This window comes from Pinus tabuliformis, chromosome 2_2 (genome assembly GCF_031772625.1).
Source record: "Pinus tabuliformis cultivar Carrire ecotype Pingquan chromosome 2_2, CPIR1, whole genome shotgun sequence".
NCBI classification, from domain to species: Eukaryota; Viridiplantae; Streptophyta; class Pinopsida; order Pinales; family Pinaceae; genus Pinus; species Pinus tabuliformis.
The window spans coordinates 959,958,979-960,031,067 of NC_142300.1; the positions used below are offsets into that span (position 1 = coordinate 959,958,979).

General features: G+C 34.2%; 3 protein-coding genes across 4 annotated transcripts; 2 read left to right on the forward strand and 1 right to left on the reverse strand.

The window, feature by feature from the left end:
* Positions 1 to 15,730: 15,730 nt before the first annotated feature.
* On the reverse strand, positions 15,731 to 21,552 carry LOC149196405 (uncharacterized). Its single transcript, XM_089408274.1, has 3 exons — positions 20,443 to 21,552; positions 20,122 to 20,335; positions 15,731 to 19,947 (listed from the first exon to the last, which is right to left on the reverse strand). The coding sequence occupies exons 1-3, from the start codon at positions 21,550 to 21,552 to the stop codon at positions 15,731 to 15,733; spliced, it is 5,541 nt and encodes a 1,846-aa protein (XP_089264400.1).
* A 1,546-nt stretch (positions 21,553 to 23,098) lies between these two features.
* LOC149196406 (medium-chain-alcohol O-fatty-acyltransferase-like) lies at positions 23,099 to 29,041 on the forward strand. Its single transcript, XM_089405551.1, has 7 exons — positions 23,099 to 23,417; positions 23,531 to 24,109; positions 24,224 to 24,290; positions 27,692 to 27,780; positions 27,882 to 28,094; positions 28,174 to 28,311; positions 28,669 to 29,041. The coding sequence occupies exons 1-7, from the start codon at positions 23,175 to 23,177 to the stop codon at positions 28,843 to 28,845; spliced, it is 1,506 nt and encodes a 501-aa protein (XP_089261677.1). The 5' UTR covers positions 23,099 to 23,174; the 3' UTR covers positions 28,846 to 29,041.
* Positions 29,042 to 51,811: 22,770 nt separating this feature from the next.
* Positions 51,812 to 60,306, forward strand: LOC149196407 (medium-chain-alcohol O-fatty-acyltransferase-like). Of its 2 annotated transcripts, XM_089403737.1 has the most exons (8): positions 51,812 to 52,084; positions 52,197 to 52,775; positions 52,890 to 52,956; positions 56,519 to 56,607; positions 56,707 to 56,919; positions 56,999 to 57,136; positions 57,458 to 57,659; positions 60,172 to 60,306. In XM_089403737.1, exons 1-7 carry the CDS (start codon positions 51,842 to 51,844, stop codon positions 57,632 to 57,634), a joined length of 1,506 nt encoding a protein of 501 aa, XP_089259863.1. In that variant the 5' UTR covers positions 51,812 to 51,841; the 3' UTR covers positions 57,635 to 57,659; positions 60,172 to 60,306. The 2 variants fall into 2 exon arrangements, with proteins under 2 accessions (XP_089259863.1, XP_089259862.1); XM_089403736.1 differs by lacking the exon at positions 60,172 to 60,306 and having other exon boundaries at positions 57,458 to 57,805.
* Positions 60,307 to 72,089: the final 11,783 nt, after the last annotated feature.

Here is a 72,089-nt window from a genome sequence, read left to right on the forward strand (position 1 = left end):
TGTTCTTGAGTTGAACTATAATTTCATGTTTTTTATAGGAGCTTCAAGAATGTTCTTTGCCTGAGGATATTGTTGATGAAGAGAAACCAATGAATTCATCATCGAAGAGATTTAGTTTCATGTTTACCGGTGTCAGCAAAATGACAAAGGAAGGGTGGTTTGGTGCTACAAATGTAACAAATGTTACTGTGTCAACTGCACTCAAAGATGGTATACATGCTAAATAACACTTTGGCTTGAAGATAAATGTAGCCATATTCTACTATTGTTTTTATGGTGTGCTCTTTTTCTCCCTTTTCTGTTTAACTAGACTCGAAACACTATAAATGTTTGTTGAGATTCTTCCTAAAATGAAAAGTAGGCTCACTTAATCTAACCTAATCAGAAGTTTACATAAATATTAAGCAAGGAATTTTATGCGACTTAACATATGAATTTTGAAGTTTCAAATGACCTGAAAATGACTGAAATAATAATGGATTCTAGCATGCAATTATCAATATATTTGATATCACCTTAAAAATGGTATATGATGTTAGACAAGAGGTCACTTCCAAATGTTTTTTTTTTTTTCTCCTTATAAGTGCAAAATCTTCTTATGGGTTTTATCTACTAAATGCACCTTAATGATGTATTGAATTTTGGACTTGGACTCTTGTTTTTTTCCTTATAAGTGAAAAATATTCTTATGGGTTCTATCTACTAAATGCACCTTAATGATGTATTGAATTTTAGATTTGGACTGATGTCTTGACAACTTCACTTAAGCTTCTTGCTATTTCTTCTAGTGCACTCAAGACCTCCATGAGCTTATTACTGATCTGCACACTATACATTTCTGCAGTTTCAAAACATCTCCCTACTCCTCCAGCTTAGGGCAGGGGGTGTCGGGCAACCCCTCTTGTTTAATAATAGATTAATTTTTATTTCTAAATCTATAATTATGTTTTCAATATAATTTTACAATGAAACTTGTTGATTTAGTGACGAGTGACATGGCTAACGGTTTTCCTCTATCACTATTTTTTTAATGAAACATTCACTATTCATTGTTTTTATAACATTCAACAATATGTGGTTGGTTAAAGCAGCTACCAATTACCTTGTTGTGTTAGTTTTTAAAATACAATAATTGTTTTTATACCATTCAACCATCCGTGGTTCGTTCAAGCAGCAGCGAATTCACCAACCTAGACTTAACTTGCTGTGCTAGGTTTTAAAATGCAGATCATTCAGGAATACTATCAGTGGGTAGCAAAAGATCAAATAAAAACAAAATTCCTTTTAACTCCACGTTATGTGACAGTAGTAAATATTGACAGTTTATTGGTTGTATGGCTACTGACAACAATAGCTGAGTTAGGAGTTTCTATGACTTTGTGGCTTCAACCTGAACAACCGAGTGCCGATGACATGCAACAGTGATAGACCTTCACCGAACCCCAAATTGCATCCAAAAACTCTGCCGCTTCATTCCGTGCCTGCTGCCAGGCACCTCTCCAACTCACCATTTTGAAATTTCATGGACGGCCAACAGAACGGAGAGATGACTGTGGTTATGCCATGATCATGTCGGAAGGGGAAGGTAAAGGCACAAGGAAGGGGACAGAGAGTGACTCCTTGAGACCCTCCTCTGTTACAGGGTGGCCTGGTTTGACATGGTCATTTCTTTGTGGCAGTTCGGTTTGGAATGAAAAGGTTGTGGTGGTTAGCGTAAGAGAATGCAAGAGATATTCTCGGTTGCAAGCTCACTCCTCCATGAGATCTAGTTTTACGAGAAGCCTCCGGAGCAACTTATCAGGTTTTGTTGTTGGTTTCCACACTTACCAGTATTGTTTTCCCCATTGTTTTTCACATAACATATTTTTCAACTAGTTTGATTTGATCAGGAATTTGCCGACTTCGATAACATATTTCGTATATGTATTTAATGACAATATATTTCATGTATGTATTTAATGGCAATTGAATGCTCTCTCGTACAAAGAATCTGAGATGCTTTAGTTGGGAAAAAGTTTTAGCTTGAACAGTGGATTGTTTTTTATTTTTTATTTTTTTCTATAATTAGATTGAGTTTTGGTTGAGTTGAGTTTTAATGTTGAAGGGAAGAATAAGTTGGATTTTTTATATAGTTAACTTTTTCAGTGGTTTGATGAAAATTGAAACTCACGTAAACTCACTAATCTATAGTTAATCTATCTTTATAAATCTCTCTGACCTCCATAAAATGTGATTGCTTGGCAAGGTGTAAGAAAAGTCTTCCCTTTCTAATGGTATCCGTGATTTCTAGTAGTATCTAAGGGTGTAAGATACCATGATAGCTCTTTCTTTCTAATGGTATCCATGATTTCTAGTAGTATCTAAGGGTGTAAGATACCAAGATAGCTCTTTCTTTTTTAATGGTAGAACACAAGATACCATGGGACCAAATTTTCTCTCTTATGTTTTTCAACTTTTCTCATCATTATGATTTCACCAACTATAACTATCCAACTTTTCTTATCATTATAATTTCACCAACTATAACTATCCAATGGTAGAACACAAGATACCATGGAACCAAATTTTCTCTCTTAAACATTGGACCATGTCTTTCAACTTTTCTTATCATTATGATTTCACCAACTATAACTATTAGATTGTTCACCCACTAATAAAGAAACCAAAACCACATAAACCCAATTAATCTATATTATAAATCACTCTCTTATGCATAAAATTTAAACTTAAAATTTAATGAAAATTAAAAACCGCATGAATCCACTCATATACCCTTATAAATATCTCTCACACATATACATATTTAAATAATATCTAATCAAAATATTCCATTCTAATGTTCTATAATTTATATATTTAATCAAAATACACAGCGCTGAAAGCTCTATATAATGGCAGTTGTGACAGCTCTATATAATGGCAGATGTTGTCACAAGTCTGTCACAAGCCAAGTGTTAAATAAGAATTAAAAAAAAAATAATGAAAAAAATTATATAATGTAATTAAAAAAATAATTTGCCTTAAATGTTGATTTGATTTTTTAATATTATTTAATTAAAAATTTATGGTTTAACACATTTGAATGGAGTTTAAAGATAAATTTAAAATGATTTTTTAGGTGTAGAAATAAATATTTTTATATGTAAATTTTGTTTTGTTAAATTTGATTTTTAAATATTATTTAATTAAAAATTTATGGTTTAACACATTTGAATGGCGTTAAAAGATAAATTTTAAAATGATTTTTTGGGGTGCAGAAATAAATATTTTTATAGGTCAATTTTGTTTGGTTAAATTTCATTATAGTAATTTTTTAGATAATTAAAATTAGACATTAGATAAATATAAATGATATTACATAAAGATAATAATAAAATTGATCACAATGTAAAGAAATTTTAATATATTTAATTTTGATATTTTTTTATTTTATGTATTTTTTATGAGTAAATTTTTTATTATTATTATTATATATATATATAATTTTTTCAAATTTTATTATATCATATTTTAAATATTTTATATTTTAATTTTTTAGTATATTTTTCTAATACTTAAAATTATTGTTGAAACACATGCATATGTTATTTATTGAGATTATCTAATCTATTTGCTTTAGAGGGGTGTTGATTTAAGGAGAGTAGATTATATTGAATTTTTTTTCTAAGTAAGACTAAATATATTAAAAAAGTAAAAATATAATACATCAAGGCTTTGTTTCAAACTCTTCAAACTCTGTTTATGGTGTTCATCGAAACAGTTGAAATTACCTCAGATTGGGGAAACCAGCTTGAGTTTACAAAAATAGTTACCATATTACATTGTACTGACATGACAAACACCAAAATTTAACCATGTGACCCAGCAAGATGGTGCTTCTCAGCTATACTCGACATAACAGCAAATTAGCATAACTACTATATTGCTAATCAGACTCAAAAATATCAAGCGATTGGACCAACCCGTGATCTGCCTGAAGCCGATTTGGTTCATGTGTGGCTGCAGAAGCTAGAAGGCTTCAGTTGTTTGGCTCCTCCTCAGGAGGTTCCTCGACCATGGGACACGCATACAGTTCCCAATCATCTTCCGTGTTTGCCACTGCTTTCTTCTCAGCATCCCCTGTAGGCCCCTCTACCTTTTGAGTGTCTCTTGTGTTGCCAGCGCATTCCACCGTTAAAGCCACGCCTGCAGAGCTGCCACCTGCTCGTTGAAAGTCATTTGCATGCTCATCGTCACCATACAGTCTCCGAAGCTTGGTTTCCTGACTAGCTTCCCTTGAATTTTCCCCCTGCATATCACTTAGATCCTGGTCACTCATGTCCGGAGAATGCTCCTCAGAACTTGTCCCTTGATCGCTATCCGACCTTTCTTCTTCAGTGAAGACGACGGTTACCTTGGCAGTGATAGTGGGTTTGTTCAGCCAACTATGGAACCTGAAATGGGTGGCGTGAGAGGCGGAGCCGGGACGCTGCTGTGAAATTACAGAATGGAGCCCAGCATCTCTGTGCGAATCCCTTGACGCCATTCCATGCCCGCGCCTTCTGCTTGCATAAGAATAGTGTCTGAGCCGAGGTCTGGGTTGAGGCTCATCTTCCTGATTCTGTGGAGAGGAAGGGGGAGTCAAGCTTCGCCCAGTTTGAGGTCTCGCTCTGCCTCCCCAGGAGCCTCCATAACGACTCCTCATATGCTCCCTAACCATCCTGGTGAGAACTGGAAGTAGATCAACTGGAGAATTAGCAGGGGATGGGGATTGATTGTAGAAACAGGGTTTTTGAGCAGAATTTAGAGGGCAAAGCATGGAGTGGGAGAAATGGAGGCCATTTCCCAAGTCTATGCAGCTAAGGTGCCAACAACATTTTCCAATGGCTGTTCTGCTACCAGCCAACTTTGCCTGTAGCGGACAAGAGCTGCGGATCGGGGGACGAACAATGGGAGCAGGAGGTGCCATTCTAATATCCATTTCTCGGTTTGAGGAGTTCTTTATTGTCATCTACATGCTGGACAAATATCTGTTGTTGTGAGCCTTGATCCAGACCACTTCCATCACCTGGCTGGTCCTTGCGCCGACAAAATTTAATGAGCCCATTAATTCTCTTGGAAAACACCCGCATCGTAGATTATATTGAAAATTAAAATTGTGCTCAAAGTTTTATTTAATAATATAATGTACAAATATAAACAATTGATTTGGTCTAAACCTTAAGATAGACAAACTATATTAGACATACAATTATTTAGTTGAGTAATTATCTCAACTTTACATGAAACTAGGAAGCAAACTTGTTAGAGGGAGTCTCTCAAACCAATTAGGCTCAACAATCTCCTAATTAATAGGAAAAGACTCTGTGTGGAAAACCAAGTGTATATTATGATCAATTATCTCAATACATCATAACCATAATCACACCTAAGATAAGTAGGAGTTATATACTCAAAAACTCCCCTTTAACACTACTTGTCTTAATCTCAATAAGATGAGGCCTTTATCTACATCTTTTCTGTAGCACATGCTCCACCACACACTGAAGTACCTCCTAATCAACAAATTCTACCTCCAATTTCACCTCATGTCTCAATCATGCAGACATCACTAAACTCAATTCCTCCATATAAATGGAAAACTGCACTTTGAGGGATGCTCCACCACACACTGAAGTACCTCCTAATTAACAAAGTCTACCAACAATTTCACCTCATGTCTCAATCATGCAAACATCATTAAACTCTATTCCTCCATATAAATGTCAAACTGCACTTTGAAGGCTCCTGTGAGGGAGTTATACTCAATCCTCCTCGATACCATGTTAAATTTAGGAGAGTGGATTTTATTGCACATTAGAATTGTCTGAGGGAGTTATACTCAATCCTCCTGGGTACCATATTAAATTTAGGAGAGTGGATTTTATTACACATTAGAATTGTGTTGAGAGTTTTATTCATCAATATAATTGACAAATATAAATATAATAAACTTAGTCATAATATAGGAAAACTATCTTGGACACACAATCACTTAGTTGAACAAATGTCTGAAACTTACAAAAAACTAGAAAGGAGAGAATGGAGAGAATATCCACCATATTGATTTATACATTTAAAAATACAATAATAATTTCTCTAACAAAATTCTAAATTCTAAATTCTAAAAAAAAAACTAAACTTATCCCTTGATTATTAATCCATCAATAAAATTTCTAATTTAATTTTACTATCAATGTGACATATATAATTTCCAAATTTATTACCACTTTGAAACACATAATTTTTTTGAATATCAACCAAAATCTCAACCAAATTTTCAATCTGACATATTTAATTTTCAAATTTATTACCACTCTCACATACATAAAATACTTTTTAAAAATCTCAACAAAATTCTCAAATTCTAGAACATCTATATTTAAGACCTTAAATTATAGCTCTAAAACTTTTCACCTATCACTTTAACCATATAAATATCTTCAAACTTTAATAACACTTAAAGTTGTCCTGAATCCTTATCCATTATTTAAAACCTCAAATTATAACTCTAAAAATTTTCACCTTATCACTTTAACCATACAAATGTCTTCGAACTTTAATAACACAGCTCTAAAACTTTTCACCTATCACTTTAACCATATAAATATCTTCAAACTTCAATAACACTTAAAGTTGTCCTGAATCCTTATCCATTATTTAAAACCTCAAATTATAACTCTAAAAATTTTCACCTTATCACTTTAAACATACAAATGTCTTCAAACTTTAATAACACCGAGTCCTGAAATTTTAAGAACAGTTCAAGTTTTCCTGTTTTCCTCAATCCTTATCCATTCGCCTGGGAAAAACCACTAAACATGAAGGAGCTGTTAGCCTTCCTCTCCCTTTGTTTTGTAGTCTCCATTGGCCTTTTTGAAAAATCGATATAAAAAAGATAATTAAACGTTTATACTACAAAGCAATCTATGAAATAAAAAACTCAAAAGAGGGACTTGAGCTTTCATTTTCAGTAGAAAATATTAATTTTCATTTTTGCAGGATCCAGATATGGTAATCTTTTAATCATCCCATTCCAACGCTTTACAATGTGGGACATAAAAGCTTTCTATGAAAACAACAATTACAACTCCACATGTCAGGGGATCAAGCTTCAGCAGTCAATTATTTTATCATCCCATTTCAATGCTGAGAAACTGTTACTAGCATGAAATCAATGTCTCTTACCCTGACATGGAAAAAAATTTATTATTATGATCTACCTTCAGTTAATTCTGTAAATTTTATAGTTGTGTGGGTCTCTTCACTTAGTACTATAAATATAAATAATTTCAGTATGCAAACTGAAAGTTATGAAAATTATTTTCATCACCTACCACTGAATTTAATAATACATTAATTTGCTATTTATATATTTTTCCTTCTCCACTATAAATAAAGTCTCTTACCTTGACATGAAAAATTTATTATTATGATCTACTTAATTTTATAGTTGTGTGGGTCTCTTCACTTGGTACTATAAATAATTTCAGTATGCAAATTAAAAGTTATGAAAATTATTTTCATCACCTACTACTGAATTTAATAATATATTAATTTGCTATTTATATCTTTTTCCCTCTGTACTATAAATAAAGTCTCTTACTCTGACATGGAAAATTTATTATTATGATCTACCTTCAGTTAATCTTGTAAATTTATAGTTGTGTGGGTCTCTTCACTTGGTACTATAAATAATTTCAGTATGCAAACTAAAAGTTATGAAAATTATTTTCATCACCTACTACTCAATTTAATAATACATTAATTTGCTATTTATATATTTTTCCTTCTATACTATAAATAAAGTTGAGTATGCTTATATATAGGCAGACTTTGCTGTAAAGCAGCTTTACTTCGTGAAGTCTTTATAAATTAAATTATTGTAACATGCTTTTACATTCATTATCTATACAACTATTAATGAATGTATTGATTTTTATTATTGTTGAATTGAGCCTTCTGTGATCCATATTAGGTTACGAAAGATTTTTCGGCGTAAATCACAAGATCTATCATTTGTCAAAGCGTTTGGAACCAACTAGTGTGGTTCATGGTCAGGACAAGGTGAAGAACCAGATCCAACTTTGCATGATAAATAGCTTGAGCAGAGCCTCCAACAGCTAACTAGGCCAACGGCTAAATTGGAATAGGGACCTTATATAAATAATAATGGACCATTCCTCTAACTAATTTAATTTAAATGGTTGTTAATTTAATAAATATATAAATAATTTAATTTCATTGGTTATTAATTTAATAGTTAGTTAAAGGGAATTAACTAATAAATCCATAGAAAATAAATATTAAAATAAAAGTATAATTAACTATTTATAGAGTTCTTAACTATACATATAAATATTGGAATAAAAGGAATGATTAACTGATTCTAGAGTTAACCAAAATAATAATAATAATAATAATAAATAAATAAAAAAAACAAACAAATAAATATATAATAAAGTAATTTAATAAATAAATAAATGATACTGAAAAATTAATTAAATAAATAATACTTAAAAATAAAATAAAAATAAATAAATAATACCCAAAAAAATAATAAATAAATAAATGAAAATAATAATAATAATAAAATAAATTAATACATCAATAAATAAATAAATAATGCTAAAAATATAATAAATCAATCAACAAATAGACGATCATAGACTTCCTAAGCTAGCTTTAAATTCCAGCCAAAACCACCTAAGGCTCAATCAAGGGTGGCATAAAGACACAAGGGCCTGGTTAAACTATTGGGAGATCAACGAGAATGATGCATTGCAAAACATAAATAGCATTAAAGATATTGTTACTTCTAAGTTCAAAGAAAAAATGTGGTGTGAGAAAGATTTAGCTGCTAAAAGAAAATTAAGTTATAATAAGAAGGTCATCAACCCCACCCTAGAAGATCAAAAGTATCTCTCTATTTTAACTAGCTCAAAGTAGAAAATTAAGATAGCAAAAATTAGAACGAATTCTCATGAGCTCCATAGTGAAACAGGTCGTTGGGTAGTTCCTAAAAGGCTATGGATGGAAAGGATCTGCCATATATGTGAGAATAGGAACATATGAAAACCACTTCTTCTTAGAGTGACCCACGTAAAACCACATTAGATCTCAGTTTCACAATCTTTGTTACAATACTGACCTTCCTAGCCTTTTACAATGTCAAAATTATAGTGAGCTCGGGAGGTTTCTCTCAAAGCTTTTTGAGCATAAGAATAAAATCTTAAATCAAAATAAATAATTTGTTTCTTTAGGTCCGATAGACCATTGTTTGGTCTCAGCATACTTTAACCATCATCATCATCATCAAATAAAAATAAATAACTGAATAAACAATATAAAAAGAAATAAATAAATAAATAAATTTTGTAGATATTAATTTTAAAAAAAAAAAGAAGAGAGAAGAAACTAGGGGAGGGGAGTGGGAGGGGAGGAGGAGGGGCGGACAGGAGGAAAGCAACTAGGAAGAGGGAGTTGGGACCCAACATCTACTGATCTTCTAGCCATCCTCTCTATTGAGATTGCACGACCTCTTTTCAATCTCCAGAGCTTCCCTGAATTTCTGATGATGGAACTCTGAAACCCTAGCAATGACACTAGCCTCCTCAATGGATGTTATTATGGAATGGATGTTATTCTCGGTGATTTGGAAGGTTTAATAATAACTTCCCCACTTAGAATGTTATTCTTGGTGATTGGGAAGGTTTAATAATAACTTCCCAACTTAGGTTTCAATCGAAGATGAAACATGATACGTTGTTGTCAAATGACACAATCATAATGTAATCATACTTCTGGGTGGTTGGGAAAGTTTAATAATAACTTCCCCACCCAAATATCATGAAACATTATATGTTACCATCAAATAACACAACCATAATATAATTATGATGTAAACGATAATATGTGAACCACACTTCTTCTAGTGGTCGCACCCCTTTTAAAAAAAATAGAAGCATTGCTATAAATTTCAGAGATTTTCATAGTGTGTATATGGGATTTGGTAAACTATAATAATGTACATTACCAAGGCCCAACACACATTTTAGCCACAATTAGGATTGCTTAGAAAGTGTGGTTTGTATTTCAATATTATTGGTTGTGAAATAGCCTTAAAGTTTAAATTTATTATTATTTTATTATATATATATATAATTTTTTCAATTTTATTATATTATATTTTAATTTTTGTAGTATATTTTTTTAATACTTAAAATTATTGTTGAAACACATGTATATTTTATTTATTGAGATTATATAATTTATTTGCTTTAGAGGGGTGTTGATTTAAGGAGAGTAGATTATATTGAAAATTAAAAGTGTGCTCAAAGTTTTATTTAATAATATAATGTACAAATATAAAACAATAGATTTGGTCTAAACCTTAAGATAGACAGACTATATTAGACATACAATTATTTAGTTGAGTAATTTTCTCAACTTTACATGAAACTAGGAAGCAAACTTGTTGTAGGGAGTCTCTCAAACCAATTAGGCTCAACAATCTCCTAATTAATAGGAAAGGACTCTCTATATAGACAACCAAGTGTATATTATGATCAATTATCTCAATACATCATAACCATAATCACACCTAAGATAAGTAGGAGTTATATACTCAAAAACTCTTTAACAACTACTTGTCTTAATCTCAATAAGATGAAACCTTTATCTACATCTTTTCTGTAGCACATGCTCCACCACACACTGAAGTACCTCCTAATGAACAAATTATACCTCCAATTTCACCTCATGTCTTAATCATGCACGTCACTAAACTCTATTCCTCCATATAAATGGAAAACTGCACTTTGAGGGATGCTCCACCACACACTAAAGTACCTCCTAATTCACAAAGTCTACCTCCAATTTCACCTCATGTCTCAATCATGCAAACATCATTAAACTCTATTCCTCCATATAAATGGCAAACTGCACTTTGAGGGCTCTTGTGAGGGAGTTATACTCAATCCTCCTGGATACCATGTTAAATTTAGGAGAGTGGATTTTATTGCACATTAGAATTGTGTTGAGCGCTTTATTCATCAATGTAATTGCACAAATATAAATATAATAAACCTGGTCTTAATATAGGAAAACTATCTTGGACACACAATCACTTAATTGAACAAATATCTGAACCTTACAAAACACTAAGAAGTTTAGTTGGAGAAAATATCCACTATATTGATTTATACATTTAAAAATACAATAATAATTTCTCTAACAAAATTCTAAAAAAAAAAACTAAACTTATCCTTTTATTATTAATCCATCAATAAAATTTCTAATTTAATTTTATTATCACTTTGACATATATAATTTCCAAATTTATTACCACTCTAAAATACATAATTTATTTTTTTTAAAATCTCAACTAAATTTTCAATCTGACATATATAATTTTCAAATTCTAGAACATCTATATTTAAACCCTTAAATTATAACTCTAAAACTTTTCACCGTATCACTTTAACCCTATAAATATCTTCAAACTTTAATCACTCTTAGTTTTCCTGAATCCTTATCCATTATTTAAAACCTCAAATTATAACTCTAAGACTTTTCACCTTATCACTTTAACCATATAAATATCTTCAAACTTTAATAACAGAGTCCTGAAACTTTAATAACACTTGAAGTTTTCCTCAATCCTTATCCATTCGTCTGGGAAAAACCACTAAACATGAAGGAGCTCTTAGCCTTCCTCTCCCTTTGTTTTGTAGTCTCCATTGGCCTTTCTAAAAAACCAATATAAAAAATATAATACTACAAAGCAATCTATGAAATAAAAAACTCAAAAGAGGCACTTGAGCTTTCCTTTTCATTAGAAAATATTAATTTTCATTTCTGCAGGATCCAGATCTGCTAATCTTTTTATCATCCCATTCCAACGCTTTACAATGTGGGACCTAAAAGCTTTCTATGAAAACAACAATTGCAACTCCACATGTCAGGGGATCAAGCTTCAGCAGTCAATTATTTTATCATCCCATTTCAATGCTGAGAAACTGTTACTAGCATGGAATCAATGTCTCTTACCAGGACATGGAAAATTTATTATTATGATCTACGTTCAGTTAATTCTGTAAATTTTATATTTTATAGTGGTGTGGGTCTTTTCACTTGGTACTATAAATAATTTCATTATGTAAATTAAAAGTTATGAAAATTATTTTCATCACTTATCACTAAATTTAATAATAAGACATTTACCATTGAGTAATTTGTATGAATCATTTATGTTCCTTTCTTAGAATTCATCCATGTACTTCTAGAAGTACGCAGTCGAGATAATCGGTGGTTAGGTGCAATCACCGGGCACATTAATTTGCTATTTATATCTTTTTCCTTCTATATTATAAATAAAGTTAAATATGCAAATGAAAGGCTAGGAAATTTATTTCCATAGCTTATACTGATTTTAATTTTATATATAGGCAGGCTTCGCTGTAAAGCAGCTTTACTTAGTGAAGACTTTATAAATTAAATTCTTGTAACATGCCCTTACATTCATTACTTATATCGCTATTAATGAATGTATTGATTTCTATTATTTTGACATAATAGAAGTATGGTTATTAATGGATGTTATTCTGGGTGGTTGGGAATGAATGTATTGATTTCTATTATTTTGACATAATAGAAGTATGGTTATTAATGGATGTTATTCTGGGTGGTTGGGAAGGTTTAATAATAACTTTCCCACTTAAGTTTCAATTGCAAATGAAACATGATACATTGCTCTCAGATGACATAATCATAATATAATCATACTTCTGGGTGATTGGGAGAGTTTAATAATAACTTCTCCACCCAAATATTTCAGATGAAACATGATACATTACCATCGGATAACACAACCATAATATTATGATGTAAACGATAATATATGAACCACACTTCTAGTGGTCGCACCCTTTTTTAAAAAATTAGAAGCATTGCTATAAATTTCAGAGATTTTCATAGGGTCTATATGGCATTTGGTAGAATATAATAATGTACATTACCAAGGCCCAACCCACATTTTAGCCACAATTAGGATTGCTTAGAAAGTGTGGTTTGTATTTCAATATTATTTGTTGTGAAATAGCCTTAAAGCTTCAATTTTTTAGAGGAGGAGTGAAAAGTATACACGTCTTCAATTTTTTAGAGGAGGAGTGAAAAGTATACACATCTTCAATTTTTTAGAGGAGTGAAAAGTATACACGTTTTTATTTTATGCTGGATTTTTAAAATTTATTATCTTAGCCACAATTAGGATTACTTAGAAAGTATGGTCTGTATTTCAATATTATTTGGTGTGAAATAGCTTTAAAGCTTTAATTTTTTTTGGAAGAGTGAAAAGTATACATGTTTTTATTTCTTGGAGAAGAGTGAAAAGTATACACGTTTTTATTTATGTTGGATTTTAAAAATTTATTATCGAAATTTTATATTTTTAATTATAAGTAAATAGAATGTAAATTGTAATAATCAAATTATTATTTTTAATAATGTTGGATTTCAAAAATTTATTATTGAAAATTAGAAAAAATAACACAAAAGTAAATTTCAAAAATTTTAAATTTATTTATTTTGTGTTTTATATATTGAATTATAAGTAAATAGAATGCAAATTTTAATTATCTTCCGGAACTACTAGGTGATTTTGGTTTTTTCTTCACAAAATATTGTTAAACAGATCATGTTTTCATGATGGTTATCTGCCACATGGTTTTTCAGATGCTACAAGACCATCTGAACTTTTTGTCTGTATATCTCCTCAATATAATATCAAGATTTTCTTTCTAGAAAAAAATTTTAATATTATAATTTTTTTTTAGATTTAAATTATATCATTATTTTTTTTTTTAAGTTTTAATTAGATTTTTAGTAAAACTATATTACAAAATTATTCTAAACATAGTTCAAGTAAATTGCTATTTAAGATTTTTTTTTTGGACGAAGAGTTTTAATATACAAAATCTAGTTTTTTGTAATATTTTTTTTTTTTTTTAAATTGAAGTTAAGTTTAAAGAAACTAATACCTGCCTGTAGTTTCCAGGATCATGGTCTTACCTTCCCTTTTTTTTTTAATTTTAACCTAAAATGTTTTAAAATTTATTATAATAATATAATACACATAGTAAAATGTTTTAATTTTTTTTATTTTTTTTTGTAAGCTGAGGTGGTACTCTTTCTATTACTGAATAGAAAATAAAACAGAACATAGTATCAAAAACATATTAACTCGCCCTCATGGGGAAACCGAGTAATTAAGCCATCTAAAGTTTTTAATGGCCGACCAAAAATAGAAAGCCCAAAGTCTGATTATCCTTGCAAGATGGACTAAACAGTCCTGAGAACTCCTAATCCTACTGGTCTGCATAAAATATATTCCCTTATCTAGAACATGCAAAAAACTATAATTAACTAGACTATGAACTTTCCTATACATATCTTTTCTCAGACATCTTCAGTTGCAGGTTGCTGGTTTGCTCCTCCGTCTGCTCCCTGATGTTCTCCCTTCAATAGCTGTTGTAATTCATCCAATTTCTTCTCTTGCCTCTCTAGAGCAATGTGTATGAACCTCAGTTCCCTACGCAATTCAGGGCCTCCCTGCGCTATTTCCACCATCTCAGTAGCAACTTGCTCTAATGCTTTTGCCAATAACCTTTTCATTACCCAGTAAATGTGGAGAGATTGCTTGAACAGAGACATTCTGCCCCTGGTGTTGCCTGGGTCATGCAGTAAGAATTCCCAGTCCTCCATTTCTGCATCAGATTGGCCTTGAAGAGACTCCTCCTCCAAATGTTGCATAATTCTTCTAACCTCTGGATTTGTATTCTGCTGATAGGCCCTCTCAGCCTGGTGAATTCTCTGTTCCATCGACCTCCTCGTTTTTTTGGCTGGTCCCGCTTCCTGCTTGGTGTTCTCGCCTTTTTCGCCTTCATTCCTGCTCTGCCCCCGACCTCTCTTGCCGCCCGTATCCACCCTACTTCCCGCTCCCCTATCACTTCTTCTCATGCCGTATCTTCTTACGCGCTCCATCTGCGGTGCTGGCTGATCCTCTTTCGACTGCTGGTTCCCACCGCCTGCTGATCTGCCCTGTGCGTTAAACTTCCTGTTAGCTTCGCGGCGGGGTTCTTCCTCCTCAGACTCGTCCGTAATCTCAAAAATTTCGGCCGGGAGCTCCTCTTTCGCAACAGCCTTGCCTTTCCTGTCCCTGCTCTTGTCAGCTGCAATATTCAGCTCCTCTGCCACCCTAGACTTCATCCTGGTTTCCATGCTATCTCCAATTATGCCACGGGGTATGCTCTGGTGCCGGCTAAAAACTCTCCTGTCTCGCTGTCTCACTGCTGTTCTGACCTCTGCTCGCTGAATTGGGGAGAAACTAATCTGCTGCCTTCCCTTACCCGTCTGGGTACTTATTATCTTTCCGCCCCCGAAGTATGCCACTATATCGGCGCTGCATTGCCGCCATTTATTATCCGGGATGATGCCTCTTCTGGCCATCATTCCTTGTTTATCATTTACTGTCTGAAGTTCTGACATACCGCTCCACCATCCTCTCCGATCGCGCGCATTAATTATTTCACGGTGGGGGTGATCCTGAGATGCCTTCCACGCACGCCGCCGGTGTACTGCATTGTGCATTACCATCATATCAATCCTCTGTCCATACTGACCTGCATTCATTAACCGAGATCTCCAGTCCCGCTCACCTATCCAGCTCATTAATCCTGGCGTTCTCGCTCGTTGCCTGATCATGATCTTCATTTATAATCTTTGCCAAGTCTACCCAATCTCTGCTGGCACACACCGCTTTCCATTGGCTGTCTACAATGCTGCCTCGTCCTTTACAACCCCAGTTCGCCAGGAAGTCGGCCGCGCGGTTCCCATTCCTCCTTACATGATTAACTAATTTGTATTCTATCCTTTTTAACAGACCCGCTATCTCTTGGACAATTCCGGCAGTTCTCCAACTGCTTGTAATTCGTTCCCAATCTCTTCCATTGCTAAGTTTCTTCAATATTTCAATCGCGATCTGGGAGTCACCAACTATTTCCAAGTTTGTATAACCATTTCGGATTGCAATTCGCAGCCCCTGGTGGATCGCCCAAAATTCAGCCTCATTATTCGTCATTTCCCCGCCCCATTCAGCGTAAATCCACCTTACCTGCTTCTGACTATCGCGAAATATGCCTCCGAAACCAGCATTGCCAGGATTCCCTTTCGATGCTCCATCAAAGTTTAATTTGATGAAGTTATCTCTGGGATAAATAAATTTATCTGAATTTTGGATTCGCGCACTATGCCTGATGTCCTGCTTATGATACACCATCTCATATTTTAAGTTTAAACTGTTCAGGATCATCTCCTCAGTTTGATTAGCCTTCCAGTCCTCCACGTCCCATTTCTCCACCAAGATTGTTTCCCTCATTAGACTGACCGCTCGTCTCCATATAGTTTCCGAATCCTTTATTTTGTCCTGGAATATTCGGCGGTTCCTTTCTTTCCATATCATCCATAGCACGAAGCCTGCAATAAGATCCCAAGCTCTGCTAACAACTTTACATTGGAATTTCTCTTTATTCCATTGGAAAATTATTGCGTTAATGTCTCTGGGAGTTATCTCAGATTTGCCGAATATCTTTCTTGTATCAACCCATAATTTCTTAGTGAACGAGCAATTAATTAGGAGGTGATTTCGGGTCTCCTCTTCGTTTTTACAGAGACAGCATCTTGAGGGTCCACTGAAGCCTTTTTTTTGAATTCTGTCCCAAGTTAGGATCTTGTTCTTAGCTGCAAGCCATATGAATAGGGATACTTTCGGCCACCAGTTGCTTCCCCAAATAATCTTCCATTCAAGATTCTCCTCATTTATAGCCTGTGTGTCCGCTAAGTAGTATGCCTCTTTGACGGTGAAAGATCCTTTCATGGAGTTCCCCCATCTAAGAATGTCCCTTCCTGTACGAGCTCTAATTTTCCTGGAATCCACCTCTTTCATATAAGCTTCTTGTTGCTCTTGATTTAGCTCACCGTCCCATTCAATTGGTTCTATCCATTTTCTCCAGATTCCGTCCAATTCATTATCTTTCCAATAGTCTTTGACACATTTTCGATTTCCCTCTATTCTTTCCTGAAGCTGTTGGACCGTCTGAATTTTGTTCATTTTTTCCTTCTGCTGCCATTTGTCATCCCAGAAGTTGGCTTCCTCTCCGCCTCGAATTTCCCAGAATGTATGGTTTTCTACTATATCTCTGTTCTGTCGAGCTAGATCCCAGATTGTTGAACCCTTGGGGGTTTCTCTCTGTCTTAAAATGTCAACTATTGTGTCTGGCATATTGTATTTGAGTCTCCAAATGGCTTTCCACAGGTCATTACCCTCTCTTAACCATCGCCACCAGAGCTTCGCTCCTAACACTTTGTTGAGTTTTTCCGGGTCGCGTAAACCCAATCCTCCTTTTTCCTTCCTCTCTGTTAGGTGTTTCCAAGAAACTAGGGCCCATTTTTTCTGTTGATTCGCCCCTCCCCAGATAAACTTTCTCATGATCTCTCTAATCTTTGAACAGACTCCTAAAGGGGCCGCCATTATCGACAGAGGATATATGGGAATAGCTTGGAGGACTGATTTCGCCAGCACTACCCTTCCTGCCATGTTTAAAGTTCTAAAAGCCCAGTTCGCCACTCTGTTTCTCAATTTGTCCAAGACTCCTTGCCAATTTTTCAATTTTTTGGATGTGAAGTCCAATAAATTCCCCAGGTATTTCGTAGGCAGCTCTCCTCGCTTAAAGCCCATCAGTCTTGTAAGATGAGTTTTAATCTGTTCCATAGTATTAAATATAAAAACACAGGATTTGTCTCTATTAATTTCCAGTCCAGAAGCTTTAGCAAATAAGTCCAAAATCCTCTTCAGCTGTCTCACTTCTTTTACAGTTGGTTCCCCAAATAACATAATATCGTCAACGAATTGCTGATGGGTTAAGGGCAGATTATTACCCCATAGCTGCAAACCCTTGATTTTGTTCGCTGCCCGTTCTTTTTTAATATATCTACCAAGGCCTTCTGCTGCCAATATGAAAAGAAACGGAGATAATGGGTCTCCCTGTCTAATTCCTCTAGACGCATTAAAAGTTTTTGAGGGGGTTCCATTAACAAGTATGGAGAAGTTCGGAGTTGAAATTAGACTATGAATCCACTTTACCCATCTCTTGCTGAAGCCAAAACTTTCCAGGACTTCTTCCAAGTATTTCCAATTCAGTCTGTCATAAGCTTTCGACAGATCTAATTTAATCATCATGCCCTTTTGTTTTTTCATTTTTAATGAGTGGATAACCTCTTGGGTTACTACAAGGCCATCTAGGATTTGTCTACCTTCTACAAAACCCGTTTGTTCAGTAGATATTAACTTGTCCAGCAAGGGTTTCAGTCTTTTGGCGATCAAGGTTGTTATTATCTTGTAAATAACATTACACAATGCTATGGGTCTAAAACCGTTGGCATCTTCTAAATTATCATTCTTAGGAATCAGAGCATAGAAGGTAGAGTTAATGGCAGGCCATACCTTCTGGTTCATCCGAGATTCTTCTATCAATTCTAGGATTTCTCTTCCCAGAAAATGCCATCCCGCTTGGTAGAATTCAATCGTGAAGCCATCTGGACCTGGAGCTGTACCTTTTTTCATGGATTTTACTACTTCTTCTATCTCCTCTAAGTTGGCAGCTCTCATCAGAGCCTTATTTTGGTCTTCTGTAACTAATCGTGGAATGGCCGAGCATATTTCCTTTATTGCTTCCGATCTGTCAACTAGAGGCTCTGCTAGGATATCTTTGTGATGTTCCACCAGCACTTGCTCGATTCCTTCTTGCTCCACTACTCTTTCGCCATTCTGGTCTTTGATGGATAATATCCTATTTCTTTGTCTGTGTTGAATCATTGCCTGATGAAAGAATTTTGTGTTCCTTTCCCCTTCCCTTAACCATTTTATTCTTGACTTCTGCCTCCATAGAATTTCTTCTTGCTTTCGCCTTTCCTCTAGTTTTCCAAGAATTATCCCTTCTTCTCTAATGCTCTCCTCTGACCTACCTTCTGTTATTATCTTTTGTTGCAGTGATTCCATTTCTCCCTCTAGTTTTTGTTTGTCTTCCATAATGTTACCGAATTCCTCCTTATTCCATTTCTTGATTCTCCCTTTCAACTCTTTAAGTTTCAGTTGGAATGTATGCATATTTCCTTTACCCTGAACTGTACTTTGCGTCCACCATTCTTCCATTTTCTTTATGAATCCCGGGTCCCTTAACCAAAAGGCTTCAAATCTGAAGGGTCTCCTTCCACGATTCCTTTTAATATCCACCTCTAGTCTGATAGGCCAATGGTCAGATCCAAGAGATGGCATGATCTTCGCTTCAACGAAAACATCCTTGTTCATAATAGCTTCTGATACTAGGAAGCGATCAAGTCTCGATGCTATCTGATTCTTGCCTCCCCTCCTATTGTTCCAGGTGCAGATTCCATTGATAGTTTGAATGTCTACAAGTCTTAAATCATCTATCATATCATTGAACATATCCATGTATTGATCTGACTTTCTTATCCCTCCTTTTTTCTCCTCTAGGGATCGGATTAAGTTAAAATCGCCTCCTATAACCCATGCAGCCTCTGGATAAATTCTACGAATTACTTTCATGTTTTTTATAAAGCTTTCTTTTTCTCCTGGGGAATGTGGGCCGTAAACCCCTGAGATGACTACCTTTTCTTTCGTTCCTACTATTCTACCAATGCCTGTAAGGATTCTGGTCATACTGGTCCAGCCTTCTAGGATGATGTCGTTTGGGTTCCACAAAATTGCAATTCCTCCCGCAGATCCAATAGCATCTTGCCCCATAACTTCGTATTGAAGCTTATTTTTGTTGATTATTTCTTCCAACTGCTGCACTGTAATTTTCGTTTCCTGAAGAATCATAATACTCGGCTTGTCCTTTTTCAATTTCTCTTTCATGTACCTCTGTTTTCCTTTACTATTCAGACCCCTAATATTCCAGCTGATGATAATCATTTAAAACTTTTGATAGGAGGGGAAGAATACCTCTGACAGAGGTATCACTTTACCTGAGTTTATCAGCGTTTCTCCCACAGTCTGAATGGCTTCACTCAACGTTTTCCGTCCTCTTTTCCTGCTGTTTTTGCCAGAGCCGTCCATTCCAATCTGACCATTCTCCTGTTCACTTACTATGGTTATCTGTTTATCCATGTTCTCCCCTTTTTTTCCTTGTACTTTTGAAATGCTTCTTTGTACAGTTGTTTCTGTTTCTCTGGTATGAATCTGCTATCCAGGTTTTTCCATTCCTGAATTAACTGTTTCATGATTTTTTCCTCCTCCACCTCATTTTCCATCTGGCTTTCCACTTCCATCTGGGTTTGGTTTGTTACTGTTTCTGACTTTTCCACAGCCCGTTCTTCAGCTGCTTTCCCCGTATCTGTTTCTTTTCCCTTAATTTCTTTAACTATTTCCATTGGCGTATTCCCAAGATCTTCATCATCCTCCAGGTTCACTTCATAATCCTCGTTTTCGTCTTGGAGGATTTGAAACTTGTTTTGACTCGCTGTATTAAGGGGCTTTTCTTGTGTCTGAGTTTTGGAGCCCTCTTTGCCTTGTTTCTTCCTTCTTGTAACCTGTTGAAAGTCCCTATCTGCCTCTTCCATTTTTTCTGATTCTCTTTGATGTTCCTCTTGATTTCTATTTAACCCTTCCTCCTTATTCAGCGGACATTGTCTATATAGATGGCCGTACTCATGGCACTTTCGGCACCTGAACGGAATATGTTCATAGTCTATTGGCTGTTGCCAGATTTCATCATGATATTCCAGCTCAATATATTCTGGAAGGGGTTCTGCGATGTTCATGTAAACACAGAGCCTTGCATATGATGTATATTTTCCTCGCTTTGTTGCTTCTGCTATTTTGACAAAGCCCCCAATTGTTTTCCCAATCCCCTCTAGTATTTCAGGATCCCAAAATTCCACTGGTAAACCAAACAATCTAACCCAGATTGGGGCGGCTAGCATTCTTTCTTTTTCAGGGTTATATCGTTCTTCCCAGTATTTCATAAACAGACCCGCATTGTTCATAAAATACGGTCCTTCCTCAAAAACCCTTTCCTTGTCCTCCAGATTCGCGAAGATGGCTGTAAAAAACCCTTTTGCTCCCAGTTTCAGATCTATATGTCCTTTTGGTCTCCACCTTTGATAAATCCACCTGTACAGTTCTTTCTCAGTTGGCCAATACCCTACAAACTTGCATATCAGTGCATGGTCCTTCATGTAGCAGTTATATTCCTCAAGTTTGTTGCAGGGAATGACATATCTAGGTTGTTTTTGTGCCCTTGGAAGGCATTTCCCACCCATCCTCTTTTGCCATAGGTTACCCATCACTGGTGCGTAGTTTTCCTTCTGATTACGCTGCATTCCGCTTGCACTGGTTTCACCTGCTACAACATTTTTATAGGAGGGGATCTCTCCCCTCCCCTGCCGATTTTCCATTTCCTACTCAGCTCTAATACTTTTAATGTTTAACCTCGTTTCTCTGCTGAAAACTTATCACTTAAATTCGTTTATGCTTCGAGATTACCTTGCTCAATCCGCCTGCCGTGCCTCTCTTCGACTTCTGCCCCACGATTTCCACCTGCAGCTCTGGAGTGCTGCGTCGTCTGCTAACCCTAGCCTGCAAACGCGCCCGTGAACCCTAAGCGCCGGCTACCCCCCAAACCCCCCCCTCAAAATGTTTTAAAATTTATTATAATAATATAATACAAATAAATTATAATAAGTATAAAGTGTAGATTAATTGATTTATATGGGATTTAGTGCTTATCAAATTATTGGTTCAAATTTTAAGAGGAGTTGAGAGTGTTTGTTGTGTTCAAAGTTTTTGAATTTTTTAGATATATTTTTTTGGTTTATATGACCGGAAATCTAAAATTTTAAAATAATAACATAATTGGAATAAATCATAATAAGGTGCAGAGGAATTCATTTGTATGAGGTTTAGTGCTTATGAGATTATTGGTACAAATATTATGGGGAGTGGTTGAGAGTGACAACCACTTGTGGTGATAGAGTCTAACCATTCAAAGTTTTTGACTTTTCTAAAACATATATTTTGGTCTATTTTACCAGAAATGTTTTTTGAAATGGTAAATTTGAAATTCAAATTTTTTAATTTCATGGTGCTAAATTGTTTTGTCTATTTAAAAAATTGCCCAGAAATTTATCCAAATTTTGGCACTATTTTGATAAAATCCAACATAATTTTTTGTAAATCCAACATAATTTTTTGTAAATCCATATTACAACTATCAAGCTCCAAGATTTTGAATACCCCAAAAGTTTTTGATGGTGTTGAATCTATTTCCAAGATAAAAACCTGATTCAAACATTCCTGCGGCTAAATTTTTTGAATTTTTTTACTAAATTCCCATCATTTTTCATGCCGCAAATTCGCAACCTCCCTCAACAACACTTAATTGATATTCATGATATCAAGGGAAAAAAAATTTCTGCCAAATGAAAATATAAAATATAAGTGTGCTTCACTAATTTAAAATAAAAATAAAAACACTATTTCATTGAATGTAGGGAGCTCCTCAAAATATCAATATTAAAATAATTCACTACCAGTACTTTAATGATCTGCAAGTACCTAGCAGTCGCGGCATACAGAGTCGGAGAGTATTGTGGCTATTACTGGTTTAGATAAGGATATCTACCCACCTTTTGTCAAACTTTCGCCATCATTTTCAAGGACCCAACCAACCTTGAAAACGGTCATCAAGAAATTAAAAGCTCTGCCAACTCCCAGTACATAAAGAAGTTGATATATATGACTTCCCCGTGAATAGTCACGCCTCCTCCAACGTCTTAATGGGTCCTGCAATTAGTCACGAAATCTTACGTTGTCACCACATAAAGTTCAAACTTTTTCCACAAATAGTAGAACAGAAAATGACATGTATCTGCCTACCCAACGAGTAATAGTGCGTACCTCACATTTTGTTTTATGGGTGTCGGGTGTCTGGAGGTCGGAGGAATCACATTACAAAGCACACACTACTCTATTAATACGAAGGGACATCTATGCAGTAGGCCTATCGAGAAACCACGCAATGGCTGGTGGAAAGAGCAACTTCGGATACTTGCAGACAGGTGTGAGGAAAATCTCTGTGAAAAAAAATGAAATCTGTGAAGAAGAAGAAGCAATGTCACCAAAGGGAGCCATATTTCGCCACCATTATAAGGATAGTTACATCTTAGTTATCATAGGTCAGGAGAAACAAGTGGATCTGCCTTCATTGAAGGCAACTGTGCAATCAACTCTTGTGAAACATAAGCGCTTCTCCAGTATAGTTGTCAGTATTCTCATCATCTTGTTTTGTTTCAATTCTCATCATCTTGTTTTGTTTTGTTTTTTTTGTTGGTATGGTGAGTTGAGTTAATTCTGATGGTTAATTTCTGAATCCAGAAGAGATGCAGAAATGGAAATCAGAAATGGGTGCTGCAGCAGGAGGTTGATATAGATAAACACATTATAGTGCCAAATCTTAGTAACTCCTTTACTCAGAATCCACAGTTTGTTGAAGAGTATACAGCCTCATTGGCTACTGCTCCACCCCTGGACCCTTCCAGGCCTCTATGGCAAATCCATGTGTTAAACTACAAATCACCAGAAGCTGCAGCTAGTGTAGTTTTCAAAATCCATCACTGCATAGGAGACTGTGTGTCTCTCATGTCTTTATTCCTAGATTCAACCAGAAAGCATTCTCAGCCTGACTCCATGCCCACCATACCATGTAGCAATAGGGCAAGTAAAAACAAACGGTCAGTCTGGTCTCCAAGGGGCATTCTGCAAGCTATGTGGAGTGCAGTTTTCTCGTTGTGGTGTACAGTGGTAGAGCTTCTTCATGCTCTGGCAACTTTGCTGTGTTTGAAAGACAGCAAAATTCTCAGAGGCCCTCCAGAAGTGGTAGACCATCCAAAGCGTCTGGCCCATGTCACCCTTGACCTTCAGGACATTGCCATTGTCAAAAAGGCTGTGAATGGGGTAAGTTCTACTTTCCATCTTGAACGACTGCACTGCTGTTACTTTTTCTTAGTAAGTTTTGCAGACATATAGTGCCACCATTACCAGATGATGTGAAATATCTTCAACCTGCAGACAGTGAATGATGTAATTACCGGCATGCTCTCTGCAGGATTTGTGCGGTATTTTAATCGTCTACATGGTATGATTTTTTTTTCTAATTTTGCATTCTCAGTTAAACTCAATTGCCATCTTAAAAGTCACATTTTATGTTTTAATCCAGTTTTATCAGTTATGCGATCTGAACCGAGGATAATGAGAATCGGGATTAATGAATATGGTTTAAAAATTCAAATATAGCGCATATATATATAAAACTTTGAATTATATACTAAAATAAAAAACTTTCTCAATTAAAAATCATATTTGAATCTAAGTTATTAAACTGACTAGAAACTTTGTTTTTTTCCAACCTGCGATTACTTCTTTGAAGTATGAAAAGAAATCCTGTACTAATAATTCTTTGAAGTATGAAAAGAAATACTGCACTAATGGTGTAGATTAATTGGTCACCTTGTTAATTGAATCGTGTGTTTTTAAGTCTGTATTGATTTGTGAATTTGTGCTTATCAATTTAGAGGTTTAAATTTTATGAGGAAAGACGGGAAGATGAGAATTATTTTTGGGGAATTAAATTATCTTAAGGAATATAATATCTCATTGGTAAGCAATCTTTCTTCCAACATAACATTTCATTGGTGGGCAGATCTTTCTTCCAACATCACATCTTATTGGTAGGCAGATCCTTCTCCCATCCAACATTAACCTTGCTCAGTCTAAGTTCAACTTAATTCCAAAAAATAAAAATAAACTATTCCAAAAAACCTATCATCCCATTGATGGGAAATCTTACTTCTATTTCCAAAAAATAAAAATAAACTATTTCAAGGAACATATCATCCCATTGATAAACAGATATTTCTTCCAACATAACATCTCATTGATAAGAAAATCATTTTTCTATCCAACCTTAGGCTGATCCAATCTAAATTCAAATTAATTCTAAAAAAATAAAAATAAAAAATAAAAAAATAGTGCAATTCTTTGCATAATGCCTTTACCCCTTTTGAACTTAGTATACTTAGTTTTAAGTTTGGTAATTCGTATTAAAACTTTATGTTTTTTAAACTGATTATTCTTTTTATTTTATCGTTGTGCTGAGTATTAAGTACATCCATTCAAAAAATGATCTGCAAATCATTACCATTCCAAAAGCTTTATCACTCTAAAATATCCTTATAAATGCCTAGATCTAATATCTAATATATAGCGTGCTGGTTTAATCCGTTAATATTACCTGCTACAGATCCCTTTTGTCTATTAGCCTTGTTAAATTTTCATTTCTAACATTACCAGCTAAAAGCCCGTATCTATCGGCATTGCACCACATTGAAACTCCCGTCACATGGAGTCTTACAAGTCCGTATCTATCGGCATTGCTCCACATTGAAACTCCCGTCACATGGAGCCTGGCAAGCTTTAAAGGCGAGCCTTTGGTACCAGTAGAAAGTAACGATGAACTGACCAGATCACATGTAAACATTATGTCGTCTGTGTGTATCATAAATTATATTCTAGACTATTACCGGTCATCACGGGTCAGCCGAAGAACCACTTCAGAAGCTTTGTAAGAAAGCATTTAAATTGCTTTAGTTTCGGGTATTGAGCTTAATTTGGCTGTGGTTTAAATAGGTTATAATTTTGTTTGGAAAATTATAAAATTAGGTATAATTTCGAGAAAATTTGGCAGAAACATTTGAAAATCTAACTATAAAATTTTAAGATTTTGAGTTTCTGATAATTATTAATGTTACTGAATCCATTTCTGTGTAAATTTTGAAATATTTGTGAAATTTAAAAAATATGAATCAAGTGAAACACTTAATTTTCCATATGTTTGTGACACTTATGAAATCTTCGGAATTTAAAAGCCATGGCCTTTTTATTTATGTTTGTGAAATTTCCGCGACCTTCGGAATTTCAAAAGCTGTGATCTTTTTCTTTATGTTTGTAAAATGTCTGGAATAAATCATGACCTTTTTAGAGAGGGTAACCCTAATTTTGCTTTTTCATGTTTTTATTTCATGAGCTTTTTAGATAAGGTAAACCTAATTTTTCTTTTTCATGTTTTAACATTCAAATTATTTTAAAATATATAATTTTTTTTTTCCGAAATCCAATTATTTAAATTGTTAAAAAATAGATGAAAACAGTGAAGAATTATTTAAATTGTTAAAAAATAGATGAAAACCGTCCAGGGTTAAAATTTGGATTGTTTTAAAATAGATAAAAACCCTAATTAGTATGTCTGATGGCCAAAGTTTGAGTTGTTTTAAAAACCGTCAATAAAATGTTTCATGGTCAAAGATTTCTACTGACAAGGAAGCGCTGTAGACAGCTCACATCAAACCCTTTTTTGCAGAGAGATTTTGGTAATAGTGAAGGGTTTTTAATGGATTCACTTAAATTATGGTTTCGCTCAGAGCACAATATCTGGCATTCATAGACTCTATTTCTAGTCAGAACGTACTAAAATTACGATGCCCCGTAATTCGCGGTTCTCAATTTCATGGACTTACATGGATTGATGGTCAATTTCGGAAAAGTAACAATCTGAGTGCAACTTGTGCACACCATTATTTGAGTCTTTATCCTTTTCCCCTTTCAAATCTGGCAGGGATATTTTTTTTTATGATTCTCAGATAGAATCATAACTTTGAGCTCTGTAATGTGTAAAATCTAGAATTTCAAGATATTAAATTCATTTTAATCATTCAAGAGTTCATTTCAAATGGTTAGAAATTATAATTTTAGAAGAAGGAAAAAAAAAAACTAAATTAAGAAAGATCTCCTTATCTAAAATAGGCTTATTTTAGAGTTTAGCTTATTCTAATTATCAGACATTTTTATCAAGAGGCTGAATCCATTTTAATCATCCAATAACTAATTTACAATTACCATAAATCATAGTCTAGTAAAATGTTATATATTATATCACTGATTCAAAGGTGAAAAAACATAAACAGACCTAGAAGGATCTTTTCATCGACTGTGGAGTGTTAGTCTAGTTTAATAATTAGAAATTTTAACTGTTTTTGTATTTTTTTTATATTATCATAAGTTTAAATTATGTAATCCGCAAAATTTATAATTTCTAAATACTAAATTCATTTTACACTCCTAAAAATCATAATCTTATTAAAAATTCATTTTATACTAAAATCATAAACACACTCTCAAAAAAAATACAAAAAAAACCTGCTCTAGGGAAACCAAAAAAAGTCCGAAACAGTGATCAATAACCATAAAATTTTGTTTTGCTGAATTTTTCGTAATGTTACCGAAAAATGTAGGTTTTGATTATTCTGTATGAAATCCCTCATGCGACCATTGTTTCAATCTTTATTCCACTAATACAATTAACTCTGAAGCAATAAACCCTAATAGCTAAGCCCTAGTTGGGTTCTACCGTTTAGGGTTTACAGTAGATGATGATGTTGAGCAAGAATTTTAGTTTGGATTTTGATTTTGTGAAATATTCAGATAAAGATGGATCGCGTTCCAAGAAAGCGTCGGACCTTCGAATCCGGGCACTCGTTCCAGTGAATACGAGACCGTCCCCTGGACTCCATGTAAGAGTAGCTCATCGACACATAATATAATTGAATTTTGCAGTAATTATGCCCTATGCTTTTAGGGTTCTGAATCCATAGTTACAATTTGTATTTGGCAGCCATTGGAGTACATGATGGAGAAGAATCAACGAGACGCGAGATGGGGCAACGGATTCAGCTTGTGGACACTTCCCATCCCGCTGCGTACACGTAGCCATTTCCTGGACTACTGCAAGGAGGCCAAGGGCAGGTTAAACAGAAAGAAAGCATCGTTCGAGGCTCAATTTACCTACCTACTTACCGCCTTAATCGCGCGTATTTTTGGAATAAATGTAAGATTGGTCATCTGTCGTTGACTGTGACGTTATTTTCTCTTTCAGGAACTGAGTCAATGTCTTGGTGTGTGAACAGCTTGCAATTTACCTCCCATATCGACAATGTTTAAACACCACCCTCGTTTTCTCAAATGTACAAGGCCCAGTAGAACAAGTTCAAGTGCACAACAACTTAGTTACTCATATTATTACCACTGTCTCCAGACTGCCTCAGGTTTGTGATTTTACAATAATGTTGGTAGATTTCTGGAATATTTTAGGTTTGTGATTTTACAATAATGTTGGTAGATTTCTGGAATATTTTAGAATTTAATAGACTAAAAAAAGTTAACTCATTATTAGTAAATTTCGGAAATATTTTAGAATTTGATAGAAGAAAAAAGTTAAACAATTGAATTTTGAGCACAAACAAACACAAGCAATTGATTTCACCTTTACTTATCAGATTTCAAAATATTCTCAATCAAAATCCGCAATCAAATTAAATTATAATTTTACTTATATAACTACAATTTTTCTTTGTAATAATCATTTGTGTAACTATTTCTTCCTCTGCACTTTTCGCCTTTAGGGTTTGGTTGTGCATTTTCAAAGCTACGCGGGGAAGGCTAAACTTGTAGCAATGGCTGCAGAAGATATTTTCCCGAATCCTCAACAACTCTGCAAGGATTGGGCTTACGCACTCCATCAAATGAAAGAAGAAGCTCTGGCTCTTGCAGGCGTGGGTGTAGAATTACAAAATCCCTGATGTACAAAAGGAAATTGTGCTGCAGATTTAAATCTATATATTGCCCTCTATTCTATTTGGAAAGAGCTGAAGGGATATGGAATGTGGTTATTCCGAGTCATGCTCAATACTAAATCGCTTTTAAAAATGTTTTAAATATATTTGTATTTTAATTTATTTTAATATTTGATTATATTAATTTTTCATTTCTAGAGTTTCTTTGTTTTAAATTTAAATATATTTGTATTTTAATTTGTTTTAATATTTGATTATATTAATTTTTCATTTCTAGAATTTCTTTATTCTGAATTTTAATATTAAAATTGTAATTAGTCTAAGTAATTACTTTTTTATTTTAACTAATTTTTATTATTTTAAATTATGATTTCAATTTTAATATTTTTTTTAGTCAAAGGAAGATTTTATTTTGGGTACTAATTTTAACTATTTTTTATTATTTTAAATTATGATTTCAATTTTAATATTTTTTAGTGAAAAAAAAATTATTTTAGATAATAAAAATTAAAAAAATTCTTCAAATTAATTTCATCCTTAATTCTAAACTTTGCTATATAAAAACCACATATAAAAAAATATTGATAATTTTTTGGAAAAAAAATTATGACTTTCGTTAAAACATTTTAAGTAATGAATTGAATTTACCATCTAATATAAACCAGGTTAAACAACTTTATAATAGTTTTATTAGTATCAGATCACCTTATTAACATTTTTTTATCATACTGCAATGTAAAAAGAATCATAAAATGGTATCATAAAAAGTATAAAATTGTTGAAAAGGTTAATAAGGATGTTTTTAATGAAACCTTAAAATTTCATAAGATAATTAGATAAGAAGATTTAATGAAAAGGTAAAAAATAACATTTTTATTTTAAGGGATGATTTGAGTTATTTTATAAATTTTAAATGGTTGTTAAATCCAATGATACATTAGAATTTATTTCTCATTGCGTGTTTCTCAAAGATCAGTTCATAACCCTACTACTATCTAAAGCTTTGACTAGGTTTCATATCTGGAAACATCATTAAGATTCATCTCAGATCTGTTTTATTTGAATCCACCTCCTGTCCACTGTATAAACCTTCAAGGGTTGGACTTATATGTTGTATATGCAAATCTGCATTGTGAATGAATGCTACTGAATGCTCATAATGCATAATTATGTTGCACACTCCATTTCTATGAACACCAACACCAACAGCAAATATTATGTGGATTGGGATCTAATTTTTTTGTGTTTTTACACTAAAAGAATTATTGAATTCTAAACTATAATCAGATATGGTATAGGGTGACGCTAATACAGCCTGGTATAGGGTGACGCTAATACAGCCTGTAAAAGAGGCTGCAAGCTTCCTTTCAAATTCACAGTTAAAGAATCACCCTAACTTCTTTGTTATGTATGTGGACCTTAAAATCATAAGCAAACAATAACAGTGAGATCAATACAATATTTATCTTTCGTGGAGTTACATGCATTTATTGTAACCCAATGGACTAGATAGGCATTGCTAATAACCCTACTGCCATCTAAAATAGTGTTTTACAACTTACTTTTAACCATGGGAAAATTTTAGGGGCTTGCCCATGGACTAATTTTCTATACTTTTTCCAAAAAAAAGATTCATTAATTTCCATTTTTTTGTAAAAATGATTCACCGAGATTTTATAGAATGAAATTATTTTACCCTAAAAATCACCAAAAAATTATATGTAGGATGTATAAAAATATTATAAATTTGAATATTTTTAAAAAAATATCTCCAAACATTTTATAGATTTCATATTATGGACTAGTGGGATTCGCAAAGGTTTCTAAACTTTAAGATAAATTTCCATCCTTGAAATTGGAAACTTCATTGCCAAGACTTATCTCAGGTTTGTTTCGTTTGAGTCCACCCCTTGTCCATTATATAAACCTTTAAGGGATGGAATTATCCACTATGTTAGTAGTCTTGAGTTTTCATTTCACTTTGTTTGGTTGGACAAATTTGTTTTTTAACAATATTTAGATGTTTTAGTCATAGTCCAAAATATATCATACCAAGACAAGTTTATTTAGATATTTTGTTATAGATCCAGAAAGATCCACATCCTTTGTAATATCAAGGCCCTTGTCTATCAAGTGATTGAAGGAAAACAATAGTCTTAACAAACCCATGTAGTGACATATTACAATTTCAAAAAGAGTTAAGAAATTATTATATGAAAACTATTGTAAAACTACTGTATATATTCTTTTCAGGTAGGTGTAGTCCTTTTGAAAGCTAATCTGCAAGCTTGCTGATGGATTTCCACAATATGATATTGGAATTTGTAGCTTTAAAAGTGTTCTTGAGTTGAACTATATTTTCATGTTTTTATAGGAGCTTCAAGAATGTTCTTTGCCTGAGGATATTGCTGATGAAGAGAAACCAATGAGTTCATCATCGGAGATCTTTAGTTTGATGTGTCACCAGTGTCAGCTAAATGAGAAAGGAAGGGTGGTTTGGTGCTCCAAATGTAACAAACATTACTGCTTTTGCTGCACTGAAAGATGGTATACATGCTAAATAACACTTTGCCTGGAAAAAACTACTGTAAGACCATCTTGTACTTCTATCCAGGTACCGTAAAGCTCAGGTAGGTGTAGTCCTTTTGAAAGCTGATCTGCAAGCTCGCTGATGGATTTCCATAATATGATATTGGAATTTGTAGCTTTAAAAGTGTTCTTGAGTTGAACTATATTTTCATGTTTTTTATAGGAGCTTCAAGAATGTTCTTTGCCTGAGGATATTGTTGATGAAGAGAAACCAATGAATTCATCATCGGAGAGATTTAGTTTCATGTTTACCCTGAGGATATTGCTGATGAAGAGAAACCAATGAATTCATCATCGAAGAGATTTAGTTTCATGTTTACCAGTGTCAGCGAAATGACAAAGGAAGGGTGGTTTGGTGCTCCAAATGTAACAAACGTTACTGTGTCTGCTGCACTCAAAGATGGTATACATGCTAAATAACACTTTGGCTTGAAGATAAATGTAGCCATATTCTACTATTGTTTTTATGGTGTGCTCTTTTTCTGCCTTTTCTGTTTAACTACACTCAAACACTATAAACGTTTGTTGAGCTTCTTCCTAAAATGAAAAGTAGGCTCACTTAATCTCACCTAATCAGAAGTTTACATAAAATATAAAGCAAGGAATTTTATGTGACTTAACATATAAATTTTGAAGTTTCAAATGACCTGAAAATGACTGAAATAATAATGGATTCTAGCAGGCAATTATCAATATACTGAAATCACCTTAAAAATGGTATATGATGTTAGATAAGAGGTCACTTCCAACTATTTTTTTTTTCTCCTTATAAGTGCAAAATCTTCTTATGGATTTTATCTACTAAATGCACCTTAATGATGTATTGAATTTTGGAATTGGACTCATGTTTTTTTCCTTATAAGTGCAAAATCTTCTTATGGGTTCTATCTACTAAATGCACCTTAATGATGTATTGAATTTTAGATTTGGACTCATGTCTTGACAACTTCACTTAAGCTTCTTGTTATTTCTTTTGGTGCACTCAAGACCTCCATGCGCTTATTACTGATCTGCACACTGTACATTTCTCCAATTTCAAAACATCTCCCTACTCCAAAACATCTCCCTACTCCTCCAGCTTAGGGCAGGGGCTGCTGGGAAACCCCTCTTCTTTAATAATAAATTAATTTTTATTTCTAAATCTATAATTATGTTCTCAATATAATTTTAAAATGAAACTTGTTGATTTATTGACCAGTGACATGACTAACTGTTTTCCTCTATCACTATTTTTTCTATGAAACATTCACTATTCATTGTTTTTCTAACATTCAACAATATGTGGTTCGTTCAAGCAGCTACCAATTACCTTGCTGTGTTAGTTTTTAAAATACAATAATTATTTTTATACCATTCAACCATCCGTGGTTCGTTCAAGCAGCATCCAATTCACCAACCTAGACTTAACTTGTTGCGTTATGTTTTAAAATGCAGATCATTCGCGAATACTATCAGCGGGTAGCAAAAGATCAAATAACAACAAAATTCCTTTTAACTACCACATTATGTGATAGTCGTAAATATTGACAGTTTATTGGTTGTATGGCTGCGGACACCAATAGTTGAGTTGTAAGTTCTTAGGAGTTTCTATGACTTTGTGGCTTCAACCTGAACAGTCGAGTACCGATGACATGCAACAATGATAGGCCTTCACCGAACCCCAAGTTGCCTCCAAAAACTTCGTCGCTTCATTCTGTGCCTGCTGCCAGGCACCTCTCCAACTCACCATTTTGAAATTTCGTGGACGAATAACAGAACAGAGAGATGACTCTTATGCCATGATCATGCCGGAAGGGGAAGGTAAAGGCACAAGGAAGTGGACGGAGAGTGACTCCTTGAGACCCTCCTCTATTACGGGGTGGCCTGGTTTGACATGGTCATTTGTTTGTGGCAGTTCGGTTTGGAATGAAAAGGTTGTGGTGCTTAGCGTAAGAGAATGCAGGAGATATTCGCGGTTGCAAACTCACTCCTCCATGAGATCTAGTTTTACGAGAAGCCTCCGGAGCAACTTTTGAGGTTTTGTTGTTGGTTTCCACACTTACCAGTGTTGTTTTCCCCATTGTTTTTCACATAACATATTTTTCAACTAGTTTGATTTGATCAGAAATTCGCTGACTTCGATAACATATTTCCTATATGTATCTAATGACAATATATTTCATGTATGTATTTAATGGCAATTGGATGCTCTCTCGTACAAAGAATCCGAGATGCTTTAGTTGGGAAAAAGTTTTAGCTTGAACATTGAATTGTTTTTTATTTTTTATTTTTTTCCCATAATTAGATTGAGTTTTGGTTGAGTTGAGTTTTAATGTTGAAGGGAAGAATAAGTTTGATTTTTTAGATAGTTAACTTTTTCAGTGGTTTGATGAAAATTGAAACCCACGTAAACTCACTAATCTATATTTAATCCATCTTTATAAATCTCTCTGACCTCAAAATGTGATTGCTTGACAAGGTGTAAGAAAAGCCTTCCCTTTCTAATGGTATCGGTGATTTCTAGTAGTATCTAAAGGTGTAAGATACCATGATAGCTCTTTCTTTTCTAGTGGTAGAACACAAGATACCATGGGACTAAATTTTCTCTCTTAACCATTGGACCATGTCTTTCAAATTTTCTTATCATTATGATTTCACCAACTATAACTATCTAGTGGTAGAACACAAGATACCATGGGACTAAATTTTCTCTCTTAACCATTGGACCATGTCTTTCAAATTTTCTTATCATTATGATTTCACCAACTATAACTATCTAGTGGTAGAACACAAGATACCATGAGACCAAATTTTCTCTCTTAAACATTGGACCATGTCTTCCAACTTTTCTTATCATTATGATTTCACCAACTATAACTATTAGATTATTCACCCACCAATACAGAAAACAAAACCACATAAACCCAATTAATCTATATTATAAATCACTCTCTTATACCTCTCCATAAAATTTAAACTTAAAATTTAATGAAAATTAAAACCCGCTTGAATCCACTAATATACCTTGTAAATATCTCTACACATATACATATTTAAATAATATTTAATCAAAATATTCCATTCTAATATTCTATAATTTATATATTTAAATAATATTTAATCAAAATACACAGCGCCGAAAGCTCTATATAATAGCAGATGATGTCACAAGTCTGTCACAAGCCAAGTGTTAAATAAGAATTAAAAAAAATAATTTGTCTTAAATGTTGATTCAATTTTTAAATATTATTTAATTAAAACTTTATGTTTTAATACATTGCAATGGAGTTTAAAGATAAATTTAAAATGATTTTTTTATATGTAGAAATAAATATTTTTATATGTAAATTTTGTTGGGTGAAATTTGATTTTTAAATATTATTTAATTAAAAATTTATGTTTTAGCACATTTGAATGGAGTTGAAAGATAATTTAAAATGAATTTTTTAGACGTAGAAATAAATATTTTTATATGTAAATTTTGTTTGGTTAAATTTCATTATAGTAATTGAATTTTGATTTTTTTAGACGATTAAAATTAGAAATTAGATAAATATAAATGTTATTACATAAAATTAATAATAAAATTGATCACAATGTAAAGAAATTTTAATATATTTAATTTTGATATTCTTTTATTTTATGTATTTTTTATTATTAAATTTATTATTATTATTATTATATATATCTATCTATATATATAGATATATATTTAAATATATTATATTTTAATTTTTGTAGTATGTTTTTTTAATACTTAAAATTACTGTTGAAACACATGCATATTTTGTTTATTGAGATTATATAATCCATTTGCTTTAGAGGGGTGTTGATTTAAGGAAAGTAGATTATATTGAAAATTAAAATTGTGCTCAAAGTTTTATCTAATAATATAATGTACAAATATAAAATAATAGATTTGGTCTAAACCTTAAGATAGACAAACTATATTAGACATACAATTATTTAATTGAGTAATTATCCCAACTTTACATGAAACTAGGAAGCAAACTTGTTGGAGGGAGTCTCTCAAACCAATTAGGCTCAACAATCTCCTAATTAATAGGAAAAGACTCTGTATATAGAGAACCAAGTGTATATTATGATCAATTATCTCAATACATCATAACCATAATCACACCTAAGATAAGTAGGAGTTATATACTCAAAAACTCCCCTTTAACAACTACTTGTCTTAATCTCAATAAGATGAGGCCTTTATCTAGATCTTTTTTGTAGCACATGCTCCACCACACACTGAAGTACCTCCTAATCAACAAATTCTACCTCCAATTTCACCTCATGTCTTAATCATGCAGACATCACTAAATTCTATTCCTCCATATAAATGGAAAACTACACTTTGAGGTATGCTCCACCACACACTGAAGTACCTCCTAATTAACAAAGTCTACCTCCAATTTCACCTCATGTCTCAATCATGCAGACATCATTAAACTCTATTCCTCCATATAAATGGAAAACTGCACTTTGAGGGCTCCTCTGAGGGAGTTATACTCAATCTTACAAAAAAAACTAGGAAGTTAAGTAGTTGGAGAGAATATCCACTATATTGATTTGTACATTTAAAAATACAATAATAATTTCTCTAACAAAATTCTAAATTCTAAAAAAAAAAAAAACTAAACTTATCCTTTTATTATTAATCCATCAATAAAATTTCTAATTTAATTTTATTAGCACTCTGATATATATAATTTTCAAAATTATTACCACTTTGAAATACATGAAATATTTTTTTTAAATCTCAATCAAATTTTCAATCTGACATATATAATTTTCAAATTTATTACCACTCTAACATACTTAAAATACTTTTTTAAAATCTCAACCAAATTTTCAAATTCTAGAATATCTATATTTAAACCGTTAAATTATAACTGTAGAACTTTTCACCCTATCACTTTAACCATATAAATATCTTCAAACTTTAATAACACTTAAAATTTTCGTGAATCCTTATCCAATATTTAAAACCTCAAATTATAACTCTAAAACTTTTGACCTTATCACTTTAACCATATAAATATCTTCAAACTTTAATAACACTGAGTCCTGAAACTTTAATAACACTTAAAGTTTTCCTCAATCCTTATCCATTCGCCTGGGAAAAACCACTAAACATGAAGGAGCTGTTAGCCTTCCTCTCCCTTTGTTGTGTAGTCTCCATTGGCCTTTCTAAAAAACCGATATAAAAAACATAATTAAACGTTTATACTACAAAGCAATCTATGAAATAAAAAACTCAAAAGAGGGACTTAAGCTTTCCTTTTCAGTAGAAAATATTAATTTTCTTTTCTGCAGGATCCGGATCTGCTAATCTTTTTATCATCCCATCCGAATGCTTTACTATGTGGGACCTAAAAGCTTTCTATGAAAACATCAATTGCAACTCCACATGTCAGGGGATCAAGCTTCAGCAGTCAATTCTTTTATCATCCCATTTCAATGCTCAGAAACTGTTACTAGCGTGGAATCAATGTCTCTTACCCTGACATCGAAAATTTATTATTCGAAAATTTATTATTATGATCTACCTTCAGTTAATTCTGTAAATTTTATAGTCGTGTGCGTCTCTTCACTTCGTACTATAAATAATTTAATTTCTGTGTGCAAATTAAAAATTATGAAAATTATTTTCATCACCTACTACTTAATTTAATAATACATTAATTTGTTATTTATATCTTTTGCTTCTATATTATAAATAATGTTTAGTATGCAAATTATTTCCATAGCAGGCTTCGCTGTAAAGCAGCTTTACTACGTGAAGTCCTTATAAATTAAATTCTTGTAACATACCCTTACATTCATTACCTATACAGCTATTAATGAATGCATGGACTTCTATTATGTTGACATAAAAAGAATTAAATTCTTGTAACATGCCTTTATATTCATTACCTATACAGCTATTAATGAATGCATGGACTTCTATTATATCGACATAAATAGAAGTATTGTTGTTAATGGATGTTATTTTGGGTGGTTGGGAAGGTTTAATAATAACTTTTTCACCTAGGTTTCAATTGCAAATGAAACATGATATGTTGTGGTCACATGACATAATCATAATGTAATCATACTTCTAGGTGGTTGGGAGGGTTTAATAATAACTATGGTTGAGAGGGTTTAATAATAACTTCCCCACTCAAATATAGCAGATGAAACATGATACATTACCATTAGAAGACACAACCCTAATAACTATGATGTAAATGATAATATATGAACCACACTTTTTCTTGTGGTCGCACCCCTTTTAAAAAAATAGAAGCATTGCTATAAATTTCAGAGATTTTCATAGTGTCTATATGGCATTTGGTAAACTATAATAATGTACATTACCAAGGCCCAACACACATTTTAGCCACAATTAGGATTGTTTAGAAAGTGTGGTTTGTATTTCAATATTATTTGTTGTGAAATAGCCTTAAAGCTTCAATTTTTTCGGGGAGGAGTGAAAAGTATACACGTTTTTATTTTATTTTGGATTTTTTAAATTTATTATCGAAAATCGGTTACATAATTTTAGCCACAGTTAGGATAGCTTACAAAGTATGGTTTGTATTTCAATATTATTTGGTGTGAAATAGCTTTAAAGCTTTATTTTTTTGGGGAAGAGTGAAAAGTATACACGTTTGTATTTTTTTGGGAAGGGTGAAAATTATACACATTTTTTTTTTTTTTGGGGAAGAGTGAAAAGTATACACAATTTTTTTTGGGGAAGAGTGAAAAGTATACACGTTTTTATTTATGTTGGATTTTAAAAATTTATTATCGAAACTTTATATTTTCAATTATAAGTAAATAGAATGTAAATTGTAATAATTAAATTATTATTTTTAATATGTAATGTTGGATTTCAAAAATTTATTATTGAAAATTAGAAAAAATAAAATAAAAGTAAATTTGAAAAATTTTCAATTTATTTATTTTGTGTTTTATATATTTAATTATAAGTAAATATAATGCAAATTTTAATAATCTAATTACTTTTTTAATATGTAGATAAATTTAATATCATATTTTTTTTAGATTTGAATTATATCATTATTTTTATTTTTTAAGTTTTAATTAGATTTTTAGTAAAATTATATTACAAAATTATTCTAAACATAACATAGTTAAAGTAGAGTTAAAGTAAATTACTATTTAAGATATTTTTTTGGACAAAGAGTTTTAATATACAAAATCTAGTTTTCATATTATTATTATTATTATTTTTAAATTGAAGTTAAGTTTAAAGAGACTAATACCTGCTTGTTTCCCGAATCATGGTCTTACCTTCAACTCTTTTTTTTTTTTAATTTTAACCTAAAATGTTTTAAAATTTATTATAATAATATAATACAAATAAATTATAATAAGTATAAGGTGTAGATTAATTCATTTATATGGGGTTTAGTGTTTATCAAATTATTGGTTCAAATTTTATAAAGAGGAGTTGAGAGTGTTACTTTTTTTCAGAAAGAAAAAGCATTATATAAATTATATTGAGAGAATACAAGTTCTAGATAATACAAAAAAAAGCATTCAGAAGCTCTATGAGAGAATGACTGTTCCAGATAGTACAAATAACAACAATCGGTAGTTGTATGATCCTGATTTTTAGGATGCAAAACAGATAACAAAAATTCCCAAAAAGAGTGGCATACATAGAACGATACCATGTGTAAGCGACACATACTAGATTTATTCAGATAAGAGAAACTAAAACAGGGATATATCATGACATGATCAAAACACATAGAGGCAGAAGATGATAAAAGGGAAAAAAACATAGCAAGGGTCAACAGCCAGGAATGGAAAAATCCTGGATGAGCCAGGAATGCTCGTCGAGAGAAACCTTCAGGGACCAGGACCCTGTCCCGAGAAGCAAGCCTTCCTTTGACAGAGAGTCCGCTTGCTAATTTTGATCGCGGTAGATGTGCTGAATTGAGCAGTTTTTCATGAGACCCCAGTAATACTTAATCCTGTCCAGCCAGCCAGCGAAGTGGGGGAATCTGATGTGGCTAGAACCCATGACATGATCGATCACAGATTTTGAATCACCAAAGATAGAAATAGACTGGATATCAAAGAAAGTGCAAAAAGCAAGAAGACCTGCAAGGGCTTGCACCTCCGCTAAGTTGTTTGAGCCACTTCCACCATTCCATGAAATAAAGAATTGTGTATTCTCATCCATAATGATGTGAACCCTGCATCCACAAATTCTTTGTTGTTCTGCACCATCAAAGAACGCCCTTGGAGTCTTTAAGCAGGAGCATATATCCGCATAATTGTGGCTTTTCTGCACTTTGGGAGGATATTTTGGAATAGAATCATAGACCGTGATGATATGTTGCAGAATAGACATGAGAGGGGATTTTGATTCCTTAAAAATCTTGTTGTTTCACCATTTCCAGGCGCACCATAGAACGCTAATAATCAAAAGTCTCCATGAAATTTTTTGCGTGCCCCACCACTCAAACGCTACCTGAGAGGAACTAAAAGCAATGAGAGGAAAGCCAAAAAGATTTGCCAAGACTTTCCAGATTTGCAGCATAGATTGACAATGGAAAAACATGTGAAAGTTGGATTCTTCGTGAGAGTCACACATCGCGCATCTGCTTGGCCCGTGCCAGTTCCTCTTTCTCAAATTCTCCCATGTCAAATTTTTGTTGTAGAATACAAGCCATGAGAAAAAGACTGATTTCGGAGGGCAGCCTGACTTCCACAAGAGCAGAGGAAAAATCGAATTACAGCCGAGGGCCTTAGGACTGATCAGGTTAGAGTAGATGTCTTTTACTTGAACAACCAAATTTGCATTAGGAACTGACCATACCAGATAGTCTGTAGTTCCAGAACGATGGAAACCACAACCTTTCAGATATAAGATGACGGAGTTCCAAAGGCCAGTCAAGGGAGCTGGCATGCTGAGATCGTAGGCTTCCTTCCATATGGGGATAGGGCCGTGCCAGGCGGAGATGAGTTTATCCCAAGTAAAAATACCAATTCTGTGGAGAAAACAGAGAAGCTGCTCGGAAATGGAGATGCCCTCCCGGCCTCCAACGAAGGGATTGATTCCAATAAAAATTCTACTACCCGTTTGAAATTTCCACTTCAAGTTCTTTAGAAAATAATGCTCAATTTTCCCGAAAACTGACCCAGATGGCCGAACCATATTTAGCTGCAATCCTACCTTTTCTGTACCAATATTATATATCCCTTCCTTTCATATATTTGTTCTTAATAGTTTTTCTCCACGGCCCATCCCCGAAAATACCCCTCCACAAAGACCTGCATAGGAGCGCTTTATCGAAGGTCCTCATATCCAATAAACCCCAGCCTCCTAAGCTCCTTGACGCGACAATCTTTTCCATTCTCGATAGGTGGTATTTCTTCTGGTGAGCTTTGCCTCCCCATATAAAATGTGCAGAGATCTTATTCATTTTGATAATTATATTTGCAGGAAGGGAGAAAATGTGGGCCCAGTAAACAGCCATCTGCATTAGGACAGCTTGAGTCAAAATAATTCTGCCCGCCAGAGAAAGGCATTTGAACTCCCAGGCAGAGATCTTCTTATAGAACCTGTCAATCAATCACTGCCAATCCGCATTTGAGTAACTGTTTGCCTTTAATTGGAAACCCAAATACTTAACTCCATCCTTGATCAACCTTGATTCTACACCAAATAACTGTGAGATCCAATTAACCAGTTTGGTGTTAGTGTTGTTGTGGAAAAGAATGGACTTGGCTCTGTTTATATATAAACCAGTTGCACTTTCAAATCTTTTCAGGATATCAAAGAGGCAAGACCATGATGCCCTACAAAGCATAGCGAATAGAAGCATATCGTTTACAAAAAGATTGTGGGACATGAAGGTATTCCTGCAAATCTTGACAGACTTGCACCTATTCTCTAAGACTGCTTTGTTGATGTGGAGGCTCAGTGAGTTCATTGCCATGATAAATAGAAGAGGGGAAAGGGGGCACCCTTGACGAAGTCCTCTTTCAGCTGGAAAAAATGGAGAGGGCATGCCATTAATGATAACTGCATAATTCACATTCTCCACGCAAGACATTATCCAGCTGATGGGGTTTGTTTTCAGACCAATTTTTGCTAATAAGCATTTAATAAAACCCTAGACCAGACAGTCGAAAGATTTTTGAAGGTCTATTTTCATTATGGCAGCGTCTGATTTCTCCGAGAGCATAGAGAACAAGCACTCCTGCGTATTGGAAACAATGTCGAGTATGCTCCTTCCCTTTAAAAAAGCATGTTGATCCTTAGTGAGAAAAGTGGCCAGAGTCTCTTTAATCCTTTCCACAATAATTTTGGTGATGATTTTGAAAGATATATTGCATAAGGAAATCGACTGGAAATCTTGGAAGGAAACCGCCTCCATCTTTTTGGGATAAGAGCTATATGAGTGGAGGATGTGATCGGGTGAATACTGCCCGAAATTCTTGATGCTTCAACCATCCTCAGCAGGTCTTGCTTGATAATGTCAAAAAAGTGGATGTAAGATTCGATTGTCCAGCCATCGGGGCCAGGACATTTGTCCTTTTTAAAGGCCTTCAGAACCCCCATAAGCTCGTCCTCTGTTATGGGCTGAAAGAGACTCTCATTTTTTTCATCATCGAACATTTGAGGCATCAGGTCAATACCCCACAAAATGTCCTGGATTCTGCTTCCTTCCCTTCTTTTATATTGCCCTTTAAAATGTCTTACAGCTTCCTTAGAGATATCTTGTTGAGAGACATAAAAGCCTCCCTGACCATCGCTTATCCTCCATATGGTATTTTTCTGTCGCCTGGAATTTGCATATTTATGAAAAGACTTCGTATTCCTGTCACCCTCCTTAAGCCAAGTTACTCTGCTTTTGAGTTTCCAGAAAGCTTCCTCTTGCTTCAAAAGGTTCTGTTTTTTTCTTTCTAACTCTTTTATGCGACATCTCATGCTGAAGGGAAAAGAGTTGACGTCCATATCCCTTTGGATCCTGTCCAGCTCCCACTGCGTTTCCTGAAGGGAGGCTCTATCCCTTTGTCTTTTTTTAAACTGCCAATCTTTGACCACTTTCCTCGTGGCGCTCATCTTGTCTTTGAATGTCATGAATGGGGTGGCCGAATCTTTTGCAGAGAATTCCTTTCAATTGTTTGTAACGACTTCATTGAATTCTGGGTCCTGTAGCCATGATCTATTGAATTTAAAGGGGAACCATTTTCTGATATCATTTCCCTTCCAGCATAAGAAAATTGGTTTATGGTCCGATATAAGAGCAGTCCCAATGGATGAGAATGGCATTCCCATTTTATCAATGATGCTGCCATGAACGATGAATTGATCCATCCTCTTTGCAATATAAGAGAGAGTGTTACTTGTGTTTAAAGTTTTTGACTTTTTTTAGGTATATTTTTTTGGTTTATATGATCGGAAATATAAAATTTTAAAATAATAACATAATTGGAATAAATCATAATATGGTGTAGAGGAATTCATTTGTATGAGGCTAACTGCTTATGAGATTATTGGTACAAATATTATGGGGAGTGGTTGAGAGTGGCAACCACTTGTGGTGATAGAGTCTAACCATTCAAAGTTTTTATTTTTCTAAAACATATATTTTGGTCTATTATACTAGAAATGTTTTTTGAAATGGTAAATTTGAAATTCAAATCCTTTAATTTCATGGTGCCAAATCATTTTATGTATTTAAAAAATTGGCCAGAAATTTATCCAAATTTTGGCACTATTTTGATAAAATCCGGCGTAATTTTTTGTAAATCCATGTTACAACTATCAAGCTCCAAGATTTTGAATACCCCGAAAGTTTTTGATGATGTTGAATCTATTTCCAGGATAAAAACCTGATTCAAACATTCCTACTACTAATTTTTTTTTTAATTTTTTTTACCAAATTCCCACGATTTTTCATCCTGCAAATTCCCATCCTCCCTTAATAACACCTAATTGATATTCATGATATCAAGGAAAAAAAAATTCTGCCAAATAAAAATATAAAATATAAGTGTGCTTCACTAATTTAAAATAAAAATAAAAACACTATTTCATTGAATGTAGGGACCTACTCAAAATATCAATAATAAAATAACTCACTTTAATGATCTGCAAGTACCTAGTAGTAGCCGCATACAACGTCGGAGAGTATTGTAGCTATTATTGGTTTAGATAAGGATATCTACCTGTCACGCCCCCAATTCTTTTTTTTGTTTAATTGAGCGGGTGCGGCACCGCCTAAGTTAATAACTTGTTCACCGTTAATTAACTTTGCGAACTACGCCTTCAACAATTCATAATAAACATGAATTCATATTATTAATGTGCGGAAACCATCAACAATATAAGAATAATAACAACTCGACAATAATATAAAAGAAGAGATCTTTTATTATATAATGAGAGTTTACAATGGCCGGGAGCCGCGCTCCACCGGCATTAATAAAATAAGAGGGCGCCCGCCCGTGCAAGAGCGCACGGCGGTCTGCCACAATACACCACCGAAAATACAATAATACAATGATACAAAGTGCGCACTAACTTGGCGTTGGGCGGGCGGGCGCACCCGTGCACGACCCGTGCCCAAGCCACAACCCAAACCCAAGTGCGACGATGTGGTGTGGGCGCCCGTGCGCACCACCGGAACCTCTACACGATCCTCGCCCGGCTCGGCGGGCTCATCCTACCGAGCTGCGGTAAAACCTGCGCCTCCTCAAGTGCGCACTACCTTGTGCGATGAAGAGCGACGAAGATCCGATGTGAGTTCGATCGATGTCCAAATGACCATGCGTTCACTCCATTTATATGCATGATAGGTCGCTGCTCCAACGTTGGGCCGACCTCCAAAATCCTAACACAAACGCCCACCTAACGCTCGCCCTCAATGTCGGCTCGCCCGATGTGTGGGTGCGCCCATGGTCGGCTCGCACGCTGTCCACCCACCATATATAACCGCAAGTCTTCCCCACACTTGCGCGCACATACAATGTTGGATGCTCGCACTTTTACTTAGTCGATTTTTCACGATGGAGGGAGCGCGCGCCCGTGCCCAAGAACGCAGGGCGTTACACCACCTGTCACGCCCCTACACTTGCAGTAGTCTTCCAACCGCTTATAGCGAGGTGCGGCACCACCGAACGCTTTCTTTTCACCAATACTAACCTTCGTGGACTACGCCTAATTCACTTGTCCTTACTTAGTTTGTGTTTCGCAACCAAGTAAAATGCAATTATCCTTTATACTTAATGAAGCCCATACTCATTCATTATCCATAGCAATTACAACAAGAACATCAACAATTGCAACAAGTATAAAGGGGAGGGGCAACTCCCGAACAAGTCTGCCCGACAATATATTATAATCAGTTTTCTTCAATAATACAATACAAGTAATGCTTGGCAAACTCCAAGCCAATACTTAGAATATTTTACAACATAGGCCACCAGCCTTTACAAAGTGTATGTGCACGTCTTGCACAAGAGTGGGTGCTCCCACGAGTCACCGAGACACTCTACCAAAACCCGGCACAATCTGCACTTTAGAACGGCCCCTTGGGCGCACCTCGTCCACCCTACAACCGGCCTTTACCACAACCCAACCTGCGCACTAGAACTGCACATGAGTTATGCGCATCCACAAGAGGAATGCGCACTTTACCTCTGCTCCTCCTTAGAAGTGCGAGCTCCTTTAGTGCGAGTTGCTTGCTTCCCAAATGAACCTGCGCCTTGGCTAATATATACACATGTCTCCATAGGTGGTGGCCCTCAAGCTGACCCCTAAACATGGTGTAATACGCCCCCAAGTGTGCGCACATGTAGTCGGCCTTGCCATCGTGCAAAGCTTCTCCAAGCCAAGGTATAAACTCCTTGCCTCCACGCATTTTTCCACTAAGTGTCGTAACGCTCCAAGTATCGTCGCATTGCTTTTGTCGCATTTCTTCCGCAGCTCCGTCGTGTCGTGCGCCCGCCCGTGTGCCCGCGCCCGCCCATGCGCCCGCGCGCCCGTCGTGCACGCCGACTCGCCCGCGTTCATGCCCGGAGACCTTACATTCTCCTCCACCTAAAATCGTTGTCGTCCTCGACAACATACCATCCACCAAAATCATCATCATCCATGATGTCAACTCCTCCACATAAGGCAAACATCCCTGCAACATATGTAGAACTCCATCTCCATCATGTCTCACCTCAGTGACCAACTGCCACCAAGATAACCATACCAAGGTATACACCTCTACGGTATGTCCTCCATCAGATGTCATCTCGATCCATGATCATCGACTCCTCTGCCACAATTTCCACTGCAACATCTCGTGTCGACCTCATCATGTGTCCCTATGTGAACCTCTGTCATGATACTCCAACAAACTACTAACACATCTCTGCACACTTCGTGACCCCATGTCTGAACTAGTTGGGTAGCTAATCCAACTGTCACGCTCAAATCATGAGAGTGAACATCCACATGCCATCATCCGTTGTTCCTCAAACATCTGCCACACCCTTGACTCGTCAAGAATCTATCTCCATAATCCATGCTTAGGTCCATGGAAACTCCATCCATCTGCAACATGTCATGATGCTTGATGCCAAGCCATCCCTAAACCATCAATCATACCTGCTCAAACATGTTTTAAAGACTCACTGCCATGAGCAGCTAACAAAACAGGTGTACATACACTTGACAGTTGGTATTGGAGCAGCTGATCCGGGTATTGAAGCTGCTACACAACTTCACCGAAGTGAAGTTGGTATCAGAGCAGGTCTGAAGACTTGGAGAAGTCTTGCAGGAAGCTGGGCGAAGCAAGTGTGTATACACTTGGAAATTTGACAGGTGATATTGAGGCTTGAACAAGGTTCAGGTGTTGAAGCATTTTCAAGACTCGGTTTGAGCAAGGTTGCTCGTGACAGTGACAAGGGTACTTGCAGGTGAAGGAAGCCGTTTCACACGAAGTGAACAAGGGCTGGTTCATGGTTGCAAGGAACTTGGTGAAGCTGGTAAAGGTTGGAACCGGGTATCGTAGAGTTGGGCAGGCGGTACTACGTGCTGGTCATACGATTTGGGCACTTGTCAGGTGGGCAAGTGGGACTGCGTGTGGGCAGGTATACACGGTTTGGGCGTCTGTGGACCAAACGAAGTACGAACCGGGGAAGACGAAGTACAAGGCATGGCAAGTTTGGGAGAAGGTGAAGGGAAGCTCTTGCTTACCTTATACAGGTTGAAGAGGTTGAAGGAAGAATATCCGCGGATCCGAGATAAGCTTGAAGTCTTGGAAAAGAATGTTGAAGGAGACCTTCTTCAACTTGGTTGGACAATGGAGCAAGGTGAAGTTGCAGATTGTGCTATCAAGGAAGAGGAATGATGATGATTGAAGATGTTGCAGACATGACATGATGGAGGATGAACTTGAGATTGATCAAGTTGGACCAGGATTGTGCAGTTTGCCAGCATGGATGGATGAGGATACTCATATGGAGGAACCTCATGACAATGATGATGAAGTAAGTATTGATACTTGTGTTTCATTTGAGCATTTGGTGGGTGGACCGTATGCAGGGAAGGGCAAAGTCAGTTTGCCTATGCTATGGAGGATCTTGCCATGGATGTCTATGATGAGACCTTGTATGGAGAAGCAAGGATTGTTGATTGTTGCAGGACTTGTTGGGGTTGCTTGTGACCTTGTGATGAAAGGTGCAAGGGCCCGTGACAAGGGAGGAACATGATGATCGTTGTGGAGGATTGGGTCATGCTTTAGCCACTTTGGCTAAGTGCCCGGCATGACTCATGGACAGGTTGAGGAGGGCACACATTTGATGATGCTTGGGTGGACTTCTCATGGCCGAGACCAAGAGATAGTCTTGGTGGAACCTTCAGTGGGGGAGCTATGATGGAAGGGACTTATGATGATGATATGGTTAGGTGACCGAGTTCACTAGACCGAAGATTGCAGACTTGGATGAGGGTGACCGATTGTTGTGATGGGTCTACTTGGTTGGACTACATGGGCAACTTAGGCATGGACATCAGGTGGAGACATGGAGCATGGCAGTCTTATGCAAGGACATTGTGTGGGAGCACTTGTAGAGGTGTCACTTATGGGCATCCAAGGAGGAGTGCCAAGGCAGGAATGTTGTGCAGATGGATTTTCTAGTGTGACATGGAGACTTATTACTTATGAGCCGATGGAGAGGTTGTGTACTCTTGTACAACAAGGCCGTGGACTTGGATGGAGTTGTGAGTAGACTATGGAGCATTCCTACTACATGGAGAGCCGAGGCATCTTGCAGAGACCTTTGGGCCAAAACTTGTATGCTTGCTAGAGTGTTGGTTGGGGATGACTTATGGAGCTCATGATGACATGAGATTGTTGTGACTTTTAGGGACTTCATATATGGTGGACTTGGAGGATCTAATGCATTGAGGAGCTGAGGTCAGGAGACTTTGATGCAGTATGGGATGCATACTTTCAAAGTACGTGTATGGGCATGGCTTGGAAGAGTGACTTGATGTGGAGGATCGATATGAGACACTTTGAAGTGGTAGAGTTGCAACGATGATGATGCCTTGACTTGGGCATGGGTTGAGCCGAGACTCAACTACTTTTGACATGAGAGCTGATTGATCTATGATCATGGGCAGCACATGGATAGATGAGGCAGGTGTATACTTGTTTCTATGGAGACTTGAGGGTTGACACATTGCAGATATGATGGAGGTAGCTTCATGGACTTGGATGTGGCATACCGAGAGTTGGAGTTTGGTGAGATGGTCTCTTCATATGGAGGAGGCACACATATGGATGATGTTGGAGTAGATGTGGCTGACTTCGTGTAGCACATTGACACCAAACATCATGGATGACATGTTGCAGTTGAGATGAGGACTACTTCATGGACCTGAGCATGGCTTACACTTATATGGAGATGGATTCTTGATCGAGTTGAGGATGTGACAAGATGCTTGAGGAACGACTGATGGTGGCATGAGGATGTGCATTCTCATGGTTTGGGCGTGACGGTTGGATTAGCTACCCAACTAGTTCAGACATGGGGTTTAACAGTGTGCAGAGATATGTTAGCATTGTGTTGGAGTATTATGGCAGCAGTTCACATCAGGACGACACATGATGAGGTCGACACGATATGTTGCAGTGGGCATGTAGCTTGAGATGGAGGAACCAGCCTTCCACGATGGAGCAGCATGTGGAGATTGTGACATGGTGGTTGATGATCATGGATTGAGATGACTTCCGATACATGACATATTGTTGAGATGAGATGTTGGCACATGGTTGAGGTGTGTTAGCACTTGTTGACATATCATGGGCAATTTTGCACATTGTGGTGATGACATGATGGAGTTTGACACATTGTTGCGGTGGACATGTAGCTTGAGTTGGAGGGATCAACCTTCCATGGTGGAGAGCAGCATGGGGAGATTGTGACAAGGTGGTCGATGATCATGGACATCTGATATATGACATACATTGGTATGGAGTATCTTGGTGACAATTGGTTGCTAAGATGAGACATGGTGGAGATGGAGTCCTACATATGTTGCAGGGATGTTTGCCATATGTGAGGGGAGTTGACATCATGGATATTGATCTTGGTGGATGGCTACCAAGATGGTATGTTGTTGAGGATGACAAAGATTTCCAGTGGGGGAGAATGTAATGCCCTGCGTTCTTGGGCACGGGCGCGCGCTCCGTCCGTCACGAAATGCGACTAAGTAAAAGTGCGAGCGTCCAACATTGTATGTCCGCGCAAGTGTGGAGAAGACTTGCGGTTATATATGGTGGGTGGATAGCGTGCGAGCTGACCATGGGCGCACCCACACATCGGGCGAGCGTTAGGTGGGCGTTTGTGTTAGGATTTTGGAGGTCGGCCCAACGTTGGAGCAACGACCTATCATGCATATAAATGGAGTGAACGCATGGTCATTTGGACATCGATCGATCTCTCATTGTAGTCTCATCGCACAAGGTGTGTGCGCACAAGAGATTGCGCAGGTTTACCGCAGCTCGAGTGGAGATGAGCTCGCCGAGGCGGGCGAGGGTCGTGTAGAGTTGTAGTGGTGCGAACGGGCACTCACGCCACTTACACTTAGTTTTGGGTTGAGGTTTGGGCACGGGTCGTGCACGGGTGCGCCCGGCCGCCCAACGCCAAGTTCGTGTATGCGCATTTTATTATTGTATTTTCGGTGGTGTATTGTGGTAGACTGTCGTGCGCTCTTGCACGGGTAGATGCCCTCTTATTTTATTAACGCCGGTGGAGTGCGGCTCCAGGCCATTGTAAACTCTCATTATATAATAAAAGATCTCTTCTTTTATATTATTGTCGAGTTGTTATTATTCTTATATTGTTGATGGTTTCCACACATTAATAATATGAATTCATGCTTATTATGAATTGTTGAAGGCGTAGTTCGCAAAGTTAATTAACGGTGAACAAATTATTAACTTAGGCGGTGCCGTACCCGCTCAATTAAACGAAAAAGAACTTGGAAACGGTCATTAAGAAATTAAAAGCTCTGCCAACTCCCAGTACATAACAAGTTGATAACATAAGAAGTGAATAGTCCCGCCTCCTCCAACGTCTTAACGGGTCCTGCAATTAATCACGAAATTTTATGTTGTCACCACATAAAGTTAAACCTCTTTCCACACATAGTACAACAGAAAATGATATGTATCTGCCTGCTCAACGAGTAATAGTGCGTACTTCACATTTTGTTTTATGGGTGTCGGGTGTCTGGAGGTGAGAGGAGTCACATTACAAAGCCCACACCAGTCTATTAATATAAAGGGACATCTATGCAGTAGGCCTATCGAGAAACCACACAATGGCTGGTGGAAAGAGAAACTTCGGATACTTGCAGACAGGTGTGAGGAAAATCTCTGTGAAAAAAATTGAAATTTTTGAAGAATAAGAAGCAATGTCACCAAAGGGAGCCATATTTCGCCACCATTATAAGGATAGTTACATCTTAGTTATCATAGGTCAGGAGAAACAAGTGGATTTGCCTTCATTGAAGGCAACTGTGCAATATACAAAATCTAGTTTCCATAATATTATTATTATTTTTTTTAAAATTGAAGTTAAGTTTAAAGAAACTAATACCCGCCTGTCGTGTCCAGGATCATGGCCTTACCTTCAACTTTTTTTTGATCATGGTCTTACCTTCAACTTCTTTTCCTTTTTTTTTTAAATTTTAACCTAAAATGTTTTAAAATTTATTATAATAATATAATACAAATAAATTATAATAAGTATAAGGTGTAGATTAATTGATTTATATGGGGTTTAGTGATTATCAAATTATTGGTTCAAATTTTAAGAGGAGTAAGTATAAGGTGTAGATTAATTGATTTATATGGGGTTTAGTGCTTATCAAATTATTGGTTCAAATTTTAAGAGGAGTTGAGAGTGTTTGTTGTGTTCAAAGTTTTTGACTTTTTTAGATATATTTTTTTGGTTGATATGATCGGAAATCTAAAATTTTAAAATAATAACATAATTGGAATAAATCATAATAAGGTGTAAAGGAATTCATTTGTATGAGGTTTAGTGCTCATGAGATTATTGATACAAATATTATGGGGAGTGGTTGAGAGTGGCAACCACTTGTGGTGATAGAGTCTAACCATTCAAAGTTTTTGACTTTTCTAAAACATATATTTTGGTCTATTTTACCAGAAATGTTTTTTGAAATGATAAATTTGAAATTCAAATCCTTTAATTTCATGGTGCCAAATCATTTTATCTATTTAAAAAATTGCCCAGAAACAAATTTGCAACCTCCCTTAACAACACCTAATTGATATTCATAATATCAAGCAAAAAAAATTTCTGCCAAATGAAAATGAAAATATAAGTGTGCTTCACTAATTTAAAATAAAAATAAAAACACTATTTCATTGAATGTAGGGACCTCCTCAAAATATCAATAATAAAATAATTCACTACCAGTACTTTAATGATCTGCAAGTACCTAGGAGTCGCGGCATACAGCGTCAGAGAGTATTGTAGCTATTATTGGTTTAGATAAGGATATCTACCCACCTTTTGTCAAACTTTCGCCATCATTTTCAAGGACCCAACAAACCTTGGAAACGGTCATCAAGAAATTAAAAGCTCTGCCAACTCCCAGTACATAAAGAAGTTGATATATATGACTTTCCCGTGAATAGTCACGCCTCCTCCAGCGTCTTAATGGGTCCTGCAATTAATCACGAAATCTTACGTTGTCACCACATAAAGTAGAACAGAAAATGACATGGATCTGCCTGCCCAACGAGTAATAGTGCGTACTTCACATTTTGTTTTATGGGTGTCACATTACAAAGCACACACTAGTCTATTAATACGAAGGGACATCTATGCAGTAGTACTATCGAGAAACCACGCAATGGCTGGTGGAAAGAGCAACTTCGGATACTTGCAGACAGGTGTGAGGAAAATCTCTGTGAAAAAAAATGAAATCTGTGAAGAAGAAGAAGCAATGTCACCAAAGGGAGCCATATTTCGCCACCATTATCAGGATAGTTACATCTTAGTTATCATAGGTCAGGAGAAACAAGTGGATCTGCCTTCATTGAAGTTAACTGTGCAATCAACTCTTGTGAAACTTAAGCGCTTCTCCAGTATAGTTGTCAGCATTCTCATCATCTTGTTTTGTTTTAATTCTCATCATCTTGTTTTGTTTTGTTTTTTTGTTGGTATGGTGAGTTGAGTTAATTCTGATGGTTAATTTCTGAATCCAGAAGAGATGCAGAAATGGAAATCAGAAATGGGTGCTGCAGCAGGAGGTTGATATAGATAAACACATTATAGTGCCAAATCTTAGTAACTCCTTTACTCAGAATCCACAGTTTGTTGAAGAGTATACAGCCTCATTGGCTACTGCTCCACCCCTGGACCCTTCCAGGCCTCTATGGCAAATCCATGTGTTAAACTACAAATCACCAGAAGCTGCAGCTAGTGTAGTTTTCAAAATCCATCACTGCATAGGAGACTGTGTGTCTCTCATGTCTTTATTCCTAGATTCAACCAGAAAGAATTCTCAGCCTGACTCCATGCCCACCATACCATGTAGCAATAGGGCAAGCAAAAACAAACGGTCAGTCTGGTCTCCAAGGGGCATTCTGCAAGCTATGTGGAGTGCAATTTTCTCGTTGTGGTGTACAGTGGTAGAGCTTCTTCATGCTCTGGCAACTTTGCTGTGTTTGAAAGACAGCAAAATTCTCAGAGGCCCTCCAGAAGTGGTAGACCATCCAAAGCGTCTGGCCCATGTCACTCTTGACCTTCAGGACATTGCCATTGTCAAAAAAGCTGTGAATGGGGTAAGTTCTACTTTCCATCTTGAACGACTGCACTGCTGTTAGTTTTTCTTAGTAAGTTTTGCAGACATATAGTGCCACCATTAAGAGATGATGTGAAATATCTTTAACCTGCAGACAGTGAATGATGTAATTACCGGCATGCTCTCTGCAGGATTTGTGCGGTATTTTAATCGTCTACATGGTATGATTTTTTTTTCTAATTTTGCATTCTCAGTTAAACTCAATTGCCATCTTAAAAGTCACATTTTATGTTTTAATCCAGTTTTATCAGTTATGCGATCTGAACCGAGGATAATGAGAATCGGGATTAATTGGTTTAAAAATTCAAATATAGCATATATATATATATAAACTTGAATTATATACTAAAATAAAAAACTTTCTTAATTAAAAATCATATTTGAATCTAAGTTATTAAACTGACTATATATATATAACTTTGAATTATATACTAAAATAAAAAACTTTCTTAATTAAAAATCATATTTGAATCTAAGTTATTAAACTGACTAGAAACTTTGTTTTTTTCTAACCTGCGATTATTTCTTTGAAGTATGAAAAGAAATACTGCACTATTGGTGTAGATTAATTAGTCACCTTGTTAATTGAATCGTGTGTTTTTAAGTGTGTATTGATTTGTGATTTTTTTAGTGCTTATCAATTTAGAGGTTTAAATTTCATGGGGAAAGACTGGAAGATGAGAATTATTTTTGGGGAATTAAATTATCTCAAAGAACATAATATCTCATTGGTAAGCAATATTTCTTCCAACATAACATTTTATTGGTGGGCAGATCTTTCTTCTAACATCACATCTCATTGGTAGACAGATCCTCCTTCCATCCAACATTAATCTTGCCCAGTCTAAATTCAACTTAATTCCAAAAACTAAAAAAACTATTCCAAGAAACCTATCCTTATTGATAGGAAATCTTACTTCTATTTCCAAAAAATAAAAATAAACTATTTCAAGGAACATATCATCCCATTGATAAGCAGATATTTCTTCCACCATAACATCTCATTGATAAAAATATCTTTTTTCTATCCAACATAAAGACTGATCCAATCTAAATTCAACATAAAGACTGATCCAATCTAAATTCAAATTAATTCTTTGCCTAATGCCTTTATCCCTTTTGAACTTAGTATACTTAGTTTTAAGTTTGGTAATTCGTACAAAAACTTTATGTTTTTTAAACTCATTATTCTTTTTATTTTATCCTTGTGTTGAGAATTAAGTACATCAATTCAAAAAATGATCTGCAAATCATTCCCATTCCAAAAGCTTTATCACTGTAAAATATCCTTATAAATGCCTAGATCTAATATCTAATATATAGCGTGCTGGTTTAATCCGTTAATATTACCTGCTACAGATCCCTTTTGTCTATTAGCCTTGTTAAATTTTCATTTCTAACATTACCAGCTACAAGTCCCTATCTATCGGCATTGCTCTACATTGAAACTCCCGTCACATGGAGCCTGGCAAGCTTTAAAGGCTAGCATTTGGTACCAGTAAAAAGTAACGATGAACTGACCAGATCACAGGTAAACATTATGTCGTCTCTGTGTATCATTAATTATATTCTAGACTGTTACCGGTCATCACGGGTCAGCCGAAGAACCACTTCAGAAGGTGTGTAAGAAAGCATTTAAATTGCTGTAGTTTCGGGTATTGAGCTTAATTTGGCTGTGGTTTAAATAGGTTATAATTTTGTTTGGAAAATTATAAAATTTAGGTATAATTTTGAGAAAATTTGGTAGAAACATTTGAATATCTAACTATAAAATTCTAACATTTTGAGTTTCTCATCCATTATTAATGTTACTGAATCCATTTCTGTGTAAATTTTGAAATATTTGTGAAATTTAAAAAATATGAATCAAATGAAACACTTAATTTTCCATATGTTTGTGACACTCATGAAATCTTCGGAATTTAAAAGCCATGGCCTTTTTATTTATGTTTGTGAAATTTCCGCGACCTTCGGAATTTCAAAAGCTGTGACCTTTTTCTTTATGTTTGTAAAATGTCTGGAATAAATCATGACCTTTTTAGACAGGGTAACCTTAATTTTGCTTTTTCAATTTCTATTCCATGACCTTTTTAGATAGGGTAAACCTAATTTTTCTTTTTCATGTTTTTTTAAATTGAAATATTCAAATTATTTTAAAAAATGTAATTTTTTTCCTAAATCCAATTATTTAAATTGTTAAAAAATAGATGAAAACCGTGAAGAATTATTTAAATTGTTAAAAAAAATGAAAACCGTCCAGGGGTAAATTTGGATTGTTTTAAAATAGATAAAAACCCTAATTAGTATGTCTGATGCCCAAAACTTCAGTTGTTTTAAAAAACCGTCAATAAAATGTTTCATGTTCAAAGATTTCTTTTGACAATGAAGCGCTGTAGACAGCTCACATCAAACCCTTTTTTGCAGAGAGATTTTGGTAATAGTGAAGGGTTTTTAATGGATTCACTTAAATTATGGTTTCGCTCAGAGCACAATATCTGGCATTCATAGGCTTTATTTCTCAGTTGTCTATAATGTGATTTTTTGGAAGTTTTTCCGATGGGTTTTTCTAGTCAAAATTCGACAGCAATTTATTGGAATTTCAAGTTTGATAGTTAGTTTCTGCACAATCAAAGCGTCCCAAGGGTTTTCCAGGGTACAAATCAAGATTTAACCTCAATTTCTTCCACTGAATTCCGTCACCAAAATCTCCAAAAAATCACATTATAGACAACTCCCTTTATTTCTAATCAGAAAGTACTAAAATTACGATGATTCGCGGTTCTCAATTTCATGGACTTACCTGGATTGATGGTCAATTTGGGAAAAGTAACCATCTGAGTGCAACTTGTGCACACCATTATCTGAGTCTTTATCCTTTTCCCCTTTCAAATCTGGCATGCATATTTTTTTCATGATTCTCAGATAGAATCATAACTTTGAGCTCTGTAATATGTAAAATCTAGAATTTCAAGATATTAAATTCATTTTAATCCTTCAAGAGTTCATTTCAAATGGTTAGAAATTATAATTTTAGAAGAAGGAAAAAAAACTAAATTAAGAAAGATCTCTTTATCTAAAATAGGCTTATTTCAGAGGTTGAGCTTATTCTAATTATCAGACGTTTTTATCAAGAGACTGAATCCATTTTAATCATTCAATAACTAATTTACAATTACCATAAATCATAGTCTAGTAAAATGTTATATATTATATCACTGATTCAAAGGTGAAAAACATAAACAGACCTAGAAGGATCTTTGAAATTTTAACTGTTTTTGTATTTTTTTATATTATCATAAGTTTAAATTATGTAATCTGCAAAATTTATAATTTCTAAATACTAAATTCATTTTACACTCCTAAAAATCATAATCTTATTAAAAATTCATTTTGATACTAAAATCATAAACACACTCTAAAAAAAAATACAAAAAAAAACCTGCTCTGGGAAACCAAAAAAAGTTCGAAACAGTGATCAATAACCATAAAATTTTGTTTTGCTGAATTCTTCGTAATGTTACCGAAAAATATAGGTTTTGATTATTCTGTATGAAATCCCTCATGCGACCATTGTTTCAATCTTTACTCGACTAATACAATTAACTCTGAAGCAATAAACCCTAATAGCTAATCCCTAGTTGGGTTCTACCGTTTAGGGTTTACAGTAGATGAAGATGTTGAGCAAGAATTTTAGTTTGGATTTTGATTTTGTGAAATATCCAGAGAAAGATGGATCGCGCTCCAAGAAACCGTCGGACCTTCGAATCCGGGCACTCGTTCCAGTGAATACGAGACCGTTCCCTGGACTCCATGTAAGAGTACCTCATCAACACAATATAATTGAATTTTGCAGTAATTATGCCCTATGCTTTTAGGGTTCTGAATCCATAGTTACAATTTGTATTTGGCAGCCATTGGAGTACATGATGGAGAAGAATCAACGAGACGCGAGATGGGGCAACGGATTCAGCTTGTGGACACTTCCCATCCCGCTGCGTAAACGTAGCCATTTCCTGGACTACTGCAAGGAGGCCAAGAGCAGGTTAAACAGAAAGAAAGCATCGTTCGAGGCTCAATTTACCTACCTACTTACCGCCTTAATCGCGCATATTTTTGGAATAAATGTAAGATTGGTCATCTGTCGTTGAATGTGACGTTATTTTCTCTTTCAGGAACTGAGTAAATGTCTTGGTGTGTGAACAGCTTGCAATTTACCTCCCATATCGACAATGTTTAAACACCACCCTCGTTTTCTCAAATGTACAAGGCCCAGTAGAACAAGTTCAACTGCACAACAACTTAGTTACTCATATTATTACCACTGTCTCCAGACTGCCTCAGGTTTGTGATTTTACAATAATGTTGGTAGATTTCAGGAATATTTTAGAATTTGATAGACTAAAAAAAGTTAAAAAAAGTTAAATGATTATTAGTAAATTTCGGAAATATTTTAGAACTTGATAGAAGAAAAAAGTTAAACAATTGAATTTTGAGCACGAACAAACACAAGCAATTGATTTCACCTTTACTTACCAGATTTCAAAATATTCTCAATCAAAATCCGCAATCAAATTAAATTATAATTTTACTTATATAACTACAATTTTTCTTTGTAATAATCATTTGTGTAACTATTTCTTCCTCTGCACTTTTCGCCTTTAGGGTTTGGTTGTGCATTTTCAAAGCTACGCGGGGAAGGCTAAGCTCGTAGCAATGGCTGCAGAAGATATTTTCCCGAATCCTCAACAACTCTGCAACGATTGGGCTTACGCACTCCATCAAATGAAAGAAGAAGCTCTGGCTCTTGCAGGCGTGGGTGTAGAATTACAAAATCCCTGACGTACAAAAGGAAATTGTGCTGCAGGTTTAAATTTATATATTGCCCTCTATTCTATTTGGAAAGAGCTGAAGGGATATGGAATGTGGTTATTCTGAGTCATGCTCAATGCTAAATATTTCTGTCTACTATCGCTTTTAAAAATCTTTTAAATATATTTGTATTTTAATTTATTTTAATATTTGATTAAAATATATTTGTATTTTAATTTATTTTAATATTTGATTATATTAATTTTTCATTTCTAGAGTTTCTTTGTTTTAAATATATTTGTATTTTAATTTTTTTAATATTTGATTATATTAATTTTTCATTTCTAGAGTTTCTTTGTTTTAAATATATTTTTATTTAATTTATTTTAATATTTGATTATATTAATTTTTCATTTCTTAGAATTTCTTTGTTCTGAATTTTAATGTTAAAATTGTAATTAGTCTAAGTAATTACTTTAAATTATGATTTTAATTAGATTTTAAATAATTTTTATTATTTTAAATTATGGTTTCAATTTTAATAATTTTTTTAGTCAAAGGAAGATTTTATTTTAGGTAGTAATTTTAACTAACTTTTATTATTTTAAATTATGATTTCAATTTTAATTATTTTTTAGTGAAAAGAAAATTTTATTTTAGATAATAAAAATTAAAAAAATTCTTAAAATTAATTTCATCCTTAACTCTAAACTTTGCTATATATAAAAACCACATATAAAAAAATATTGATAATTTTTGAAAAAAAAATTATGACTTTCGTTAAAACATTTTAAATAATGAATTGAATTTACCATCCAATATAAACAATGTTAAACAACTTCATAATAGTTTTATTACGATCATATCACTTTATTAACATTTTTTTATCATACTGCAATGTAAAAAGAATCATAAAATGGTATCATAAAAATATAAAATTGTTGAAAAGGTTAATACGGATGTTTTTAATGAAACCTTAAAATTTCATAAGATAAATAGATAAGAAGCTTTAATGAAAAGGTAAAAAATAATATTTTTATTTTAAGGGATGATTTTTGTTATTGTATTTTAAGGGATGATTTGAGTTATTTTATAAATTCTAAATGGTTGTTAAATCCAATGATACATTAGAATTTATTTCTCATTGCTTGTTTCTCAAAGATCACTTTCATAACCCTACTACTATCTAAAGCTCTGTTATGCAACTTACTTTTGACTAGGTCCCATATTTGGAAACATCATTAAGATTCATCTCAGATCTGTTTTATTTGAATCTACCTCCTGTCCACGGTATAAACCTTCAAGGGTTGGACTTATATGTTGTATATGCAAATCTGCCTTGTGAATGAATGCTACTGAATGCTCAGAATGCATAATTATGTTGCACACTCCATTTTTATGAACACCAACACCAGCAAATATTATGTGGATTGGGATCTAATTTTTTGTGTTTTTACACTGGAAGAATTATTGAATTCTAAACTATAATCAGATATGGTATAGGGTGACGCTAATACAGCCTGTAAAAGAAGCTGTAAGCTTGCTTTCAAATTCAGAGTTAAAGAATCACCCTAACTTCTTTGTTATGTATGTGGACCTTAAAATCATAAGCAAACAATAACAGTGAGATCAATACTCTGTTTATCTTTCCCGGAGTTACATGCATCTATTGTAACCCAATGGGCTAGATAGGCATTGCTAATAACCCTACTACCATTTAAAACAGTGTTTTACAACTTACTTTTAACCATGGGAATATTTTAGGGCTAATATTCGCCCATGGGCTAATTTTCTATACTTTTTCCAAAAAAAAAGATTCATTAATTTCCATTTTTTTTGTAAAAATGATTGGCCGAGATTTTATAGAATGAAATTATTTTACCCTAAAAATCGCCAAAAAATTATATATAGGATGTATAAAAATATTATAAATTTGAATATTTTTACAAAAATATCTCCAAACATTTTATAGATTTCATATTATGGACTAGTGGGATTCGCCAAGGTTTCTAAACTTTAAGATAAATTTCCATCCTTAAAACTGGGAACTTCATTGCAAAGACTTATCTCAGGTTTGTTTCGTTTGAGTCCACCCCTTGTCCATTATATAAACCTTTAAGGGATGGAATTATCCACTATGTTAGTATGATAGTCTTGAATTTTCATTTCACTTTGTTTGGTTGGACAAATTTGTTTTTTTAACAATATTTAGATGTTTTAGTCATAGTCCAAAATATATCATACCAAGACAAGTTTATTTAGATCTTTTATTATAGATCCAGAAAGATCCACATCCTTTGTAATATCAAGGCCCCTGTCTATCAAGTGATTGAAGGAAAACAGTAGTCTTAACAGACCCATGTAGTGACATATTACAATTTCAAAAAGAGTTAAGAAATTATTATATGAAAACTATTGTAAAACTACTGTATATATTATTTTCAGGTAAGTGTAGTCCTTTTGAAAGCTAATCTGCAAGCTTGCTGATGGATTTCCACAATATGATATTGGAATTTGTAGCTTTAAAAGTGTTCTTAAGTTGAACTATATTTTCATGTTTTTTATAGGAGCTTCAAGAATGTTCTTTGCCTGAGGATATTGCTGATGAAGAGAAACCAATGAATTCATCATCGGAGATATTTAGTTTGATGTGTCACCAGTGTCAGCGAAATGAGAAAGGAAGGGTGGTTTGGTGCTCCAAATGTAACAAACATTACTGCGTTTGCTGCACTGAAAGATGGTATACATGCTAAATAACACTTTCCCTGGAAGAAACTACTGTAAGACCATCTTGTACTTCTATCCAGGTACCGTAAAGCTCAGGTAGGTGTAGTCCTTTTGAAAGCTAATCTGCAAGCTCGCTGATGGATTTCCATAATATGATATTGGAATTTGTAGCTTTAAAAGTGTTCTTGAGTTGAACTATATTTTCATGTTTTTTATAGGAGCTTCAAGAATGTTCTTTGCCTGAGGATATTGTTGATGAAGAGAAACCAATGAATTCATCATCGGAGAGATTTAGTTTCATGTTTACCCTGAGGATATTGCTGATGAAGAGAAACCAATGAATTCATCATCGGAGAGATTTAGTTTCATGTTTACCAGTGTCAGCGAAATGACAAAGGAAGGGTGGTTTGGTGCTCCAAATGCAACAAACGTTACTGTGTATGCTACACTCAAAGATGGTATACATGCTAAATAACACTTTGGCTTGAAGATAAATGTAGCCATATTCTACTATTGTTTTTATGGTGTGCTCTTTTTTTTCCTTTTCTGTTTAACTAGACTCGAAACACTATAAATGTTTGTTGAGCTTCTTCCTAAAATGAAAAGTAGGCTCACTTAATCTCACCTAATTAGAAGTTTACATAAAATATAAAGCAAGGAATTTTATGTGACTTAACATATGAATTTTGAAGTTTCAAATGACCTGAAAATGACTGAAATAATAATGGATTCTAGCATGCAATTATCAATATATTGAAATCACCTTAAAAATGGTATATGATGTTAGACAAGAGGTCACTTCCAACTATTTTTTTTTTCTCCTTATAAGTGCAAAATCTTCTTATGGGTTTTATCTACTAAATGCACCTTAATGATGTATTGTATTTTGGAATTGGACTCATGTTTTTTTCCTTATAAGTGCAAAATCTTCTTATGAGTTCTATCTACTAAATGCACCTTAATGATGTATTGAATTTTAGATTTGGACTCATGTCTTGACAACTTCACTTAAGCTTCTTGCTATTTCTTTTGGTGCACTCAAGACCTCCATGCGCTTATTACTGATCTGCACACTGTACATTTCTCCAGTTTCAAAACATCTCCCTACTCCTCCAGCTTAGGGCAGGGGCTGCTGGGCAACCCCTCTTGTTTAATAATAAATTAATTTTTATTTCTAAATCTATAATTATGTTTTCAATATAATTTTACAATGAAACTTGTTGATTTATTGACCAGTGACATGACTAATTGTTTTCCTCTATCACTATTTTTTCTATGAAACATTCACTATTCATTGTTTTTATAACATTCAACAATATGTGGTTCGTTCAAGCAGCTACCAATTACCTTGTTGTGTTAGTTTTTAAAATACAATAATTGTTTTTATACCATTCAACCATCTGTGGTTCGTTCAAGCAGCAACCAATTCACCAACCTAGACTTAACTTGTTGCGTTAGGTTTTAAAATGCAGATCATTCACGAATACTATTAGCGGGTAGCAAAAGATCAAATAAAAACAAAATTCCTTTTAACTACCACATTATGTGACAGTAGTAAATATTGACAGTTTATTGGTTGTATGGCTGCTGACAACAATAGTTGAGTTGTAAGTTCTTAGGAGTTTCTATGACTTTGTGGCTTCAACCTGAAAAGTCGAGTACCGATGACATGCAACAGTGATAGGCCTTCACCGAACCCCAAATTGCCTCCAAAAACTCCGCCGCTTCATTCCGTGCCTGTTGCCAGGCACCTCTCCAACTCACCATTTTGAAATTTCGTGGACGACCAACAGAACAGAGAGATGACTCTTATGCCATGATCATGCCGGAAGGGGAAGGTAAAGGCACAAGGAAGGGGACGGAGAGTGACTCCTTGAGACCCTCCTCTGTTACGGGGTGGCCTGGTTTGACATGGTCATTTCTTTGTGGCAGTTCGGTTTGGAATGAAAAGGTTGCAGTGCTTAGCATAAGAGAATGCAGGAGATATTCTCAGTTGCAAGCTCACTCCTCCATGAGATCTAGTTTTACGAGAAGCCTCCGGAGCAACTTTTGAGGTTTTGTTGTTGGTTTCCACACTTACCAGTATTGTTTTCCCCATTGTTTTTCACATAACATATTTTTCAACTAGTTTGATTTGATAAGGAATTTGTTGACTTCGATAACATATTTCCTATATGTATTTAATGACAATATATTTCATGTATGTATTTAATGGCAATTGGATGCTCTCTCGTACAAAGAATCTGAGATGCTTTAGTTGGGAAAAAGTTTTAGCTTGAACATTGAATTGTTTTTTATTTTTTATTTTTTTCCCATAATTAGGTTGAGTTTGGTAATTAGATTGAGTTTTGGTTGAGTTGAGTTTTAATGTTGAAGGGAAGAATAATTTTGATTTTTTAGATATTTAACTTTTTCAGTGGTTTGATGAAAATTGAAACCCACGTAAACTCACTAATCTATATTTAATCCATCTTTATAAATCTCTCTGACCTCAAAATGTGATTGCTTGGCAAGGTGTAAGAAAAGCCTTCCCTTTCTAATGGTATCGGCGATTTCTAGTAGTATCTAAGGGTGTAAGATACCATGATAGCTCTTTCTTTTCTAGTCGTAGAACACAAGATACCATGGGACTAAATTTTCTCTCTTAACCATTGGACCATGTCTTTCAACTTTTCTTATCATTATGATTTCACCAACTATAACTATCTAGTGGTAGAACACAAGATACCATGGGACCAAATTTTCTCTCTTAAACATTGGACCATGTCTTTCAACTTTTCTTATCATTATGATTTCACCAACTATAACTATTAAATTATTCACCCACCAATCAAAAAACCAAAACCACATAAACCCAATTAATCTATATTATAAATCACTCTCTTATACCTCTCCATAAAATTTAAACTTAAAATTTAATGAAAATTAAAACCCGCTTGAATCCACTAATATACCCTTGTAAATATCTCTCACACATATACATATTTAAATAATATTTAATCAAAATATTCCATTCTAATATTCTATAATTTATATATTTAAATAATATTTAATCAAAATACATAGCGCCGAAAGCTCTATACAATGGCAATTGTAACAGCTCTATATAATGGCAGATGATGTCACAAGTCTGTCACAAGCCAAGTGTTAAATAAGAATTAAAAAATAATAATGATGAAAAAAATTATATAATGTAATTAAAAAAATAATTTGTCTTAAATGTTGATTTGATTTTAAAATATTATTTAATTAAAAATTTATGTTTTAACACATTGCAATGGAGTTTAAAGGTAAATTTAAAATGATTTTTTAGATGTAGAAATAAATATTTTTATATCTAAATTTTGTTGGGTTAAATTTGATTTTTAAATATTATTTAATTAAAAATTTATGTTTTAGCACATTTGAATGGAGTTTAAAGATAAATTTAAAATGATTTTTTTAGATGTAGAAATAAATATTTTTATATGTAAATTTGTTTTTTATATGTAAATTTTGTTTAGTTAAATTTCATTATAGTAATTGAATTTTGATTTTTTAGACCATTAAAATTAGAAATTAGATAAATATAAATGTTATTACATAAAGTTAATAATAAAATTGATCACAATGTAAGGAAATTTTAATATATTTAATTTTAATATTCTTTTATTTTATGTATTTTTTATTATTAAATTTATTATATATATATATATATATATATGATGATGGGTGGTTAACGTCCGCTGAGATCAAACAATGATCTATCGGACCTAAATAAAGAAATTATTTATTTTGATTTAAGATTTTAATCCTATGCTCAAAAAGCTTGGAGAGAAGCCTCCTTAGCTCACTATAATTTTGACATTGTAAAAGGCTAGGAAGGTCAGTATTGTAACAAAGATTGTGAAACTGAGATCTAATGTGGTTGTACGCAAGGCACTCTAAGAGGAAGTGGTTTTCATCCTGGATGCTCCTATTCTCACAAATATGGTAGATCATTTCCGTCCATGGCGTTTTAGGAACTGCCCAACGACCTGTTTCACTATGGAGCTCATGAGAATTCGTTCTAATATTTGCTATATTAATTTTCTTCTTTGAGCTAGTTAAAATAGAGATATACTTTTGATCTTCTAGGGTGGGGTTGATGACCTTCTTATAATAACTTAATTTTCTTTTAGACGCTAAATCTTTCTCACACCACAATTTTTCTTTGAACTTAGAAGTAACAATATCTTTAATGTTAATATATATATAATTTTTTCAATTTTATTATATTATATTTTAAATATATTATATTTTAATTTTTGTAGTATATTTTTTTAATACTTAAAATTATTGTTGAAACACATGCATATTTTATTTATTGAGATTATATAATCCATTTGCTTTAGAGGGTTGTTGATTTAAGGAGAGTAGATTATATTGAAAATCAAAATTGTGCTCAAAGTTTTATTTAATAATATAATGTACAAATATAAAATAATAGATTTAGTCTAAACCTTAAGATAGACAAACTATATTAGACATACAATTATTTAGTTGAGTAATTATCTCAACTTTACACGAAACTAGGAAGCAAACTTGTTGGAGGGAGTCTCTCAAACCAATTAGGCTCAACAATCTCCTAATTAATAGGAAAAGACTCTGTATATAGAGAACCAAGTGTATATTATGATCAATTATCTCAATACATCGTAACCATAATCACACCTAAGATAAGTAGGAGTTATATACTCAAAAACTCCCCTTTAACAACTACTTGTCTTAATCTCAATAAGATGAGGCCTTTATCTAGATCTTTTTTGTAGCACATGCTCCACCACACACTGAAGTACCTCCTAATCAACAAATTCTACCTCCAATTTCACCTCATGTCTTAATCATGCAGACATCACTAAATTCTATTCCTCCATATAATGCTCCACCCTACACTGAAGTACCTCCTAATTAACAAAGTCTACCTCCAATTTCACCTCATGTCTCAATCTATTCCTCCATATAAATGGCAAACTGCACTTTGAGGGCTCCTGTGAGGGAGTTATACTCAATCCTCCTGGATACCATGTTAAATTTAGGAGAGTGGATTTTATTGCACATTATAATTGTGTTGAGAGTTTTATTCATCAATGTAATTGCACAAATATAAATATAATAAACTTGGTCTTAATATAGGAAAACTATCTTGGACACACAATCACTTAGTTGAACAAATATCTGAACCTTACAAAAAAAAACTAGGAAGTTAAGTAGTTGGAGAGAATATCCACTATAATGATTTATACATTTAAAAATACAATAATAATTTCTCTAACAAAATTCTAAATTCTAAAAAAAAAAACCTAAACTTATCCTTTTATTATTAATCCATCAATAAAAATTTTAATTTAATTTTATTATCACTCTGACATATATAATTTCTAAATTTATTACCACTTTGAAATACATAAAATATTTTTTTTAAATCTCAACCAAAATCTCAACCAAATTTTCAATCTGACATACATAATTTTTAAATTTATTGCCACTCTAACATACTTAAAATACTTTTTTAAAATCTCAACCAAATTTTCAAATTCTACAACATCTATATTTAAACCGTTAAATTATAACTCTAAAACTTTTCACCCTATCACTTTAACCATATAAATATCTTCAAACTTTAATAACATTTAAAATTTTCCTAATCCTTATCCACTATTTAAAACCTCAAATTATAACTCTAAAACTTTTCACCTTATCACTTTAACCATATAAATATCTTCAAACTTTAATAACACTGAGTCCTGAAACTTTAATAACACTTAAAGTTTTCCTCAATCCTTATCCATTCGCCTGGGAAAAACCACTAAACATGAAGGAGCTGTTAGCCTTCCTCTCCATTTGTTTTGTAGTCTCCATTGGCCTTTCTAAAAAACCGATATAAAAAACATAATTAAACGTTTATACTACTAAGCAATCTATGAAATAAAAAACTCAAAAGAGGGACTTAAGCTTTCCTTTTCAGTAGAAAATATTAATTTTCATTTCTGCAGGATCCGGATCTGCTCATCTTTTTATCATCCCATCCCAACGCTTTACTATGTGGGACCTAAAAGCTTTCTATGAAAACAACAATTGCAACTCCACATGTCAGGGGATCAAGCTTCAGCAGTCAATTCTTTTATCATCCCATTTCAATGCTGAGAAACTGTTACTAGCATGGAATCAATGTCTCTTACCCTGACATAGAAAATTTATTATTCGAAAATTTATTATGATCTACCTTCAGTTAATTCTGTAAATTTTATAGTTGTGTGCGTCTCTTCACTTCGTACTATAAATAATTTCAGTGTGCAAATTAAAAGTTATGACAATTATTTTCATCACCTACTACTGAATTTAATAATACATTAATTTGCTATTTATATCTTTTGCTTCTATATTATAAATAATGTTTAATATGCAAATGAAAGACTAGGAAATTTATTTCCATAGCGTACACTCATTTTAATTTTATATATAGGCAGGCTTCGCTGTAAAACAACTTTACTTCGTGAAGTTCTTATAAATTAAATTCTTGTAACATACCCTTACATTCATTACCTATACAGCTATTTATATCTTTTGCTTCTATATTATAAATAATGTTTAATATGCAAATGAAAGACTAGGAAATTTATTTCCATAGCCTACACTCATTTTAATTTTATATATAGGCAGGCTTCGCTGTAAAGCAGCTTTACTTCGTGAAGTTCTTATAAATTAAATTCTTGTAACATACCCTTACATTCATTACCTATACAGCTATTAATGAATGCATGGACTTCTATTATGTTGACATAAAAAGAATTAAATTCTTGTAACATGTCTTTACATTCATTACCTATACAACTATTAATGAATGCATGGACTTCTATTATATTGACATAAATAGAAGTATGGTTGTCAATAGATGTTATTCTGGGTATTTGGAAAGGTTTAATAATAACTTCTTCACTTAGGTTTCAATCGCAGATGAAATATGATATGTTGCTGTCAGATGACATAATCATAATGTAATCATACTTCTGGGTGGTTGGGAGGGTTTAATAATAACTTCCCCACTCAAGTATCACATATGAAACATGATATGTTACCATGAGAGGACACAACCATAATAACTATGATATATGAACCACACTTTTTCTAGTGGTCCCACCCCTTTTAAAAAAAATAGAAGCATTGCTATAAATTTAAGAGATTTTCATAGTGTCTATATGACATTTGGTAAACTATAATAATGTACATTACCAAGGCCCAACACACATTTTAGCCACAATTAGGATTGCTTAGAAAGTGTGGTTTGTATTTCAATATTATTTGTTGTGAAATAGCCTTAAATCTTCAATTTTTCGGGAGGAGTGAAAAGTATACACGTTTTTATTTTATGCTGGATTTTTTAAATTTATTATCGAAAATCGGTTACATAATTTTAGCCACAATTAGGATTGCTTACAAAGTGTGGTTTGTATTTCAATATTATTTGGTGTGAAATAGCTTTAAAGCTTTAGTTTTTTTGGGGAAGAGTGAAAAGTATACACGTTTTTATTTTTTTGGGAAGGGTGAAAATTATACACATTTTTATTTTTTTTGGGAAGAGTGAAAAGTATACACATTTTTTTTTGGGAAGAGTGAAAAGTATACACGTTTTTATTTAGATTGGATTTTAAAAATTTATTATCGAAACTTTATATTTTCAATTATAAGTAAATAGAATGTAAATTGTAATAATTAAATTATTATTTTTAATATGTAATGTTGGATTTTTTTAAATTGTAATAATTAAATTATTATTTTTAATATGTAATGTTGGATTTCAAAAATTTATTATTGAAAATTAGAAAAAATAAAATAAAAGTAAATTTGAAAAATTTTAAATTTATTTATTTTGTGTTTTATATATTTAATTATAAGTAAATAGAATGCAAATTTTAATAATCTAATTACTATTTTTAATATGTAGATAAATTTAATATCATATTTTTTTTAGATTTAAATTATATCATTATTTTTATTTTTTAAGTTTTAATTAGATTTTTAGTAAAATTATATTACAAAATTATTCTAAACATAACATAGTTAAAGTAAATTGCTATTTAAGATATTTTTTTGGACAAAGAGTTTTAATATACAAAATCTAGTTTTCATAATATTATTATTATTACTTTTAAATTGAAGTTAAGTTTAAAGAAACTAATACCTTAATATTATTATTATTACTTTTAAATTGAAGTTAAGTTTAAAGAAACTAATACCTGCCTCTTGTTTCCCGAATCATGGTCTTACCTTCAACCTTTTTTTTTTTTATAAATTTTAACCTAAAATGTTTTAAAATTTATTATAATAATATAATACAAATAAATTATAATAAGTATAAGGTGTAGATTAATTGATTTATATGGGGTTTAGTGTTTATCAAATTATTGGTTCAAATTTTATAAAGAGGAGTTGAGAGTGTTACTTTTTTTTTTTCAGAAAGAAAAAGCATTATATAAATTATATTGAGAGAATATAAGTTCTAGATAATACAAAAAAAAGCATTCAGAAGCTGTATGAGAGAATGATTGTTCCAGATAGTACAAATAACAGCAATCGGTAGTTGTATGATCCTGATTTTTAGGATGCAAAACAGATAACAAAAATTCCCAAAAAGAGTGGCATACATAGAACGATACCATGTGTAAGCGACACATACTAGATTTATTCAGATAAGAGAAACTAAAACAGGGATATATCATGACATGATCAAAACACATAGAGGCAGAAGATGATAAAAGGGAAAAAAAGCATAGCAATGGTCAACAACCAGGAACGGAAAAATCCTGGATGAGCCAGGAATGCTCGTCGAGAGAAACCTTCAGGGACCAGGACCCTGTCCCGAGAAATAAGCCTTCCTTGACAGAGAGTTCGCTTGCTAATTTTGATCGCGGCAGATGTGCTGAATTGAGCAGTTTTTCATGAGACCCCAGTGATACTTAATCCTGTCCAACCAGCCAGCGAAGTGGGGGCATCTGATGTGGCTAGAACCCATGAAATGATCGATCACAGATTTTGAATCACCAAAGATAGAAATAGACTAGATATCAAAGAAAGTGCAAAAAGCAAGAAGACCTGCAAGGGCTTGCACCTCCACTAAGTTGTTTGAGCCACTTCCACCATTCCATGAAATAAAGAATTGTGTATTCTCATCCATAATGATGTGAACCCCGCATCCACAAATTCTTTGTTGTTCTGCACCATCAAAGAACGCCCTTGTAGTCTTTAAGCAAGAGCATATATCCGCAGAATTGTGGCTTTTCTGCACTTTGGGAGGATATTTTGGAATAGAATCATAGACCGTGATGATATGCTGCAAAATAGACATGAGAGGGGATTTTGATTCCTTAAAAATCTTGTTGTTTCACCATTTCCAGGCGCACCATAGAACGCTAATAATCAAAGGTCTCCATGAAACTTTTTGCGTGCCCCACCACTCAAACGCTGCCTGAGAGGAACTAAAAGCAATGAGAGGAAAGCCAAAAAGATTTTCCAGGACTTGCCAGATTTGCAGCATAGATTGACATTGGAAAAACATGTGAAAGTTGGATTCTTCGTGAGAGTCACACATCGCGCATCTGCTTGGCCCGTGCCAGTTCCTCTTTCCCAAATTCTCCCATGTCAAATTTTTGTTGTAGAATACAAGCCATGAGAAAAAGATTGATTTCGGAGGGCAGCCTGACTTCCACAAGAGCGGAGGAAAAATCGAATTACAGCTGAGGGCCTTAGGACTGATCAGGTTAGAGTAGATGTCTTTTACTTGAACAACCAAATTTGCATTAGGAACTGACCATACCAGATAGTCTGTAGTTCCAGAACGATGGAAACCACAGCCTTTCAGATATAAGATGACGGAGTTCCAAAGGCCAGTCAGGGGAGCTGGCATGCCGAGATCGTAGGCTTCCTTCCATATGGGGATAGGGCCGTGCCAGGCGGAGATGAGTTTATCCCAAGTAAAAATACCAATTCTGTGGAGAAAACAGAGAAGCTGCTCGGGAATGGAGATGCCCTCCCGGCCTCCAACGAAGGGATCGATTCCAATAAAAATTCTGCTGCCCGTTTGAAATTTCCACTTCAAGTTCTTTAGAAAATAATGCTCAATTTTCCGAAAACTGAGCCAGATGGCCGAACCATATTTAGCTCCAATCCTACCTTTTCTGTACCAATATTCTATATCCCTTCCTTTCATATATTTGTTCTTAATAGTTTTGCTCCACGGCCCATCCCCGAAAATACCCCTCCACAAAGACCTGCATAGGAGAGCTTTATCGAAGGTCCTCATATCCAATAAACCCCAGCCTCCTAAGCTCCTTGGCGCGACAATCTTTTCCATTCTCGATAGGTGGTATTTCTTCTGGTGAGCTTTGCCTCCCCATATAAAATGTGCAGAGATCTTATTCATTTTGATAATTATATTTGCGGGAAGGGAGAAAATGTGGGCCCAGTAAACAGCCATCTGCATTAGGACAGCTTGAGTCAGAATAATTTTGCCCACCAGAGAAAGGCATTTGAACTCCCAGGCAGAGATCTTCTTATAGAACCTGTCAATCAATCACTGCCAATCCGCATTTGAGTAACTGTTTGCCTTTAATTGGAAACCCAAATACTTAACTCCATCCTTGATCAACCTTGATTCTACACCAAATAACTGTGAGATCCAATTAACCAGTTCAGTGTTAGTGTTGTTGTGGAAAAGAATGGACTTGGCTCTGTTTATATATAAACCAGTTGCACTTTCAAATCTTTTCATGATATCAAAGAGGCAAGACCATGATGCTCTACAAAGCATAGCGAATAGAAGCATATCGTCTACAAAAAGATTGTGGGACATGAAGGTATTCCTGCAAATCTTGACAGGCTTGCACCTATTCTCTAAGACTGCTTTGTTGATGTGGAGGCTCAGCGAGTTCATTGCCATGATAAACAGAAGAGGGGAAAGGGGGCACCCTTGACGAAGTCCTCTTTCAGCTGGAAAAAATGGAGAGGGCATGCCATTAATGATAACTGCATAATTCACATTCTCCACGCAAGACATTATCCAGCTGATGGGGTTTGTTTTCAGACCAATTTTTGCTAATAAGCATTTAATAAAACCCCAGTCCAGACAGTCGAAAGATTTTTGAAGGTCTATTTTCATTATGGCAGCGTCTGATTTCTCCGAGAGCATAGAAAACAAGCACTCTTGCGTATTGGAAACAATGTCCAGTATGCTCCTTCCCTTTAAAAAAACATGTTGATCCTTAGTGAGAAAAGTGGCCAGAGTCTCTTTAATCCTTTCCGCAACAATTTTGGTGATGATTTTGAAAGATATATTGCATAAGGAAATCGACTGGAAATCTTGGAAGGAAACCGCCTCCATCTTTTTGGGATAAGAGCTATATGAGTGGAGGATATGATCGGGTGAATACTGCCCGAAATTCTTGATGCTTCGACCATCCTCAACAGGTCTTGCTTGATAATGTCAAAAAAGTGGATGTAAGATTCGATTGTCCAGCCATCGGGGCTAGGACATTTGTCCTTTTTAAAGGCCTTCAGAACCCCCATAAGCTGGTCCTCTGTTATGGGCTGAAAGAGACTCTCATTTTTTTCATCATTGAACATTTGAGGCATCAGGTCAATACCCACAAAATGTCCAGGATTCTGCTTCCTTCCCTTCTTTTATATTGCCCTTTAAAATGTCTTACAGCTTAGAGATATCTTGTTGAGAGACATAAAAGCCTCC

Coding starts and splice junctions, on each gene's coding strand:
- LOC149196407 (XM_089403737.1), top strand. CDS start 51,842: ATGGCTGGTGGAAAGAGCAACTTCGGATACTTGCAGACAGGTGTGAGG. Junction 52,085..52,196: donor AGCGCTTCTCCAGTATAGTT/GTCAGCATTCTC, acceptor TTCTGAATCCAG/AAGAGATGCAGAAATGGAAA. Junction 52,776..52,889: donor TCAAAAAAGCTGTGAATGGG/GTAAGTTCTACT, acceptor TTTAACCTGCAG/ACAGTGAATGATGTAATTAC.
- LOC149196405 (XM_089408274.1), bottom strand. CDS start 21,552: ATGGAAAATCGGCAGGGGAGGGGAGAGATCCCCTCCTATAAAAATGTT. Junction 20,336..20,442: donor CTGTGGAAAAGTCAGAAACA/GTAACAAACCAA, acceptor CCTGGATAGCAG/ATTCATACCAGAGAAACAGA. Junction 19,948..20,121: donor AGAAACGCTGATAAACTCAG/GTAAAGTGATAC, acceptor CGAAAATTACAG/TGCAGCAGTTGGAAGAAATA.
- LOC149196406 (XM_089405551.1), top strand. CDS start 23,175: ATGGCTGGTGGAAAGAGCAACTTCGGATACTTGCAGACAGGTGTGAGG. Junction 28,095..28,173: donor CGCGTATTTTTGGAATAAAT/GTAAGATTGGTC, acceptor GTGTGTGAACAG/CTTGCAATTTACCTCCCATA. Junction 28,312..28,668: donor CTGTCTCCAGACTGCCTCAG/GTTTGTGATTTT, acceptor TTTCGCCTTTAG/GGTTTGGTTGTGCATTTTCA.